At 47.2% G+C, this 69,324-nt stretch overlaps 4 protein-coding genes and 1 pseudogene across 6 annotated transcripts; 3 read left to right on the top strand and 2 right to left on the bottom strand.

Annotated features, from left to right (window-relative positions):
- Positions 1 to 10,907: 10,907 nt before the first annotated feature.
- Positions 10,908 to 15,406, bottom strand: CLDN19 (claudin 19). 2 transcript variants are annotated; one of them, XM_008573153.1, is made up of 5 exons: positions 15,113 to 15,335; positions 13,847 to 14,011; positions 13,652 to 13,736; positions 11,701 to 11,853; positions 10,908 to 10,956 (listed from the first exon to the last, which is right to left on the bottom strand). In XM_008573153.1, the coding sequence occupies exons 1-5, from the start codon at positions 15,333 to 15,335 to the stop codon at positions 10,908 to 10,910; spliced, it is 675 nt and encodes a 224-aa protein (XP_008571375.1). The 2 variants fall into 2 exon arrangements, with proteins under 2 accessions (XP_008571375.1, XP_008571376.1); XM_008573154.1 differs by lacking the exon at positions 10,908 to 10,956 and having other exon boundaries at positions 11,677 to 11,853; positions 15,113 to 15,406.
- A 2,867-nt stretch (positions 15,407 to 18,273) lies between these two features.
- Positions 18,274 to 18,587, top strand: LOC103590827 (annotated as a pseudogene).
- Positions 18,588 to 21,722: 3,135 nt separating this feature from the next.
- Positions 21,723 to 37,433, bottom strand: LEPRE1 (leucine proline-enriched proteoglycan (leprecan) 1). The gene is made up of 15 exons (XM_008573151.1): positions 36,862 to 37,433; positions 33,763 to 33,915; positions 32,647 to 32,836; positions 32,308 to 32,439; positions 31,261 to 31,400; positions 28,788 to 28,877; positions 28,452 to 28,504; positions 28,156 to 28,277; positions 26,366 to 26,493; positions 26,131 to 26,226; positions 25,495 to 25,645; positions 23,829 to 23,946; positions 23,333 to 23,408; positions 22,885 to 23,025; positions 21,723 to 22,203 (listed from the first exon to the last, which is right to left on the bottom strand). Exons 1-15 carry the CDS (start codon positions 37,321 to 37,323, stop codon positions 22,048 to 22,050), a joined length of 2,208 nt encoding a protein of 735 aa, XP_008571373.1. The 5' UTR covers positions 37,324 to 37,433; the 3' UTR covers positions 21,723 to 22,047.
- A 186-nt stretch (positions 37,434 to 37,619) lies between these two features.
- Positions 37,620 to 43,853, top strand: LOC103590825 (chromosome unknown open reading frame, human C1orf50). Its single transcript, XM_008573150.1, has 5 exons — positions 37,620 to 37,733; positions 37,852 to 37,967; positions 42,088 to 42,174; positions 42,689 to 42,820; positions 43,155 to 43,853. The coding sequence occupies exons 1-5, from the start codon at positions 37,655 to 37,657 to the stop codon at positions 43,338 to 43,340; spliced, it is 600 nt and encodes a 199-aa protein (XP_008571372.1). The 5' UTR covers positions 37,620 to 37,654; the 3' UTR covers positions 43,341 to 43,853.
- Positions 43,854 to 54,633: 10,780 nt separating this feature from the next.
- LOC103590823 lies at positions 54,634 to 67,248 on the top strand. 2 transcript variants are annotated; one of them, XM_008573149.1, is made up of 5 exons: positions 54,634 to 55,276; positions 60,165 to 60,262; positions 60,952 to 61,095; positions 61,758 to 61,958; positions 65,231 to 67,248. In XM_008573149.1, exons 1-5 carry the CDS (start codon positions 55,236 to 55,238, stop codon positions 65,356 to 65,358), a joined length of 612 nt encoding a protein of 203 aa, XP_008571371.1. In that variant the 5' UTR covers positions 54,634 to 55,235; the 3' UTR covers positions 65,359 to 67,248. The 2 variants fall into 2 exon arrangements, with proteins under 2 accessions (XP_008571371.1, XP_008571370.1); XM_008573148.1 differs by lacking the exon at positions 54,634 to 55,276 and having other exon boundaries at positions 60,061 to 60,262.
- Positions 67,249 to 69,324: the final 2,076 nt, after the last annotated feature.

The following is a 69,324-nucleotide window of genomic DNA, read 5'->3' as shown; positions in this document are numbered from 1 at the left end:
TTGTCTCATACTGGATAATCCACAAAATCAAAATGTTTTAGAATCTCATCAGAGAGTCAAGATTGCACAGCAACCAGGTGAACTATATTCCAAAGGGTGACCAGCTCCTCTAGGAAAAGATGAGGCCCACGAAATGTTTCAGTTTTATCAGAGCACACGAGGAAATGGCAGCAGCTATGATGTGTGTAAGAAGAAAACAATTTAAATTTTAGTTAATACTTATACTATTAATTAATTCTGTGGGACAGCATGACAGTTTAGAATCCTTGGGGGGGGGGCTCAGTTACAAGGGAGTCTGTATGCACTTGTTCAGCTCTTTTCTGCGGGTTCCCACTGGACCCTCATAAGAAGAATTGGGAACAGGGCAGGAAAATTGAGGGAGCCCGTATTAGTGGGGCACAGATAGAAAATCCTGCCTACTCACTGAATATTTTTTTTAATACAAAGCAAAAGCTATCTACTACTAGGGGAGAGGAAGGAAACTTGCTTCTCCCCTCAATCCCAAACAAATGTTACCTACCAAGGGGGTAGTGTAGAAGAGAAAGCTGCCTCCTGTTAAAGGGAAAGGTAGGAAACCCATTCACACCAAGGATCCTACACTGGTACAAAACAGAAGTCCGTTGCCTGGTAGAGGGACAGGAAACTTGTTCCCACCCAAGACTCAACACAACTACAATGCAGAGTTGAGATGTGATGCAGGGAAGAGAGCCCCGAGAAAGCCCTACTTCTGCAGCTTGGGTGCACAGGATCTGTCTAAGACTAATGCTGGAGCAGAAGAACTGAAAAAACTCCCCTGCCACCAACATGAGCCTTGCATCATAAAAAACAACAGAAAACTACTGCAGTGGAAGGAGCAAGACATGGAGAGAGGCCCCCTCTGTGGGACAGGCATGTTGAATGCTGAGGCTCAGGAACACTCAGTAAAACTCTCTGGATTCCAGCTCTTGAACTAAACACAAGGTATCAGCGACCCACCACTGAGAACGTTCAAGTCTGTGGTGCAATGAAGGTAATTATAGCAACAACAAAATTCAAACCTATCTCCACTACTGACTAGATTGACTTAGCCCCCAACTAATGGCCTAACAAAAGAAGACAGAACAGAATACCATTTCCAGGTATAAATAGTATTCACCAGTCGCTGCTGTTCTTTTTACACACAATGCCCAATGTGCCATCAAAAATTACAAAATTCACAAAAACGTAAGAAAAAGGTGACTCATTGTCAAGAGATTAGGCAGTTAACAGACCTACACCTGGAGATGACCTACGTGTGAGAGCTACCAAACTAAATTTTTCGATATTCTGTGAAATATGTTAAAGAATCAAGCACAAAAGGTGAACATCATTTAGAAACAGGTGGAGAATTTCAGCAACAAGATGGAAACTGTAAAAAAGAGTCAAATGGAAATGCTAGAAATAGAAAACATAATATCAGAAATGAAGAATTGCCTTGTTATGCTTATTTAATGATGACACATCAGAGGAGAGAATTTATGAACTTGTAGAAATTATCTAAACTGTAACACAGAGAAAAACATAGAAAAAAATAAAACAGAATATTTGAGAGTTGTGAAACAATATCGAGCATGTAATTGTAGTAGCAGAAGAAAACAGGGAAAACGTGGGCCGGCCCGTGGCTCACTCGGGAGAGTGCGGTGCTGATAACACCAAGGCCACGGGTTCGGATCCCATGTAGGGATGGCCGGTTCGCTCACTGGCTGAGCGTGGTGCTGACAACACCAAGTCAAGGGTTAAGATCCCCTTACCGGTCATCTTTTTTTTTAAAAAAAAAAAAAAGAAAAGAAAACAGGGAAAACGTGATAGAAGAAATATTTGAAAAAATAATGGCTGAAAATATCCCCAAATCAATGAAAGATAACAAACAACAGATCTAGGAAGCTTAGAAAATCCCAAGCAGAATGAACACAAAGAAAAACATACTCAGGCACTTCATAGTCAAATGTCTGAAAACCAAATATTGAGAAAATTTTGAAAGCAGCCAGAGAGAAAAGAAACAAATGAACGAAATAAGCTAAAAGATGTTAGAATGACACCTACAAAGTACTGAAAGGAGAGGGGGAGTCAACTCAGAATTTTATACCAGTGAAAGTATCTTTCAAAAATGAAGGTAAAATTAAAATTTTTTGTTTTCAGAAAAAAAAGAGAGAATTCATTGCCAGCATACCTGCACTGCAAGAAATGTCAAAAGAGGGCCGAGCCCGTGGCGCACTCGGGAGAGTGTAGAGAATTCATTGCCAGCATACCTGCACTGCAAGAAATGTCAAAAGAGGGCCGAGCCCGTGGTGCACTCGGGAGAGTGCGGTGCTGGGAGCGCAGCAGCACTCCCACTGCGGGTTCGGATCCTATATAGGGATGACCAGTGCGCTCACTGGCTGAGCGCGGTACGGCCAGTCTCAAAAAGGAAAAAAAAAAAAAAAAAAAAAAAAAAGAAATTCTTCAGGCAGAAGGAAAATTTGGATCTACACAAAAATATGAAGAGCATCTGCATTTTGATTAAATGTATTAGAACTTCTGAATTTCTCAACTTCTCTTGCATATGTTTTTATACTCAGGATTCTGCAATGAGGTCTTAATTTCTTCTGACCTTTCTCCTAGCCCAGCAATTTTCCTTGTAGGTGAATGTAATCTGCTGTTCAATATACCTGTTGGAGGTCCTCTCCACCCCACCACCACCTCCATTTTTAATTCTGAAAAATTATAAGCCTACAGAAAAGTTAAGAGAATGGTATAATACACACACATATATTCTTCACCTGGATTCATCAACTGTTAGTGTTTGTAACATCCACTTTCTCCCATCTGTCTACGTCATCTGCCTGTCCCTGCATACACACACTTACCCACACACACTGTGACTTTTATTTTTCCCGAACTGCTTAAATGGAAGTTGCAAACATAGTAACACTTCACCCCTAATGCATTGATGTATTTTGTTTTTGTCACAATTATCTTTTATTGTATAACTTAGTTTCTCTCTTGCCAGTTTAAAATGCCACCTTAATGACATATTGATTCTTGCATATATATAGGTCTGTTTTTCTTTCCTGTTCCACCATTATGCCAATCTACTAAAATTATTTTTTTTTCATTTTATAACATCTTTGTTGAGATATAATGCACATACCAGAAAATTCACCCATTAAATGGTATAGGTATACAATTCAGTGCTTTTTAGCCTATTTTCAGGGTTGTGAAACCATTGCCACAATCTAAGTTTAGAACATTTTCATCCCCCCACAAAGGAACTCCACACTTACCAGCAGTCACTCCCTGCCCTCAGTCCCCTCTCCCTCATTCTGCCAGACTTGAGCAACTGATAATCTACTTTTTGTCTCTGTAGATTTGTCTCTTCTGGATAGTTCATGTCATTGTATTCCATACAATGCAATATATGGTCTTCTGTAACTAGATTTTTTCACTTAGTAAAACATTTCCAAGGCCTATCCATGTACATGTGCTCGCATCAGTACTTCGTTCCTTTTCATTTCTGATTAATATTCCATTGTATGGATAAACTGTGTTTTGTTGTCCCTTCATCAGGTGATGTATGTTTGCGCTGTTTCCACCTTTTGGCTCTTATGAATAATGCTGCTATAAATATTCATGTACAAATTTTTGTCTAGACATAAGTTTTCACTTCTCTTGGGTATATATCTAACAGTGGAATAGGTGGATCATATGGTAACTCTATGTTTAACCCTTTGAGGAACTGCCAAACTGTTTTCCAAAGAGGCTGCACCATTTTACACTCCCACTGGCAGTGCATGAGGGTTCTAATTTTTCCACATCCTTGCCAACACTTGTTATTGTCTGTCTGTTTGAGTATAGCCATTCTAGTGGGTGTGGAGTGGTATCTCACTGTGGTTTTGATTTTCATTTCCCTAATGACATGATATTGGGCATTTTTTAAAATATGGTTATTAGCCATTTGTATATTTCCTTTAGAAAAATGTCTATTCAAATCCTTTGCCCATTTTTTAATTGGGTTGTCTTTTAATTTTTGAGTTGTAGGAGTTTCTTATATATTCTGGGTTCAAGTCCCTTTTCAGATATATGATTTACCAAAATTCTCTCCCGGTCTGTGGGTTGTTTTTATGCTTTTGTGTTTGTTTATTAGCACTTATGTTATTAGCACTTACGTTATTGGCACTTATGTTAATAACGTAACACCTTAGTGTTATTAGCAGTATGTTCTAAACAACTGAGCTGACTGGCAGCCCCTGTTTTTTTGCTTTCTTGATAGTATCACTTGCAATACAAAAATTTTAAATTTTTTTTTTTTTTGATATTTCCCTTTGAAAAAAAAAATTTTTTATTTTTTTTTTTTTTGATATTTCCCTTTGAAAAAAAAAATTTTTTATTTTTTTTTTTTTTGATATTTCCCTTTGAAAAAAAAAATTTTTTATTTTTTTTTTTTTTGATATTTCCCTTTGAAAAAAAAAATTTTTTATTTTTTTTTTTTTTGATATTTCCCTTTGAAAAAAAAAATTTTTTATTTTTTTTTTTTTTGATATTTCCCTTTGAAAAAAAAAATTTTTTATTTTTTTTTTTTTTGATATTTCCCTTTGAAAAAAAAAATTTTTTATTTTTTTTTTTTTTGTCTTTTTCCGTGTCCGGCAACGGATCGCAACCCTCAGTGTCGCCCCCGTACCGGACCGGGACCAGCAATGGGATCGTAACCCTTGGTGTTGCTCCCGCGCCTCGCTCAGCCAGTGAGCTCCCGCCTGTATGTGGGATCTGTATGTGGGATCCGAACCCTCGGGCGGGAGCGCCGCCGCGCTTCCCAAACGGCGCACTATCCAGTGCGCCACCGGGCTGGCCCAAAAATTTTAAATTTTGATGTAGAGCAATTTATCTATTTTTTTCCTTTGGCATTATATCTGAGAAACCATTGCCAAACCCAAGATCAAAAAGATTTACTCCAGGCTCACCAGTTAGCTCACTCTGAGTGTTGATAACACCAAGATCAAGAGTTCAGATCCCCTTACCAGCCAGCCAGCCACCAAAACAAAACAAAAGATTTATTCCTGTTTTCTTCTAATAGTTTTATAGTTTTAGATCTTCAGTTTGGGTCTATGACCCATTTCGAGTTAATTTTTATATATGGTTTGAGGTAGGGGTTCCACATTATTCTTTTGCAGGTGGATATCCAGTTGTCCTAGCACCATTTGTTGAAAAGACTGTTCATTCCCCCTTTGAATTGTTTCACATCCCACTGAGTTTTTAAATTTTATGTTTTTATTTCCATTTGATCAGTTTACAAATATGTTAGATCTGTTTTAATAATTTCCCATTCCCTGCAGATATTTTCAAACATATCTTTCCTTTATTTAAACTAGTAAGAATATTATTTTATAATTTGTATCTGGTAATTCTAATATCTAAGTCTTTGTGGGTCTGTTTCTTTTGTTTCCTTTTGTACCTTGTTTCCCTTGGGGCTTGGTTGTTTTTTAACGATTACTGTACATTGTGCTTCAAAAATTACTTGTAGGGATTCTTTGAGACCTAGGATGAAGGTCTCTTCTGGAGAGGATTTGTATTTGCTGCTGCTGAGCACCTAGGAACATCACCAGCCCACAAACAATTTCTCAAAACGTTTTATAGCTTAGCTTTTTTTTGAGATAACTCAGGCAATGTGAATTTAGGCTTCAAATCCACAGCTTATGGCTGCAGCTCCTCAGCGACTTTCCCTACTTCTGCCCCAGGGTGGGAATGAGGTGAGTGTAATTCTGATTTATCCTTACTCTAAAGATGTCACATTTGGGATCTCAACTAAATGTATGGAGGACCTAACAGACCCCACACTGGAGATGATCCTAGAGCTTTCCCTTCCATCCCCATCTTGGGACACATCTAAATTTGCTTGGATTTTCAAATGCCCTCTGAGAAGAGCAGCTTCTTGGTATTTGGTTCTCCTAAGACTTATTTTTTAAAAATTTTTTTATCTTGAAATAATTTCAAACTTGGAGAAAAGTTGCAAGAATAGTTCCTGTATGCCCTTCACTTCAATTGCCCAGTTCATATTATACCGCAAATATTTCTAACTCTTTCTTCATGTGTACATGTGCATATTTTTTTCCTGGTAGCTCATTATCCTCTCAGTACTTCTGTGTGTATTTCCTAAAACACAAGGATATTATCTTACAAAACCACAATAAAACTATCAAGCTCGGGAAATTAGCTTTGATGTAATACTACCATCTAAACTACAGATGCCATTCAAATTTCAGGGGTTGTCCCAAGAATGTCCTTTATAAGTCCAGAATCCAATAAAGAATCACTCATTGCACCTAGCTGTAATATCTCTTCAGTCTCCTCAGTCTGGAACAGCTCCTCAGCCTTTCTTTGTCTTTTATTTCGACAGTTTTGAGGAGTAGGGACAGTTACTTTATAGAATAGTACTCAATTTGCGTCTTTCTGTCTTGTCACATTTCCATTCAGGATATGCATCATGTAAATGATACTGTATTCTTCTCAGGGCATTATTATCAAGGGGCACACACTTTAATATGTCCCATCACTGGCAGTGTTAACTCCTGTCACTCAATTAAGATATGTTCCACCACCGTAGCATTATTTTGTACTTATTAGTTAAAAAGTTATTCGTATTAGTTGGCATTTTATTGTAAGGAGAGCTTTTCCTCCTCCCAGCTTTATTTAATTATTCATATCAGTATAAATTGATACATTTTTATTTTTATTCAGTGAGTTAAAGTCCATTATTCATTATTATTTATTTTGCTACTCGATTGTCCCAGGTAAGCCAGTGGGAGCACCTTTGTCCTGGCTTCCGTATCCTTTAGACACATCTCCACCATTCCTTGAGCAGTTTCTTACTTTCTGAAACATTAAGATGCTACAAGGTTATTTCATATTTTCTCTACCAGGCATTTCTCCATGGAGCTCTGGTACCTTATAGTGGAGAATGGTGGTCAGAAATCAAGACATGGGCTTTATTTTAGGTGCGCCCACTGCTCCTGGGATACCAGTCTTACTAGGAGGTAGAGCTCATAGATATATGCATGTGTATACATCACACATGTGCGCACACACACACACACACACACATACCTATATCTATTTTGCTATCTACATGTATTAAAAATCACATGTTCATCCGGATGCCTCCAGTTCCTCAGGATCCGAGTCTTCCCCTTTTCCATCTTTGTGAACCTATTCTCTGACAGTGAGAAGCCCTGCTCCCATTACCTTCAGTATATTTGCTTATTTGTTCAATCCTCAGCCATGGCCCCCTCAGCTTTGTGGTAACATCATGGGCCACCACGTGGCTGCAGGGGAGGGGGTGTGTCTCAGGCTTTGACTTCGTGATTCCACATTATCATGTCAGCCTTTGATGTTTTGAAGAATTTTTTATACTTTACCCAACCATTTTTACTTGTTTTCAACAGAAGGGTTGGCCAGAATAAAATTGCTTGCAATATTCTCATAAGTTAAACCAAATATTATTTTTATGTGTTTGATGAGAAGAAAAAAAAGTTGGAAAGCACTACTTTGGGTGTTGTCTGTTCTTCATTTCCAGTTTTGCCTGGATCAGGTTTAGTTGTCGCTGCTCACAAATTGCCAACTCTAGACAAGATCATAAAGTGAATCACTTTCAATATGCCTTATGTACTAGGGATGGAGGAAAACCAGATAAGCTCAATTGAAATTCTCATTTAAAAAAGGAAAAGCACCACACAGCTCTCACTAGCTTATATCAGTGTTTCTCAGACTTCAGTGTGCCCACAAATCACCTAGAGATCATGTTAAGATGCTGAGTCTGATTTACTAGGTCTGGGGTGGGGCCTGGGATTCTGAATTTCTGCCAAGTTTCCATGTGATGCACTGCTGTCTCGGGACTGTGCTTTGAATAGCAAGAGTCTCTAGAGAATCCATATCCTATTCCCCTGGTCAGGAAGAGTATATTAAATGATACGACCAGCAAACCTTAGAGGTATTTTTAAGCCTTTTAGTTTTTTTTCATTTGCAAACATACACACAAACAGAGAGAAGACTAGACCGAACCCCTAAGTACCACTGGCATTTACAAATCCTATTTTGTAACTTTCCCTGCCCCTGAACTTTTTCTTCCTAGGGTATTTTAAAGCAAATCTAATCATTACATCATTTCAGTGTGCACTGCTGCCAGGTCAAGATCCAAACAACAAAAAAAAAACCCCAGTGTTATTATCACACAAAATTAACAATAATTCCTTGAAATCATCTAATACTCAGTCCACATGCCATGTTCTCAGACGCACGTTTTCAAGCCTCTTCACAGGCAATGGATGAGTTTCCTGGTCAGCTCCTCCCGTGGCCTGGGTTCACTCCTCTTAGCTGAACACCTTCACCTTGGGTCTGGGTCTTTCCTTAGGAGGTGAGCACATAGACATATTCCTCCCCAAATCATATTTTATGGTCTGCCAATTTCATTCTCAGGGACTCTGTTTACTAATAAGCAATGGCAAAAGCTTTAAGATCACACTTTTGAGTCTAAGCTCCACCTTCCTGTGTCTCTGCCCCATCCTTTAGCCTTGAGGCTAGGACAGTAAACAACAGCCTGGCCACAAGGCCTGGAAAATTGGCCTTGCCTCTGGTTGGCAGCCCGGGTGACCTTGATGTGGGCATTTGAATGGGCTTGCTTCGGAGAGACTTATGGGATCAGGCTTCCCAAACCCCTTTAGCTTCACACTCCTCTTTAGTTTCTCCCAGACATCTCCTTCCCACCGCCAGGATCCCACTACATTTTTTAGTCAGTGTAGTAACTGGTTGTGCAATTCAGTGAGGTGTGTGGTTCTCTGACCCTCCGCGTCTCCAATCCCTGGCTACAGGCAGAAAGGGCTTCCCTTAATGAAGGGACAGACTGAAGCTCGTCCCCACTCTGCTGTCAGGTCTCCAGCTTGCCTAGAGCATGTCTCTCTCGCAGCCTGTCCCTGAAACCCAAAAAAGGAGCCAGAACATTCTGCTCTGATATTCTCCTACCAAGTCCCAAGCCTCTGGTGGACCCTGAACCACAAAAGATGACAGATGGTTTCCTGGCCAGCTGCTTCGTGACCAAATGGCAAGGATGGCCAGAAACCCAGCCTGAAGCGTGAGGACGACTCCATCCCTGCCCAGCCATGCCACCTACCAGGAGCCTTCAAGGCAATGCTTAGCTTCCAGGTTCCAAATTCTGTGTTAGTTAGGGCTCTGCGGGCTCTGTTTAACAGGATTCAGACTCACAACCATTTCAGCAAGCAGGCACGTTGATGGAAGAGTGGGCACCCACAGAGCAGCCTGGTCTCAGGAAAGGCAGGACTGAGATGGGGCTTCCTCGCCAGTCTTTCCTCGCCTCTCTGCTCAATGGCTCCCTTCGCCCTCTGTGGACCCCTGTGAGCTTTGGGCCTCACAGAGGTGTCCTCAGTGCTGACCACATGCTGCAGTCCCCTGGGGAGCTATGTAAACTCTGATGCCCAGGCCCACCTAGATCTATTAAGGTGGGATGTCTGGGGGATGGAGCTTAGGCATCAGCCCCCCATGGTCAAGAACAACTGCATTATAGCTTCAGGACCCAGAGAGACTCTTCTGTAGTTCTCATTCCTAATTTGAGGGGCAGCACTCTGGTAAACCTATTCAGGGTTGGGTGGCCACCCATCGGGCCAGAGGCTGGACAGGCAGCTGCCAGGCCGGGGTGTGGAACAGGCAATGCCACAGCAGTTCCCTGCCATTTGCTTGTCCCCTCCCATCCTTACCCTTGGCTGCAGTGTGCTTGACGGTCATCTTGTCTGACTTGATTTCCATCACCGCACCTCTCAGAGTCAAGCTCAAGGGAGAAGCTGAGCTGTGTCCTTGGGATTTGGTGACTTGGTGGGAAATGGAAGCCAGAAGGGAGCAGGCCAAGGACAGCTGAGGAAGGTGCATGGAAGGCAAGGGAACAGGGACAGTCATGAACACCTCTTTCCAGAAGGTGCTGTGCAGATGGGCAAGAGAGGGCAGTGGCCAGAGGGAGGCTCAGAGTCCAAGAAGAATGTTTGGAGTGAGAGAGGCCTGAGCATGAGGGGAGGGAGGGGCCAGCACACTGGCTAGGGGAGACTGAGGGTGAAGGACCTTGACCTTGGGGCTGCTCTGGGCTGGTTTTCTTACATTCTTCTGAGGCCTTTCCTCCTTCTACACTAAGGGTATACCTGGACTTCAAGGCCAAAAGCCCTCCCAATTCTGAGTGTACCTCTGCCTACTCTGGTTCCAGGGCAGGCTCAGCAGAGCTGGAGGGAAGGAGTCGTGGGGCTGGGAACCAGGGCAGCCCTGGGGTTGGGAGCAGAGCTGGGGGCTCTGACCTTGCTCAGGACAGTCTTAACACCTGAAAGGTCCCCACATCCTTCCCCCACCCCCTTCTTTGCTTAGCAGTGAGTTCCATGCAATGTGCCCCTCACTGGGCTCTGATCCCCAGCTCCTGGCTGGAGGGCCTACCAGGGACTGTCCCTTCCCTTAGGAGGGCTCCCAGGGGCAGACCAGAGTCACAGGGGCCTCTCTCCACACCAGGGGCTCCCAGCACTGGGCCAGGCCTCAGGGGCAGGCAGGGGTGTGGGTGGGATTGCCCATCAGGGAGGTCCTGGTGCCAAGCCCAGGCCAGACTAAGGAGGTTACTAGGCTGGGGGCAGGAGCACCGGGTTCTTCCTTGCCCAGCCTAGGATGTGCTGTGTAATCCACCCTGGAACTCTGTCTCCCGTCTTTATGCCCAAGAGCCCATGGGTCCAGCTCTGACCTCCCTGAGCCAGGCTGCACCCTATCCATGCTGGGGACAAATGACACCATGCTTGAGGCTGGATGTTCACTTCTCTTTCCAAAAAATACCAAACACACAGCCTAGGTGTAGAGGGGACAGAGCCTGGCTGGGGAACCGGACATCACACACCCAGGGGGCCCTTGACGGAGGCGGGCAATTTAACAACTGGTCTGAAAGTCAAAAGAGAGAGAGCTGGTTAGTGGGGTGAGTGGCAGTGGAGGAAGCAGAGGCTGTGGAGGTCAGGCCCAGAGAGGGGACTGGCCAGCGTGGTCAGACCTCTGCCCTCACAGCAGCCCCACATGGGCCCATTCCCAGGGGCAGGGGTGGCGAGGTCCGACCTAGCCATCTGTGTGGGTGTCCGAGCAGCGCTGGGCATGCTGCAAAAGCCTGAGACCTGCACTCAAACAAAGTGGCTGAGCCTCATGGTATCCCTGAATCTCGGCTTCCTCCTGTGTAATGGGGGGACATTTGTCATCCTGGCACTGCCTTCTTCATGGGGTTGCTGTGAGGAAGCCGTGGGTCTGGGGAGGGTGAAGGTTTAGTGCCCAAGGCACTGGGCACTAGGGTCCATCTTGGTCACTGCTGTATCCCCAGGGCCCAGCTCAGAGTAGATGCCATGTGGCCTTCAGTGAGTAAATACACAGGCAGGTACAAGGCCGGCCGCTGGGCTGCTGCCCACGAGGCTGTGCGGGCAGGACAGTGCTGGACCTGGGCCTGCGTGTGCATGTGTGGGTGGGGTCCTGCCTCTGGACTCTTTCTGAGGGTGCGGGTCCAGGTCCCAGATGGCAGGCTGGGTGCCTGTGTTGAGGACAAGCTGCTCAGAGCCCCAGATGAGCTCAGGGGACTCTTGTGCCCCTCTGGTCCTGCCCAGGGAGCTGCAGGGCCTGGCTGGGGTGGGCGGGGCTCAGACGTACTCTCGGGCAGCAGAGGAGGGGCCGGGCCGATAGGGCTGCGGGCTGCTGTTGAGTCTCTCCGGCTCCGGGCACGTGCAGCAGAGGAAGGAGCCCCCCAGAATGGCCAGGCCAGCAGAGGCCCAGCCCACGAACAGGGCCGGGCCAAATTCATACCTGCGAGGGGTAGGGAGAAGGGCTCAGGTGTGGCTGCCACTCTGGGCCCTGACTCAGCAGGCCCTCTCAGGGGGTCCTGCTCCTCAGCCAGGGGCCTCCCAGCCTCTGCCCTGGCAGAGGGAGGGCAGGGCAGGGGGAGCTGCAGGCTGGGGCCTCACGAGCCTCCTGTCTCTCCAGATAAATTGGGGTGAATACTCACCCTTCCTCCCTCCCTCCCCCCAGCATATCAACCCCACACAGGGTGACCCCGCCCCAGGGTGGGCCTGTCTCATGCCTCCAGTAACCTGGGGTTCATTTCCTCACCCAGCCAGTGGAGGGGGCATGGGAGGGCCCAGAGGCCTGGACGAGGAGCAGGGCTGTCTCCACCTCCTTCTCTCTGTCAGTCACGGTCTGGCCCTCAGCACTCCCAGCCAGGGCTGCCCCCGCTGGCACTCTGGGCTCTCCACATGGCTCTGCTGGCTAGTCGGCTCCCACCGGGCTCTCCCGGCTTTGGCGCATTTGCACGAGGCACCCCTCCTGGAGCACCCTGCACCCCCTCCCAGCTCCCAGCTCCTTCTCTGCCGCCCAGTTCAAATGCCACCTCCTTTTTGAGATTTTCTTTGACACCTGCTCTGTGCTCAGCCGACTTGCATTGACCCAACTGCTGTGCACTCACCCAGAGGACCTTCAGTCCCTGCTTGTCCAGCTCCCTGGGGAGCACCTTGAGGGCAAACAGAGCTTGGGAGTCATCTGTATCCCTGGGCCCAGAAAAGGCCCGGCAACTCCCATGGCCTCAGGACCATTGAGGGATGGAGGGTCGAGTCCCAGCCTGGCATCCACGAGCTGGACCTTGCTTGGCAGGTCTTTGAGGCTGTAGCTGCCCACACCTGAGAAAAAGCCTCTTTCCTCCCCTTGCCCACCTCTGCCTCCTCCAGGAAGCCTTCCCAGGAAGCCTTCCCAGCTTTGACAGCCCAGGCATCTTTTCTCATCCTCCCTCTCCCCAGGGCCTGAAGCCCATTGGAATGTCTGGGGATAAGACGGTCCCACTTTCTGCTCCGGGCTGGGCTGAGAGGTGAGGGAGGACCAGAATGGGCCCAGACCCTCCTGACAGCCCCCTACTCTGCCCCCATGCCCTTGGCCTTACAAGTTCTGACCATTCTAGCTCCTAAATATCTCTGAACCACTGCTACCTCCCTGGCCCCCAAATGGCCTTGCTGGTCGTGCATGCTCCCGCCACTCTGTACATCACAGCCAGAGGGATTGCCAGCTGCCTCCTGCCCCAGGATGAGGAACAAAATCTTCCTGTGGCTGCAAGTCCCCATACGGTCTGCCCTTATTCTTCAGTCTCATCTCCCTGGCCCCAAATTACTGCTGCCTCCCACAGGAAGCCCCTTCAGCCCTGCTGCCACCAGCAGAAACAGAAACAGCTCAGGTTTACTGAGCACTCTCTAGTGCCTGGTCCCGTGCTAAATCTGTCACCTGCACCATCCTGCTGAACACTCACAACCATGCATGAGCTGGTCCTCAGGTTCTAGCTCCATTTTACAGGGGAAGCCACCAGGCACGGAGAGTGAGTACTTGCCCAGGGCACGCAGTCAGCACCTGCAAAGCTGGGATTTAAACCCAGAGCCAGGCACTTAGATCTTCAGGGAGTCCTCATTGCACCTGGTGCCCTCCACAGGCCTCCTGCCCCTACTTAGGGCCTGGCCACACCCCACTTCTCAGACAGCAGCTGAGTCTCTTCTTCCATTTCCTCATTCAAGTGACCCACTGTACAAGCCAAAGGAGGTGAAGCATGAGTCTAAGCCTTGGCACTCACCTGGCATTGACAGGTGTGCTCGGGTTGAAAAACTCCTGGGTCACCAGGGTGGCATACCATGAGACGGCAGTCAATGTGCAGAGGCCTAAGGACAAAGTGGGAGCATGCTCAGCTCTGCTCTGGCCTCCACCGGCTACCAGGGCTGGGGCTGGCTGCCAAGGCCAAGATGGTAGAGGAGGAGTCAGGGGCACTCACCTGCCAGGAGGAAGAGGGCACCCCCTGAGATGGCGATGCGGCCTTTGGCAATGGGGTTGCTGTCTCCAACCCGAGTGCACTTCATGCCGATGACGCTGAGGACCATGGCCACGAAGCCCAGGAGCACAGCTACCACCATCAGGGCTCTAGCAGACTGAATATGACCTGGGGCAGGGTGGGGTGGCATCGAGAGGGCTGGGGGTAGGAGGAGCCCAGCATGGGAGGCCGGGGGTGGGGGTGTTGAACAGGAGCCAGACTAGAGGCCAGACCATCTGCTGGCAGGTGAGGGGATAGGGAGCGGGGACAACGGGGTGAGAGTCCCCCTTGCAGGCTCTAACATGGTAGTTTGAATTCACTCTTCTGTTGCTTTCTGGCTCCCGAGCAGCTGGGGGCCGCTCCTCCTGGGGCCCTTAGGTTGGGCAGAAGGAAGAACTGGGGGTGTCTGAGATCCAGCTCACCGCAGAATGGCCCCTGACAGCAACACTGTCCCCATCGGTCATTCCGTCTCTAGTCACCTGCCCTCTGCCTTAGGAGTCACCATAGCAGCCATGTGCCTGCCTCTCCATGGTGCTTGGGTCAGTCCTGGGTCCCGGGGCTGACCCAGAAGACCCGGATCTGCGCAGTGGCTACTTACTGGCAGCTCTGCTCTGGCTGCCTGGGGGGCACCAGGCAGCGCACGGGTAGGGTCAGCTCCTGTGCCAGAGTTGAAACTGTGGTGGCACCTGCTTCTGAGCCAACTTGTCAGTCTCAACTCCACACCCCGGGAGGAGAGGGAGTGTGTGCCAAAGCACCTGTTGTGCGTGCACGTGTGTGTGTTCACGTGTGTGTGCCTGCACCTGTGTGCGGGCGTTCTTGCCTGGGTGGCAGGACTGGTGCTCAGTGTGTGCAAGTGTGTGTCTGTATCTAGAGTATGGGGACAACTGGAGTGAAGGGTCTCACCTGAGCCTCTCAGGTGTCAGGCCCTCCTCTCATTCAGCCCTTCCTTTCCTCTCACAGGTGTTAGCATTCATTCCCCTTTACAAGGAGGACATCAGAACTCAGAGGTTTGGTGACTTGTTCAAGGTTATGGTGGCAGAGCTGGGATCTGGACCCATGGCTGCCGGCCCCTCGAGCCCCTGCCTCCCGAGGAGCAGCAGGCTGGCCCCGATTCTCAGAAGTCACCGGGTGGTGGTGGGGGATGGTGGAGGGGCTGGAGTGTGGGGCCCAGCGTGCTCAAGGCAGACCTCCCCACCCCCGCCCTGTCCCGCCCTGTGGCCCGAGGCCTACCGTCCAGGGCGAGCAGCGAGTCGTAGAGCTTGCACTGCACCTGGCCAGTGCTCTGGGAGGCGCAGGACATCCAGAGCCCTTCGTAGAGGCCCACAGCAGTGATGATGGCATCGCCTGCGTAGGAGGACTGCTTCCACTGTGGCAGGGCCGTGCTGGCGATGATGCCCACCCAGCCGCCTAGGGCCAAGAAGTAGCCCAGGAGCTGGAGGCCTGAGTTGGCCATGGCCCCGGGGAGGGGACCAAGGGTGCCAGAGCTCAGAGCTGGGCCAGGGTCCTGGGGGGTGTTGTGCTCATGGCCAGGTGAGAGGAGCAGCTGGGAAGGGGGGGCAGTGAGGGTCGCAGGCAGAGAAGGAGACGTGGTGGCAGCTGCGGCGGCAGCTACAGCAGCAGCAAAGGCAGTGGCTCTGGGCTCCAGAATGCAGGGGGAGGCCAGGGGCTGGAAAAGGCCAGAGGCCCGCCCACAGCAGCCGCCTGAGCCAGGGCTGGGTCCCCAGCAAAGCCAGGCCCAGCCCCCTGGGGGTGGGAGGCGGACCCATGGCTCAGGTGGGTTCCCCCCCACCCCACCCCCTCCTGAGACATAGAAAAGGGAGGGGCTGGAGGAGTGACCCTGCTGCCCTCAGGGCCTTTCCACCCAGGGAAACTCCCTTAGGAACCTGATTCAAGTGCCCTGAAATCCTTGTAATCCCTACCCCAAGCACCAACCCAGCGATGAATGGACTTCGCTCTCGCAAGGCTGATCTAACCCATGGGGTTTTCTGTCCTCCGACTTTAAGACAGAAAGGAAAAGGAATTTGAGTTTGCAGCAGGTAAAACTAGAGTTAGACATCAGGAACAACTGTTTGGATAGGGCTCTGAGGCCAGATGTGGACAGACTGGGCCAGGGATGTGGCACTGGGGAAAGTGTCCTGGGTACCCGGGAGCCATGTGTATCAAAAATAGGGGAGACAGACCAGAGAATATCTACAGTAGGATCTGTTTGTTTGAGATCTGAGGGGGGCAGAAGAGGGGCCCCAATGAGGCTGGGCCAGAGTTGGCTGCTGGCCAGCATGGGGCCTGGCGGGGATCTGGGGAGACAGCTCCAACCTCCTGGCATCAGCCTGAAGGAAGGCGGATTGCTTGGCTGTTAATCCCCTTGCTGGCTGGTTTAGCAGCTCCTGCTGTGACCTGGGACACCGGGCCCTGGCCCCCAGCTCCAGAACAACCTGGAAGGGAGCAGTGGCCTCTGCACATTCCTGGGGTTCAGGCTGACGCTCATAGCACCCCCACCTCCCCATTCTTTCCCCCATCCCAGCTCAGCCCTCAGGAGCAGGGAATGTTTAACTCTCCTCCACCTCATTAGCAATCCCCTCACGTTCAGCTTGGCCCCACGGGCTCTCGGTGGTGTGGGTTCAGAAGGAATGTCACAACCCTGCTCCCACTCCCCCGGCCCCCCAGCCACCTCCACCATCCGCAGCAGCCCACAGCCTTTCCTGGACCGCACTGGGGGAAGGCAGGGTCCTGCTGCCGACTGCCTCCCCCATAGCCCGGGCCCCTGGCATTCTTCACATGGCTATGCAAACGAGGGTGCCAGGCACTGCAGACAATGGCAGCCCTGTGTGCTTGCCCAGGCGTGGGCCCCTGGTATGACCTGCAGCTCCAGCGCAGAGCTGGGGGAGCAGTCTGCCTGAGAGGGGTCAGGGTGGGTGCTGTTTGGCCTGTGGTGCTGCACAGTGGGTCCCTCTGAGGCCCTTGGTACTGGGAAGGTCAGAGCCACGTGGATCCATGTACACACAGACCTGCTTCCTGGGATGGCCTGTAGGTCCCAAGAAGCAAATGAGTCTAGAACAGTGGCGGAGAAATCAGTCCTGAATTCAAATTCTTCTTCTGCCGCAGACAATGACAAGATAGTAGGATCAAGGGGGGCAGAGGACATTGCCAGAGCCCAGCGCAGGGAGAGGAGACAAAAACACGAGGCTTGGGGTTGCAGTGGGCAGCCTGCGATGGTGCTTCTTGTACATGAACTCACCTGATCCTCAGAGCCCCTTCAGGTGGCGGGCCTCCTGACAGCCACCTGACAGAGGGAGGTGACTTACTCCCCACAGGAAGCAGCAGCAGGGCCAGCTCCCGGGGTCTCTCCCCATACCCCGCCTTTCTGAGTGAGGCACCGAGAATCCAGACTGGGGGAGCAGGCAGTCATGAGATGCTCCCTGGAGCTGACTGGGGAGCCTCAGCATCCTCACCTCTAAATGGACACCTACTCTGTGGAGTCGGGATGGTCCATCAAGGTAAGCCCGTCTGTAAGAGGAAGGGGCCTGCCCTTGGCCACTGCTCAGCACAGGCTGTTCCCCATGGCGAGGCCCTCTCTCCCTCCAAGCTGGGCCTGGCCACTTGTCCCCTCCTTCTGCAGGGGCTCTCTCTGTAAGGAAGATCCAGGGATCCTTCTGATCTCAGGAGCACCTGATCAGGTCTCTGAGCTCTGGAGCTTCAGGAGCCTTGAGACCACACAGGCCCTCAGAGACCCCCACCCCACTGACAAGTGAGGGAGCTGAGAGCCAAAGTGGGGAAATGAGCCTCTGTCCCCAGGTTAAGGTCGTGACTCTGAGGCCCCCTGAGGCATCAGAATGCCTGCGTGCTCCTCCACCCTGGGCATCCCAGAGCACCCCCCCATACTGGGCACCCAGAGCCTCTTCGTGGTCCAGAAGGATGCTCACACCTTCCTCTGAAGATCTTCTATCTTTCTCTTTGTTATTTGAGGTTTTGAGTCTGTTCTACCAAAATATTCTCTTCTACCCTGATGGCCTTCTCTCTCCGATGTCCCAAAGCCTTTTGGAATTCAGATCCTGTGTCCTGTGGCACTTTCTTACCTGGCGTAGTTTCCCCACCCAGGGCACTTACCACTCCTGGTGGCCGCCTGCAGTCCAGTGACTCCCAGGCATGTGGGGAGAGGAAGAAGGCTCAGGGTCCTACCCCAGCCTCCATTAAGAGGCACATTTCACTGTTTAAAAAAGTGTTTTCACTTATCTTACTTACCGCTGCCATTGAAAAGCTGCATGAGGCTGGTGGTTGCTGCACCACTTTCTGGTAAAGGCAGGTAGTTGGTGGCTGCGGCCTCCTGGTGGGGATGGGTTGAGCCCCCCAGGGAGACACAGACGCTGAGCCAGAGCCATGGTCAGCCACTGACCATTGTGGCTGCAGGATCTGCAGGCTCTTATGTTTTGCAAGCCATGAAGCATATGGAGCCTGAAGTAAAACAAGTTTTACAAAGTCTGCCAAAATCTGCCTTCAGTGGTGGCTGTTAAAGAGATGGGTTTAAACCCAAAATGACAAAATGAGAAGCAGCATTAATACTAGATGTAAGCCCTACCACAAATAAAGACAAAATAAGAGATGTTTATCAATGGATTATGCTCTTAAATCACCCAAAGGAGGATCTCCTTATATAGCAGCCAAAATCAATGAAGCTACAGATCTGCTAGAAGGTCAAGCTAAAAAATGAAGTAAATATATGGTGAATTTTAAGTTCATAATAGTTTATGTATATGAGTACCAACTTTTTATAATAAAATGCCTCAGAGCCACAAACCAAAAAAAAAAAAAAAAAAAAAAAAAAAAAAGAAAGAAAAGAAAAGCTGTGTGACACTAGGTGAGTTCCTCAGCTTCTCTGGGCCTGGTTCCTCAACCGAAAAATAGGGATAATACAACTTGCCCCGAAGGACTTTACACGGAACATGTAACAGGTGAGAAATGCTGCTGGAAAGTGTGACATGCCTGGAAAACTGCGGCTGACAAAAGCTCTGTTCCAAAGACTAGCCCTGGATAGGTCTGCCCCTTGTGCCTTCTCATCCTGGGTGCAAGCGGACTGGCTGTGGCTGAAGACCTACTGTCACCAGCCCTGCAGCAGTGCCTGGCTGACAGCCTGCCTTGGTGGGTATGTGTTGATCATCGACTGACTGGTATGAGGATGAAATGTTTTTGCCTCCCTACCAGTGAAAAACTGGAAACCTTTCCAGTGCCCTTTCCCACTGCCACGAGGAGGGTCTGACTCAGTGGTTGGCAGTCAGCACATTCTCTGAAGTCACCAGCTGAGACCTTGGAGGCTCAGGGGTGGTGCTGGTCTTCCTACCCCCCAACTCAAAGTCTCAGCTTCCTGCAGAACCACCGGCTCAGAACAGAGACGACGAGCCACACAGCTAGAAAGCAATGCAGCCAGCAGCGTGGCCACCCCAACTATTCTGCCTGCGGGCGGGGTTAAGCTCAGTCTGGAATCCCGCAGTACTCTTTGCATATTTCCATTCACTGCACTTGGCACACGTTTGACTTCTTCCTGGGGACGGTAAGCACCTTGAAGCTGTACTTGCAGCCTCACTTTTGTGTGCCACAGTCTAACCCAGGACTGGGACACTGCTGCGGCACATGGGCAGTTCGCATGGTGCCCTCTCTCCTCCGCAAACAACGCTGAGCACAGGTCTCTTGGCACCTCTGTTGAGAGCTGGTACCAGAGAACAATGTCTCCCACCTCCAAATCCTCCCCATGTTTGCAGAGTTGCTGCTCATCCCTTCTACTGCTCCCGGGTGCTCTGTCCTTTCATCTAGAGCAAATTTCCTCCTATCCCAGCTGGGGCCCTGTCACCAACTCCTGCTTCCGGGCCAGCTCACTCCACCCTCATTATATACACTTACCTTAGTCCTGTTGCTGTTGAAAACATTTGGCTTCTTGTGACCTCAACTGAGACAGACTGCTGTCTCTCTGTGGTTAGCATATGTTGAAATTGTAAAGATCACCTGCCTAGAGGTGGAAACTTCTGGAAAACCAAAATCAGGCTGACATGGTTTTCTGTACTGCTGAGTATCGACCATGTGCTAACATCGTGCCAGGCGCTTTGGGAGCATTCCCTGGTTAACACTCAGCCATCCTGCGAGGTAAGGGCTGTAATCCCATTTTACTGGTGAGGAAACAGGCTCAGAGCTTACGTAACTTGCAGAAGGTCACACCACTCCAAGTGGTGGAAGTGAGTCTCACCCAGCTCAGCGCACGGGTAAAGGTCACACTCTTCCCCCGTATGCGGTCCTCTCTGTGTGACCAGTGAGTCACCCAGACAGGACAGGCGGTCAACAGTGATAACAGAGGAGAGCATTTCAAGTAGGGAAGCAGCGGCTGTGTCAGATGCTGCGGACAGTGCAGCAGGACGAGAACTGGGACCGAGAGCGGCAGGAACTTGGGCAAGAGCTGCTTCGGTGCGGCATGGAGGAAAGACGGATGAAGTGAGTTCAAGGGAGAACGGGAGGAGAGTAAGTGGTGATGGCGGGTGTAAACAGCTCTTTTCAGGAGTTCGGCTCTGAGTGGGGGCAGAAGGATGAGCTGGAGGGAGACGTGGAGTTGAGAAATGATCGTTTTTCCAGCTGGGAGACAGTTCCTCATGTCTGTATGCTGATGGGAGCGATCTAGCGGATGGGAAAGGTGGCTGGTTTCCAGTGCTCTGGCTTCTCGCTGCTGCTTCTCACACCTCGCGGCCAGCCCTCGGCCACTCCCACTGGCTCTACTTTTCACACAGACCCAGAGCCTGCCCTTCCCACCACCTTCCTGCACACAGCCTGCCCCAAGCCATCTGCATTTCACTCCTGGGTCCCTGCCATGGCCCTCTCTCCTTGTCTCTATTCTTGTCCCCATGGCTTGTTGTCCACATAATTGTTCACGGAGACTTTTAAAGTGTAGGTCAGAGGGCATTATTCCTCTGCTCAGAACCCTCCCAGGGTGCCTGTCTCGCTGAGTATAACCCCAGTCCTCATGATGGCCGACAAGGGTCCGAGATCTTCGCTGCTCTCCTTCCGCCTGCTCTGCCACATTGGCCTCCTCGCTTCTCCTCTCACCCCAGGACCCTGACATGCTACCTCGAGGGATTACACACACAAACACACACATACATATCTACTTATGTTTTTATTATCTGTCTCCCTACAGAGCATAAGCCCTATGAAGGTAGGAACTTGTTTTGTCCACTGTCACATTCCCAGCACCAGGCACCTGGCTGGTGCTCAATGAGTAAATACTGGTTGATTGAACAGATGAAAGCTCAGAGTGCAGATCCCTACACGCCCTGCCCTACAGAATCTCCAGCATAGCAAGGGCACTGGGCTTGGTACCAGGGGTGTGGCCAGAGGGGCTGGATGCCCCGTTCCACTCTCTATGCCTCCTGGAGGTGTGTCGTCCTGCACACGCAGACCCTGAGGTTCAGGCGGCAGAGCAGGAAGCATGTGGCTGACATGGGGCGATGTGCCAGAGCACTGCTGACCACTGCTGCCTGCCAGAAAAGGATTAATGATAATCCTGACCATTCACCCACAGCTTTACAGTTTACAAAGTGCTGTCACATCCAATATTGCATCTGGGCCACACAACTGCCCTAGAAGGGGGGCAGAGTGAGGACTATGACCCCCATTATACAGATGAAAACCCTGAGGTCCCTGAGGCTTAGTGTCTGGCCTGAGGCCACACAGGAAGTGGTGGAGCTGGGTTCTGAGCCAGGCCTTCTCCCGCTGCACCTTCCACCGCATACTGCCTGGAGTAATTTTTATCAGGTGAGACCTCTCGGGCAGAAAGGGCATATTTCCACTTTCTGAACAAACCACCAAGTAAAAAAACACAAATCATTTATTCTTTGGTCTACACAGACACTTAAATACTGTATTGCTGTCATGTGGCTACCTGTGCAGGCCCCCGGGACGACTCTGGGCCTGTGTCCTGAGCCTCAGCCGGCCTCAGGGGAGCGAGCCATCCTGCCATGTTCACTCCAAGAGCAGCAGCACCATGCAGGAGGCTGTGAGCAGGGTCCCCTCACTGGGTAGTGGATGTAAGTTCCCCACTGCTCGATGGCCCTGAGAGGCTGGCCAGTCCAGGGTGCAGGACAGAGTTCCTCCCCGTGGGTCTAATCACCCATCCATGTGCGACCTGGATGCTGTCATAGCTCGTCCTTGTGCCTTGACTCACTGCCCAAGAGAGACTCTTCTGCAGGTTGTGGGGGACCCTGCTGGGAGTCCAGGGGCTGCTCCTGGAGGAGATCCACCTCTTCTGGGCTGAAGAGCATCTTCACCAGGTCATCTGCCTGCACCCTGTCCTGCAAGAACAAACCCCTGCCTATTAAGAGGCCTCTGGACCAGGTACTCAGCATCTCTCAGCTACTGCTTCCTGGAGAACAAAGAAGTGCTTCTCTAATGGCCTCCGAGCTCATCTCCTTTCCAGTAGGTCCTGCTCTCTGGACTGAGACAGCTGAAGTGAGGCCCAAGGAAGGAATCAAGAATCCAGCATTGCGGGGCCAGCCCGGTGGCACACTGGATAGTGTGCCGCTTGGGAAGCGCGGCGGCGCTCCCGCCCGAGGGTTCGGATCCCACATACAGACCGGTCCCCGCTCACTGGCTGAGCGAGGCGCGGGAGCAACGCCGAGGGTTGCAGTCCCGTTGCCGGTCCCCGGTCCGGTACGGGGGCAACACTGAGGGTTGCGATCCGTTGCCGGACACGGAAAAAGACAAAAAGACAAAAAAAAAAAAAAAAAAAAAAAAAAAAAAAAAAAAAAGAATCCAGCATTGCTCCCCATCTCGGTCCTCCACCCTACCCGGAGCCCCATTTACAAGAAGAAGGCCCAGGAAGGCAGAGGCAACATGACCACTGTGACAGTGCTGGAGCTAGGAGTCTCAAGCCCAGAGCTCCCATCGTGTCTAAGCCACTGGCATCGGGATCTGGGGGGGGAGGAAACAGAGCGAGGGCCCTCCCAGGAACAGAGCAGGGCAGCAGCTCTCACCCGCTCACTGTGCCGAGGGTCCAGGGTGAACCACAGGGCGATGGCACAGCGCTGCCCCCTGGTGACGGCCTTCACTCCATGCGGGTTCTCAGTGCCTGAAGAGAATCCCACGGCCCGTCCGCACTGGGGCTGCACCTCTGCCTAAAGGGGGCAGAGAAGGGGGGATACACAGGACAAAGACCATAACCCACCCTCCAAAGAGGCATGGCTCATTAGGGTCCAAGGTTGAGGGCGGCTCTTCAGGTTGGCTTCACAAAGTCCAGTGCTAAAGAGAAAGGGTGACCAGGTAGAGTGACTGATGCTTGTATCTCAAAGTCCCTGAAGTGGAGAAGAGGCCACTGGCCACCAGGAAGCCCAGTTGGGCCATTCTGTCCACTGCACTTTGGGGACATTAGCTCCAGAAAACAGGGTTTTTGTATCCCAGGGATGTGGACAAGGGAGGACTCACCGTCACGGTCTTGGCGTCTAGTTCAGTGAAATAAAAGTTTCCTCCATCGAAGTCCCCATTTAGGTAAAGGATGGCACTGGGAAAGGCAGAGACATCTCGATGCAGCCCTTCTCCTCCACTCCCCAGAGCCTTCACCTCCATGTGCTCTCTACCAGCAGCTGGAGGGTGGCCTTTCTTTGTAGGAAGAAATCCTTCAGGAACCTTCTCTGAAACTAAACACAGCCCCCAATCTTCCCACACTCCACGCTCACCCCAGAGAATCCATTGTGCACTTCTCTGGGTGCTTGTGTACCAAGTCCACTTACACTTGTGGACTTGTGCTTGTCATACTATACCATAATGATTCCCTCTTTGTCTTTCTATCCTGAGGGTCTGAGGATAAAAGATTGGATTCTGGGAACAGCTGGCCCCAACCTGTCCTCTGTGTGTGTGTGTGTGTTGGGGGAGTGCAGGCAGAGTAGAGGGCACTGGGGGGCCTCAGAGGGAGAGCTGGCACCTGTAGTCCCGGAAGGTGTAGGCAGGAGGCTCCTTGATGCACACGAGGGTCTCGGCGTTCAGGATGCAGTTGTCCACATGGACTGGATGGCTACTGTCCTTCCTCTCAGCCTGTGCCTCTGGGGCCAAGGTAATGCATGTTAGTGCTGGGGCACCTCGGGAGCTGTTGCAGCTCTCTTCTTGGTGGTGGTGGTGGGCGATGCTTCCTAACATGAGTTTGGGTCTATGGAAATGGCCAATGAACTGGCGGAGGGGCTGTCTCTGGCTAAGCCATAAGCCTAGGGGCCAGGACAAGCCTGGAGGGAACCAGCCAAGATCCTGGGTGGAAAGGCACAATCCCGGTTTGTGGCTACACTACAATACAGGGAGGCCCAGGGAAGTGAAAACAAGGAGTTGGGAGGTGGGCAGGACGCAGGGTAGAGGATCGCAGGAGGTAAGGGAGGGATGGCATGAAGAGGAGCACAGAAGAGCTGGCCAGGAAGGTAAGGAGTGAGGCTTCCTAAGAGGCCCTGGGAGTGGGGGTGGTGGAGAAACCACACAGGGAGAGGGCGGTGAAAGAGGACAGGCATACTGTGCAGTGCCAGGCAGACCACGTCCAGGACACGGAACACACCTGCCCCCAGCACAAACCTTGGACATGCCCTGTATAGGCTGGAGGCACTACTGAGTCACGGCAGATGCCTCCTTCTCCATCCCCACATGTCCAGCCAGTCACCAGGGCCTGTCCCTCCACCTCCCACACCTACCCCGTGGCTTCCCTTCTCTCCTCCCATGGCCACTCCTGAGTTCAGGCCTCATCCACTCAGGTCACTTCTGACCAGCCTCCCTGCCTCTGGTCTGAAATCTCTAGGCACACAGCAGCAAACACTAATCTTTTAAAAACAAAGGCCTCACCAAGTCCTCCCGGCTCCCTCCGCCTATGCCCACACTCTTCCACCATGAGGCTCCGTGGCACATACAGTCACGTGTCTGACAGATTCCTCTGGCTGTGCCCAGATTTTGACAGAACTCTAAACATCCAGAGGGAGCACGAGGCCCTCTAATCCCCACCCCCATCAAAAGCACATTAGGGCTGGGGCCCTCTGAAGGCTGCAGTGACAGCAGCTGTGGACCCCCTGTGACCCCTGCAGCACTGGCCGTGCCTCATCCTCCTCAGGAAAGCAAAAGGCGGAATGTGGGAGAGGGAGCGGGAGGAATAACCCCAAATCTGCTCTAACTTGCAAATTACGTAGCTCTCTCACAAGTTTGGTATTTAACAATTAGTAACAGAGAGCGTGCAACATAGCTCATGATTGATCTAAAGGATAAAAAATAAACTCTTGAATGTAGTTCTCCATGATGTGGCAACTTTCTTAGTTTCCCCAACTACCAGGCTGCTCCATGCCCCCATTCCTTTGCACACATGGTTCTTTCTGGCTTGAATGTCTTCCTGCCACCCGTGTACTCCATAAACATATTCATCCTGCAAAACTGCTGTCACCTCCTCTGGGAAGCCTTCCTGACCCCTAGATAGGTGGCCCGTAACTTCCTCCTGCTACTGCTGTGGGTCGGGCTCGGCTGCCATATGCTGGTCCACGCTGGCTCCCCAGCTAGGATGCAAGGGCCCACGTGTGTCCTTCTCCACATCCTCAGCGCACTCGGGGAGGCTGCAGGGCCACGAGGCCTACCTTCAATTGCCGTGCGGCACACCAGGTGGGAGTAGGAGAAGTAGAGGGGGGTGTCCAGGCGGAAGTAGGACTCCATGACGCGCCGCACCTTCTCGGTCACATTGTAGTACAGGTGGGCGCTCTGCAGAGGGACCTTCCCTTCCTGCCCCAGCTGCCAAGGAGACTGGGGTCAGCTGCCCTCAGTGCCCCTCTGAGGGCTGCCAGAGACACTGAGGTGCAGACCCCACACCGTGTCCCCCCAACGAAGGCACAGCTTCTGCCTCCCACACTGACACCCCCGCCGAATGCTCTTTCCCTCTCCTTCCCACTTCTCTTCATGAACAACCTGCACGTCCTGCTGAGGGTTGCACCCCTCTGGGGTCAGCCATTCTTCAGAAAGCATTCTCATAGCTTTTGACATGAGTCTTGTCTTGCTCACCTCATTTTTATTACCCTTGGTCTAACAGCCAGGACTCAAGTTAACCACATTCACCATAACTCCCCTCGCTCCATGACAACTGGAACGTCGGCAGGCAGACGCTTTTTACCTCTCCCACCACCATCCTCAGATCCAATTTGAGCTTCCCCTTCTCCGCCCCCTCGGGCAGGCAGATTCCCTCCTTGTCCACATGCTAGAACGCTCACTATAGAGTTTACCTTAAGGGCTTTGAAGACAGTGACTCCGTAGAACTTTTCATTGGGGGTATGTGGGGAGGTTTGACCCCGGTAGCCATCTCCTGAAACTGCTGCCACCTGCATGGCCCAAAAAACAAGGTGAAGTTAGCCAGGGCTGCGGAGGGCTTGATAAGTCAGTGCGAGCAGCAAGGGACAGGCAAATGCTCAGCACCTATGGACCCTTAGGGAGAAGGCGCAGGCCCTGGGCTTCCCTTACGTTGGTCAGTCTCTGCAGCTCCCGACACTCATCGTTAGAGATTACGCCATCCATCACCACCCGCTGGGAACCATTCAAGTGTCTGGAGTTCATGGTGATGCTGATGCCTTCATACAGCAAGGGGCCACCTGCAAAGCAATGACAAGACTCCAGCAAAAGCTCTGTGACTCTCCATCGGATATTGCTTCCATGTAAGGAACAGAAATTCCAGTTGTTTCCTGTTCACTGGAGAAATCTCCCACTCAGTCATGTCCACAGGTAGGTGGTCCAGAGGACAGAACTTAGAGTTGAAACGTGAGATCCAAGTCCTCGTCCTAGCTCCATTACCAGACAGATGCTGGCTCCTGGGCCTTCACAAATTGTTGAGGAAACATCATAAACACATTCTTAAAACATGACCTCCAGAATCAGAAAGAACTGGATGTGACTCCTAGATCCTCCACTTATTGGCTGTGTAACGTCTGCAAGTTACTTAACCTCCCCGAGGTTAATTTTAATTAATTAAACTGTTCTCATCTATCAAACAGCACCTTCCTCATATGTTTGATGTTAAGAACAAATAAGGCAAGTTAAAAGCTTAGCATAATATCTGGCACACAGTAAATGCTCAAAAATGTTGGCTACCATTAAATTATCGTCGTCATCATCATCATTTATTTAAAACAAGAGTCTTACAATCTGCCCAATGCACCTCCTGGGTAGTTATGAGAATCAAGAGAAATAACAGTAAAAGCTCTCTAAAAACAAAGGAATGCTGGACAAATTCTTTTCACATGCTAATCTTGTTAAATTAGCCCCTGTTAATTTAAGCAACTACAGGGCAAAGGCCAACATTTCTCTTACCATTCTCATGGAGTCTCTCTGAGCTGGGGACACTCTAGAGACTCGATTTGACTCCATCTGTTTACTGAGGCCTGAGTGTGTGCAAGTGTGCTAGACAACGGCAGGGGTAACACCCGAAGACAGTATCTGTTCTTCAACCATTACACAAATAACCAGCACATGGCAGACCAGACATGCCCTAAGAATTGCAGCAAAAAGGAGGAGGGGATTCCAACAGGCTGAGAGATGAAGAAGGGCTTTGCATGGCATATCTGAGATGCCTTCATGGGCAGAGACGGTAGGAGGTGTGTCAGGAGGAGGGACAAGCATGAACAAAGACTTGTGGGCAGAGGGCGGGCTCAAGGAATAAAGAGCAGCCCCGCAGATGAAGAGAAGGTGTGAGCAGGAAGAGAGAATGGCAGTTAAAGGGGTAGGCAGGGAGGGTCAGCGTCCCAGTATTTGGAAGACTGGGCTAGCATCCGAGTGTGCAAAGGGGCAAGGACAGACTGGACGAGGAGAGGTGGATGCAGACAGGAGGCGAAGGGGCCAGAATCAGGCCTGAGGCAACGGAAAAAGGAGGCAGTTGGGGAGAGACCAGGAACAAAGCGCAGCCACAACTGGTAGGGCCTTCCAGGCGGACGGCAGGGCACAGGCAAGGGCGGAAGAGGAGCCAAAAGAGACCTGAAGGTCTGGAGTCTTGGTAACAAGTTGAATGGTGGAAGTTAAGAGGAAAGTTTAGGAGCAGGAAGACAAGGTGAGTGCTGTCCTATAAATACTTACTCAAGTGAACTAAATTAGTGTTACTGTGACACAGGAGTCATATTTCTTAGCCAAAGGCCAACTCTCAGTGCTCTTTCCAGGTGAAAGTCCTGTTGGTGAGCCAGGGACGCCGAGGCGAGGTTAGGCCCTCACACCCGCTGACTCAGATCACAACAGCTGCAGATGTACCCTGAGCTCCATCCTCTCACCTTCCCGGGTCAGCCTGCTCACATCCAGCGACTCCTTGGTCTTCTCTTCCACAAGGGTCTCAATCTCTTTCATGAGGTTTCCGATCTCCTGGGAGATGCGTACAGCTGTTTCCCGTTCTGACCTGTGAGCACAGCTGCTCTGAGGACTGCATTCTGAGGCCAGCCTGGACTCCCTCCCCACCTTCCCAGCCTGGACCTGCCCACCCCTTGCCAGGAGTTCACATCTGCCTGGGCTCAGGAAGCCTCAAGTGCTTCATCAGACTGATCCAATCATGCAGTTTCTTCAAGGTCCTCACTTCTGTTTCTCTTGCAATCTCTTGGGAATCACCTCTTCTGGAGTCCATGAATCCTAAAAGCAGGTCAGATAAAATTAAGAAGGTGGGGTGGCCTACTTTAATCTTCTGGGTCTCAATGTATAAAATAGAGCCTACAGGAGAGATCACTTTCTCACCTGCCTCCTTTCAGGAGACGGAATCTCTGAACCTAAGTCACTTCCAGCTGCAGAGTTCCCCTTTCCCCTTCCTCGCTGTCTCTGGTACCATGCTGGGCTCAGGCTGCACAGTGTACCCCTTACCCCCCTCTCAGTCCTGTCACTATCCCCCCTCCCCACTGGCTCCTGCACCCTGGCTCACCGGATCCACAAAGGGAATTCCAAAAACATCATAAGCGAAGAAAAGCAGTTCTTTCTCCAGCAGGCTTCGCTGGCGGTACTCCTCGGCACTCTGAGAAAACAAGGGGGAGCCATCCTCTAATTCTTGTGCTGCCCACCCCCGGCATGCCACACTGTGGATCCCTGTGCAACTGGAGCCACCTCTCCCCACCATCACTGTACACCTGTTCCCCAGTTCGGGACACAAGTCTCACTCTGTGCTCAAGGGTTCCTCTTGCTTGGCATAAGCAGTACCTCTGAGGGTGGTATAATCAGGCTTCCCCTGAGGGAAAAAGCCCCCTTCCTACACTACCCCAACCCCCACTAACCTCTGGGACAGAAAATCTGATGATTCTCGGGAGATGTGGAAATATTCTTCAAAAATGGAGAATCCCTTCCTGACTTCTGTAAGAGTCCGGTACTCTTGTGTTATTCATGTCATCTTTACAACTACCTCTGACGTTGATACTACTATCTTCATTTTACAGATGAGGAAACTGAGGTACAGCAAGGATGTGCAACTTGTTTAAGGCAACACTAGAGGAAACAGCAGAGCAGGGACCTACATCCAAGCCCAGGTCTTTCCCATCCTAAACCCATGTACTTTCTACTCTCCATCTGCCTCCCATCAGACCCTGGCCAGTGTCTCCCTCCCTGAAGATGGGCAGCGGCAGTGAGAGCAGCTGGGCTTGGCACTTGGGCCTTCCCACGTGTGCCTGCAGGCAAGGCTTACCCAGGACAGGGAAACTGAGTACCCTCCAGGGTCACATCTTTCCCTAAGCGCCCTTCTAGTCTCCAAGCAGCAGAAGGAATGAAGAGAAGAGGAAGACATTGTCAGTTGAAACAAAAATGGGGCAGTTCAAAGAGAAAAATGTTACAGGAGTCAATGAGTCCTGTGTCATCTACTATATTTACGCAAGAGGAAGATGGAAATGTTCTCTTAAGGAGTTTAAATTACTGGCTTCCTTCACCAAGTACTATTATCTCATCCAACTCTCTCCAACAACTCTACGAGGCTGCCAGGAAGCAATTCCCACTCCTGTCATTCATTCAACACTGATTTACTGAGGATCAGCTCTGAGGCAGGAACTGTCCAGCACTGGGACAGAGCAGAGAACAGACCCGGTCCCCACTGACCAACCACAGGCCATGAGCAAGTTACTTCATCTCTCAGAACCTAAACCTCCTCATCTATGAAGTGGGAAGAGTGCCCGCCTCACAGGGCGGTTGGAATGATTCAATGAGGTGATGACACAGACTACCCAGCACAGTGCTTGGTCTGGGCAGGGGCTCGACAGACGTTAGTTACCTTCTTTCCACAAGGAGAGTTCTACTTAAAAAGGCTAGATTGACCACACGGGTTTATTTCTCCTCTCCTCCCCTGAACTCACTAATATGAAAAAAGGAAAAAAAGGTATTAACCAAGCAAGACAGAGGCTGGAAGAGGCATCTTAAAGCCCGGTCACCATCTAGTGGCCAAAGAAGACAATTACAAGGTGACCAGTCTCCACGTGGGAGGGGATGGCAAGAGGATTTATTCTTTTCTCTTTATTTCTTTCACTTTTTATTTTAGAAAAGACTTATTTCTGTCTTTCTTTTTTTTAAAAAAAAGATGACCGGTAAGGGGATCTCAACCCTTGACTTGGTGTTGTCAGCACCACATTCTCCCAAGTGAGCCACGGGCTGGCCCTACAAGAGAATTAGTTCTACTGGAGACTCTGAGGATTCCACAGCTTGGCAGGAAGAATCTTGCTTTTTTTTCTTCAGAGTAATAGTCTTTGTGTTATATAGATTTTTCTCCTTGTTTTGGAGTGAGCTGGCAATAATGCTGAAGGATGGATGGTAGAGGACAGATGACGGCAGGAGGAAGGGATGGGGAGGAAAAAGGAGAGAGAAAACCGGTGAGAGGAGGGCTGGCCGGTTAGCTCAGTTGGTTAGAGCAGGGTCAAGGGTCGACACCAAAGTCAAGGGTTCCGATCCCCATTCTGGCCAGCTGCCAAACAAAAAAAGAAAATTCCTCCTCTGTTCTAGAACTGATTCTTTCCAAGGTTAAGGGTTTGGATGCCTCTACTGGCCAGCCAACAAAAAAAAGACAGAAAGAAAATTGGGTGTGAGAAAAAGAAAACATAGCATAAACTAAAAAATGATAGATCTCAGCTAAATGGTTTCAAGTGGGGGGTGCCAAAGACAGGAAGGAAAATGCCTGCTGTGTGGTTCTGCTTTTCTGTGCCAACTCAGACGTCTGGGCCCAGATAATGCTGATAAGGCTCCCTGTATTCCCCACGCACCCCGTGCCCCATGCTCTCTTCTCCAAGTGACAAGCAGAGTCAGCGCACGCACACCCGGCACAGGCATCCGGCCCACACCCCGACTCCTTTCCTTCTCCCTGCTCTCTTGCTCTCCTACTCTCTGGTCTGAGTTCAGGGCAGCTGCAGTAAGTGAGACAAGACTCTTACCTCGCGGGGGCCAATGGATCTGGCCTGTTCTTCTCCAAGCATAGCTGCGTAGTAGGCCAGATTCTGGCTCATCACCTCATCGTTGGGGAAGAAGAGGAGATAGGTCTTGGCACATTCAATAGCCTGTGTATAGTTTCCAACTGAGAAGCAGAAAAAAAGATAGCTGAGAGGAAAGGGTTTAATCCTGGGAACAAGGAACCATTTAGCACCCAGTCTCAGCAAAGCCTGAGGCAATGGTGACAGGGCAAGGTGGCACCCGCTACATAACATGATGGGCTGATTTTGGGGGAGGTTGGGAGTTATGGAATACACATACAATATGTAATTGATTTTAAGGTGTTCAATGTCCTCAAGGTTGCCTAACATTGAAACAAAAAAGCATTAGAACCCTCTGCATTCCCTTATCCTTAAAAAATCACAAATAATTCAAATACTCCCAATATCCTGCCTCAATACACCCAATCATTAAATCAATCTCAGAAATATTCCTCTGTCTTCTTTTTCCTATGAGTTTTCAGAACAGGGGGAATGATTACAACATCAGACGTCCTCTTTAGCAGAACAGTCCCTGTTCACATGTGTTCGTCTCCTCAACTCAACTATGAACGTTGCATGCTCTTGAATACGCTGCAATGCTTAGCGCACAGCAGGAGCTCAGTAAAGGCCTGCGGACTCATTGGTTGTGGATACAGATCGCCCTCCCAAGAGCATCGGTGCTATGCCAGGGAGAAGGACTGGAAAACATGCTGTGAGCTGGTTTAAACAGTAGCACACCCTTACTTTTGCTATTACTTTTAATTTTTATTCAAAATTAGATTACACATGTTATAGAAGGGACAAGAAAGAGAGGCCCTAGAGTCTCCCTCTCCCAGCTTTTTGGGCCAGTGGTTTCTGACGAACTACCGAGGGACCGCCTGGGATGGTGCCTCCCACTGCCACAGAGAAGCCAAACGTGTAGAAGAGGTATGGTGGCTGCAATCCCTGCTCACCTTGCTTTTAGTGTCTCAGTTAAGGCAGCAGAGAAAGAGGAAAGAAAGTAGGTCTTACTGTTATAGTAGGCAAACTGCAGATAATTATAATGTGACGGGAGGAAGTCTTCAAAGGGCTTTTCTCGACTTGGGTGGGAAGCGAGTTCGGTGACACAGCTCTGCTTACAGCTGAGGACCTGGATGTAATGATCTGAAAGGAATCAAAGCAGGGATGTAATTATGAGGCCAATCTTCTTTCTGGTTAATATGAACAAATCCAAATGGAAGCAATTTTCAGTCAGATTCCCAGATTTAAGAAGTTTGGGAATGAGGCAGGAGACGCTGTGTCTGATTTATCAGCACATGGACCTCCCAGCCCCGGGAGGCCCGGCCCAGGGCTAGGCTCCGCACTGCGCACCTGTGATGGCCTGGAAGAGGTCAGCCTTGTACTCGAGGTAGTTGTAGCCATCGTAGTCATAGGGCCCTTCGCAGAGGGCACGGCACTCCTCATTGGCCACATAGTACTCTTGCAGCGCCGCCTCTAGGTGGGGCACGGCTTCCTGCGGCTGTTCCTCTGAGTAGAGTCGCACTCCCAGCCGAAATTCCTGCTACTGGGAGGAAGGGGTACTCAAAGGCAGGCCACAAAGGAACCCTCTCCTTGCCCTCGGCCACCTTCTCATGGATGGAAAGGGGTGACCTGAGTGGCTGCTACTGAATGAAGGCCTTTTGTAAATGGTCTATACCTGTTCCTTTAGAAGTTTACAAACATTTAACACTTAATCTGGATAAAAGATATGTGGGAGTTCATTGTAATTTCCTTGTGCTTTTCTGGAGGGCTAAAAGTTTTCAGATAAATACAATTTGCTTTTAAAAGTCATACTGAAATTGTTTCTAATATTTCTTTTTCTAAACTATTAAAATGTAAGAGAACATAAGCTCCTTATAGAGATGCTATATCATCACAGTCAATATCTCTTATGGAACAGACTTTTCCTGCTAGACAAGCAGTATAAGAACATTGAGGAATACTGCACCACTTATTGTAGTGGTGACAGTAAGTGAAAACCTTATTGTAGTGAAAAGAAATATAAGTAGTAAATTAATATAAGATGGGTTATCATGCAGCCATTAAATATTGTGTTTTCAGGGCTGACCGGTTGGCTCAGTTGGTTAGAAAATGGTGCTGATAACACCAAGGTCAGGGGCTCAATCCCTGTACATGCAAGCTGCCACAAAAAAAAAAAAAAAATTGTTCCTTTTCAAAGAAAATTTGAAGAATGATGAAAAACACATACACAATGTGACAGACACTGAATTAGGTTAAAAATTTAGATATGGAAGACTTAAAAAATATGGCAAAATAACTACTGGTTTTCTTAAGATGGCAGTATTACAAATTATTAGTTACTGTTTTATACTTATCTACGTTTTTCTAATGTTGTACAATTAACATTTATTACTTCTGTAGTCTGAAAACAATCCTAGTAAATGATACTTTTGAGGGAAAGAGAGAAAGGGATTCAGTTTTCTTCACCATATGGGGTTTGGCCTCAAGATCCTTGAAGTCGGCCTCCTTCACTCCAGACATGGTTTGGTAGTAGTCTAGGTTCTGCCGCATCTCCATGTGCTCAGGATTGCCCACGAAGAAGGTGTGTGCTGCTGCTACGGCTTTCTCCAACTTGTTTATCTAAGGATGAAGCACAGGAATGTAATTCTCACATTCAGACTCTGAAAGTTTGTGTCCAGATGTGCAGTCCATGGGAAACAGGAAATCCCGGCCTCCCTGAACCTTTCAGAGCCTTTCATTGAGTGTGTCCAGTGTTGGCCACCCCCGTTGGCCACCCCCAGAAAACAAGCCTATTGCAGGAACTACATACCCGAGGTTAGGAGCGCAGTGCCTCGGGCAGATTCGTAGCTATCCTAAATCAGGCGTAGGGGTTCCCCTTAAAACAAAGGTCATATTGTAGGGGGAGTGTTATGGAAGACTACCTGCCTAAGTACTACATTCTCAAGATTCAGACATAGTGATTGAGCTGAAGAAAGTCTAACGCTTCAAGGATTTAGGGTAGGGAAGAAAAAGCAGTTAATAATTAGACTGTGCCTAAGAATTTCCCTAGAAAATACTTTTCTGGGGGGCATGAAATAAAATCAAGTGTTTCCAATACATTCAGGGAAAAGGTGGATGACTGAAAAATCCTAAGCTCCTTTACAAAATACAGACGTGGTATCTTCATGCCCAGGGCTCATGAGTTTCAAACAAATAGTTATAAAGAAATCTGAGTGGAAACAATGTGCTACACTATTTTACAATAATGCCCATAGCAATGGACTACAGCATATTAGAGTAACACAGGTTCACATATAAAACCCAAAATAAATCACTGATGATCTAGTGATTAACTACGTGGGCTTTGGTGTCACACAGACTGGTGACAAATCTAGGTTTAATTATTCACTGGCTAATTATTCACTTGCTGGGCTTTAGACAAGTTACTTAAAAGGTTACTCTTTAAACTCAGTTCCCTAATCTGTCATCTGGAGATAGCACTCACTACCTACCTCAAGGGATTGTTGGGAGGGTTAAATGAGATGATACACATGCAGTTTCTAACACATGGTGCTGGGCACATTTAGGTGCTGAATAAATGCTAGCTGGTATTAATGCACTAAGAAAAAAATTTTCTTTTTTTGTCTTTTTCGTGACCGGTAAGGGGATCGCAACCCTTGGTGTGGTGTTGCCCACACCACGCTCAGCCAGTGAGCACACCGGCCATTCCCACATAGGATCCGAACCCGCGGCAGGAGCGTCGCTGCGCCCCCAGTGCCGCACTCTCCCGAGCGCGCCAGGGGCTCGGCCCAGAAAAAATTTTTTTATTAGCATTATTACTAGTAAATGCACACAAAGGAGTCAGTTAGGGGACCCAAGGTAAATAATTCCCCATCTCTGTACCTCAGTTTGTTTAACTGTAATATTAGAAATTCTCTCAGGTCTGCCCCTTTTATGGCTGTCTTTCTCTCCCACGTCTTTCAGTACTGCTCCTGCCTTTCTTTCTTCTTCCATCTCCTCACTCCCCTCCCCACCCCCAGCCTTCTTTATTCTCTAAGCACTGAGGCACCTGACGTCCTTCTCGCCTGTGGATAAATGCACATGGCTCCGAAGCCTCATAATTGTTTGCCCTGCCACCATGTTCTCCTTCTTCTAAGGCTTATTCTGCATGGTTTCCAGAATCACCATTCTAAAACCCATTTCTGGTGATGGTTCCTTGAAGCCTGCAGATTTCTCTTTTGAATCTGGCCTCACTTACCTTTCCAGTCTCCTTTCCTGCTGCTCCCCAGGCACATCCGGACACCCCAAGCACAACAATTGACTTTTTCCTGAATACATCATGCTTTGGTTCTACTTTTCCTTCTCTCTGGAATGGCCATCCTTCCTCTATCCCTAGCAATATTTAGAACAGGCTTCAATGCCACCTCTTCTTTCAAGATTCTCTAATTTCTCTGAGACAAAGCTAGACTCTCCCTCCTTTGTGCTCCCACCCCCCTATGTACATACCCTTTAAGTAGTCCTTTCTACAGTGATTCTTAACAGCAAAGAAAGACAAGACAAAGAAACAGTCAAGCATTTTCATTACCTGTACAACAACTGGGATGTAGTAAGTATTCAATAAATGTATGTCAAAGAATTTTAGAAAGTGCTGTTAAGCGAAATGCCAAAGACACAGCCCAGTTATCTTGGTTTCAAGTCCAGTACTTCCGAGTAACTAGGAAGAATGGAGGGGAACTGTGTAAGCAGAATGCATGTGGAGAGGTGGAAATCTGAGGTCCCCAAGAGTTTCTAAGTCTCTCTTTAGGTTGAAATTGTAGGTTTGTTAAACTATAGATAAAGTTGATATGCAGCACAGCTCCCCTCTCTGCCCCAATAAAATGGGACTAAGAGTAGCATCTACCTCACAGGATATTGTTAGGATCAGGGCAAATGAGTTAACAAATGCAAAGTGTTTAAAACAGTGTGCCTGGAAGTCCCTGCTGGCTATCATCATCATCTCACAAGCTCGGAGAGTTACAAGCCCATCTGTACACTTGGGCTTAGGGCACTCTGGCATTCTTACAACTACTCATTTTCTTTGGAAATGTAACAGACTAGCCAGAGGGTCCTCTACAGGGAGGGACCAGGCAGCCCCTGCTGGCGACGTGGCAATCCTACGTCCTGAAAGAGAGCTGCTGGACTCGGCAGCAGGAAAAGCATCACTGGAAAGCGAACCGGAAGGAAGATAATGTAGAAAGCTCCCAGCTTCTCACTCAGACACTTACAATGAAATCGGTTTGGGAGACCCAACCTGCTGCTTTAATTCCCTCTAGGAGGCCTCCAGGGGAACAAAAGGCCAAGTTTTGCTTGGCCTGTGCCCTAACACCAACTTGGACCTTTGGGGTTAGCATCTGCCCACGCGAGGCGGGCGAGGCAGGTCCCCTGGCAGGGCCCCTGCTCTTCCTGGGTCCGAGGAGAGCTCTCCAGCCAGGAGGGCACCTTCTCCCTCTGTAGACACTTCCCTGGACCCCGAAGTTCCCCAGGTCTCCTGGATCCACTCCTCTCCCCAGAAGAACCCCGGTCACCCGGCTCCGGGCAGGTCTGCACCTTGAAGTAGGCGACCTGCAGATAGTTGTAGGGGCTCCGCTTGCGGAACTCCAGCTCCAGCTCCTCGCTGAGCGAGTGGGCGGCTGGCGGCCCGAGGCAGCGGCGCAGGCAGGCGGCGCGGCGCAACAGGCCCCCGAAGAAGTGCAGGTCGTGCAGGGCGGCGGCGCCCGAGGCCTGGGCCAGGCTCGCGGGCGAGTCCAGGTCCAGGTCCCACGGGAAGTCGGCGGCACAGCGGGTCCGGCAGCGCAGGCGGAGGGCGCGCAGGGCGGCCCGCGAGCGCAGCGCCCGCTCCATGTTCAGGACCACCCCGGCCCAGTCCCCGCGCGCGTAGGCCGCGGTCCCCTCGGCGAAGAGCAGATCAGGCGCCAAGTCCCGTCCCGCCTCTGACTCGACCTCGGCCCGGGAGGCGGCGGCGGCGACAGCCAGCAGTGTGGTTAGCAGCCTCATCGCGCACGCCGCCATCGCCTCCTCCTCGCACCTAACGGGACCGCCGGCCACTAGCCACGGAGAGCAGAGTCCCACCCCCAGATAATCCCCGCCCCCGAGCGAGGCCCCGCCTCCCAAGCCGGATGGCGCATGCCCAGAAGGCTTGCACCGCCTCTTTTGCTGTCAACCAACCCGGACCCCGCCCTTTAGCGGAACCCTGTGCGTCAGCCGGAGCCCCGCCTTCGAGCTCAGGCCGAGCTCTGTCGCTCTGACGCCCAATGGCCAAAGAATACGGAAGCTCCGCCCACGAGCCATTACGCGCATGCTCTGATTCGCACAGCGCAGGTAGAGGGAGTGAGGTGCTGTCATGGAGGGCGCTGCAGCACCGGGGCAGACGGAGGGAGTCACTGAAAGTCAAGGAGTGCAGTTGGCGGCTGGTCAGGGAGGTACGCGGGGCGGGAGTCATCGGGGGAAAGAAGCCCCCGCGGGGCAGGTGGTTTCCGGGGCTTCGCGGGAGGCCGAGGGCGGGAGCTCACGGCCTGTGTTCCCGGGTATGTGTCGCAGGAGGCCTGGTGGAGCTCACCCCGACCCCCGGCGGCCTGGCCTTGGTGAGCCCTTACCACACCCACCGGGCTGGGGACCCCTTAGACCTCGTGGCGCTCGCAGAGCAGGTGCAGAAGGTGAGGAGGTGCGGCTGGGGAAGTGCAGAACCAAGTTTGTTTACGTTTTGCCCTGCGTCTTTTGGCTCAGGGCCTCACAGCCACTTAATGTGGGGTAGCGTTTGTTCTTGTCTCCATTATACAGTCGAAGATAACTGATTGTCATTGCGAGTCGGTGGCCTGACTCGAACTCTGATCTTCTGAGACCAAAGTCTTCCTCAGGTGCAACTTGAGTTTGCATAATCTTCCTTCGTGGGAAAGTTTGAACAGCACTTTCAGTAGTCATTTCATTTGCATCTTAGGACAGTCCTGTGAGGTAGGCAGTACAGAAGTTATTCTTCCCATTTGACACATGAAGAAAGGTGTCCAGGGATGTTTCAAAATCACTCTAACCCAAATTCTTCAGGAATGCATAGTTCACTTATTTTAAGCTGCTTTCCAGAACATCTTTATCTGTTACCTGAGAGCATTTAACTAAACATCGTCTAGGAGGGCAAGGACTCCTCATTCACTGGACACAGTATTCCTAAGCCCAGGGCTTAGATATTGATGTCAAAATAAGTAAAATAAGGGGGAAATGCAAAACAACAGAAAAAGCACTGGAAGTTTGGATATATTAGTCTTAATCCCATTTTTCATTTTAACTTGCATTGAGACTTCAGTCAGATTTTCTCTAGACCTCAGCTTCTTTATCTGTAAAATGAAGGGTTTGAAGTAGGAGAGGTCCAAGATCCAATGCTCTGACATTATTCCGTGAAATACCAAGTTCCTTCTCATCTCTTACCAAGACTTCCAGTTGTAGAACCCTCTTCAGTATGCACAGATATAGGGTCCTGCCGCTTTCAAGCTTATGATATCCTCTTATCCTTGTATACACTATCAGATTTGGCCTTGATTGTGTTCAAAAGACTTTGTCTTGCTCAAAAGTGTTTAATAATTAATGTGCTGGAATTCCCTCACATAAACATCTTTTAAATTTTTTTTAAATTTTATTTTTGGCAGCTGGGCAGAACACCTCTATTTTACTGTGTGTGTGTGTTTGTGTTTTTTTTTTTTTTTTTTTTTTTTTTTAAATTAAGAAAAATTCAGATACCCAGGAGAGCTCCTTTAATTCAAACTTTGTGCCTTCTCTTTTTTGGAAAGGTAGGGAGCAAAGTACAACTTCTGTGGATTAGGGGAATATCATGTTTCTGTTTAATCAGATAACTCTTATTGGAGAGAGGCTGCCAGGGACAAAATCTTGGGCAAACAACATTTTCATGTGTTACTGAGTGACATGTTTATTACAATGGCCTGAACCAAAGGAAGAAGGAACACAGTTTTTGTCTTTCATCCTGTAATTTAGTGAAATATAAAGGATGCATTATTGTGCTGCCTCCAATATAGTCAGTCTTTGAGAAGCTGAAGAAAAAAACACTAGAGGCAAACAAATCAATTCAAGCATATTTACTGTCTGTACTGAAAGGTACTTTCTAGCAGGACTGACTTCTGACACCCCACTTAGGTATTCGTGTGTGTTCAGAAAGCTTGGGAGGCCTGCTATTAAGGCGTAGATTTTGGAATCAGATTGATCTGTGTTCACATCCTTCAACTGCCATGTATTAACTGTGAGACCTTGGATGGATTGCCTCACCTCTCTGAGTCTTAATTCCTGAAAGGAGAAAGTGATGTTATCTCCAGTTTCATAAAGGTGTTGTGAGAATTAAATGCAGTAATAAATGTAAAGGACCTTAGAGTGGTTGGGGCCTTAGTAATTGTCGGTATCCTTCCCTTTGTTTCTGTTTTAATTAGGCTCTTTTGTTTACAAGGAGCAGATTTGACTGCTACCACCTTCAGAAAAAGGAGATTAATTGTAAGGCCACTCTTAACCTGGAACTGCCTTCTCTCTAGATGACCACCTACTCTCTCAGCCATATGGCTCCTCTGCCCTTGGAACAAAATGCAAATTCTTTTACCATGGGCTACAACAACCTGCATGATCTAGTTCCTGCCCTGATTTTTTTAACATTGCGTACATTTCCCCTCACTAACTACTCTTCAGCTGCACTGCCCCAGAAATGCTGGGGAGCTTTTTCCTCGAGCTTTTTGCATGGCTGCCCCTTTTCTTTTATTTAGAATCCAGTCAAATGTCACATCCTCAGTGAGGCCTTCTTGTCAGAAGAAGGTCGTACCTTATCCCATCCAAATGTTAGTATTAGTAGTCGAATTTGAATACCTCTAGTCTACACATACATTCCAATTCCTGCATTCCTCATCATCCCTTGTTATTAAACCAGTTACTTCATGTGTGTGTTATCTTTGATCTACTTCCACCACTTCATTGTGGTTATTTCTTTCATTACAGTGCACCATTATTCCAAGTATATATAATATTAGCTTTAATTATCTTTGTGTTTTGGTGTCTGTATTACTTGCCAGAGTTGTGTTGTAAAATATGGTAGCCACTAGCCACATATGGCTGTTGAACTCTTGGATAGTGTGGTCAGTGTGACTGAGAAACTGAATTTTAAATTTAATTTAATTTTAATTAATCTTAATTTAAAAACTTGATAATTGCATACAGACCGGTTCCCGCTCACTGGCTGAGCGAGGCGCGGGAGCAACACCGAGGGTTGCAATCCCATTGCCGGTCCCCGGTCCGGTACGGGGGCAACACTGAGGGTTGGGATCCATTGCCGGACACGGAAAAAAAACAAAAAAAAAAAAAAAAAAAACAACTTGATAATTGATTCAGTTATTGGAACTTAAGTATATTTGGAACAATTTGAGTATGGAATCAACTTTTTTAACTATAAATTTTATGAAGTCTAAATAGAGATCAAATATTTCCGATGAAAATTTAGCATCCAAATTGAAATGTGCTGTGAGTATAAAATATACACTGCATTTTGAATATTTAATATGAAATGTAAAATATCTCACTAATTTTTTAAAAAATACTGATTACATGTTGAAATGAAAATGTTTTTGATATACTGGGTTAAATAAAATATATTATTAGAATTAATTTTACCTATTTGTTTTTACATGTTTGCCAGTGCATCTAGTGCCTAGCATGGTGTCTGATATAGAGTAGTTACTTAATATATATTCGTGGAACAGATAAATGATTGACTCAGTTTACTTTCCTCATTTTTGTTCACTCATAACACTGACTTACACCTGACTTTTACATTAAGATTTCCTCAACTAACCAGCAAATTGTCTTAATATTTTTTAGTTCAAGTTTAATCTCCTAATTTCTTTTCCTTAATTGTGTACTACTGGAAGTTAATCAGCTTTTCTTGAAAGTAAGCTGGAAATTTTTGAAAGATTTCTGATGCCTGAGTGATAATCCTTCTCAGTACATGAATTGATCACAGTAGTCTTTCCTAGCTTTGAGAATTATTTGATCTATTTAAGCAATTTCCATTGCCTTCAGTTGTATTTCCTGGCACATGATAGGAAATATGTATATCATCACTTTGTTTCAGGTCTACATTTAAATGCAATCTTTTAAAATACATTTTTAAAGTAATCATTAGATGTGCAAATATAAGTTAAAATTTAAGTAGGTGTGATGTAAATAGTCCAACTGAGCTAATAGTCAGATTAACAGATACTTTCTTTACAATATATAGCTAGATTCCTACATTAGCAGGTGATAAGAGCCACATCACAAGTGTCTTGATTTTCATTGTAAGACTCATCCCTGATTTCAGAAATGTTAGAACATGAGAAAATAAATGGGAGACCTGAGAAAAGCATGGACTTAGTCAGGTAAAGGGCAAGGAGGAAAATGTACTAGTTGAAATAGAGGACATGTTTGGTAGCAAGAAAGAGCAGGGCATGTTGGACGACCAAAGAAGTTCAGCGTGACTAGAGTTCAGAGTGGAAAGGGTGGAAAGGCATGGGAAACAGAAAAGAAGGAGCACTTAATTGTGTGGTGTGGGGTCTTGTCAGGGTGGGCTTCTCCTAAGCAGTGTTATTTAAGCCGGACCTTGAGATGAGTGGGAGTTCATGGGGCGATAGTGAGAATGGGAAGAATATTTTAGGCATAAACAAAGATGTTGACATAACTCTTCACATTGGAATCTAAATAAAAACACCAAAGAAGTCTTATCCTTTTTCTACACATGGTTTGGTTTTCTCTCACCTGTAGGCTGATGAATTCATCCGAGCAAATGCCATCAACAAGCTGACGGTCGTAGCTGAACAAATCCAACATTTGCAAGAACAAGCCAGGAAGGTAAGGAGTGACTTTTAGACAGAATTTTATTTTCTTCATTTAGTTCACAGGATTGGCTGAACTTACTTATAATCATTGTAACTTATTTGTCTTCATTATCTCCTAAAACGTAGAGGTGTTGAGTAAAATAGAAGGAATAAGCCTAAGAAATTAAGTATAAGTTTTTTTACTGGGAGCAAGTTCAGTGAGGTAAAGCATGAAGGGGAAAAAAATGTTTTTGTTTATAAAAGAAATACACTTACCAACAAAAAATAGGAAAGAAAGTTAAAAAGCACCCAAAGCCAGTAATGCTCAACATTTTGAAGTATAATTCTTCTAAAGGCATTTTTCCAGTATAGCAACACTGTCTAATTTTTGTTTCTTCAGAATCATCTGGATCACAGTAGTGATTGATTACTATGGGGGAGTGAGATCCTAAGCATAGAGAAGTTTCCAAATTTTAATTGGGATGATCACCAAATATGAGTGCTTGTTACTCCTGATACCTAGTTTGTTACATCTCTGTGGTTCATAGGTACTGGAAGATGCTCGCAGAGATGCTGACTTGCACCATGTAGCTTGTAATATGGTGAAAAAACCTGGTAACATTTACTACCTTTATAAACGGGAGAATGGTCAGCAATATTTTTCCATTATTTCTCCAAAGGTAAGAATATTTATTCTTTGCCCAAAAATCTACTCTAGACTTTGAGAAACTTGGCATGTGTGTGAAAATGTAGGCATGTGGATTGGTAAATGGTTTTCTATATGATTAGGGGTGGTGTGAGCACAGACCTGACTAAAGAATATATTTGTGCTTAAATTATTTTACTCATTATTTCTGTTATGGGAGGGATCTGAAGTGTAATGTAACTGCTTTCCAAGGATGGTTCTGACTAGTGTGAAGTGAAAAGCCAAAAAAATTTGTGGCATAAGGAGGAAATGAGCTTAGTTTGTTTATATTGTACAGTGATCAGAACTGACTCCTTTGCCTTCTCTAGGAATGGGGGGCAAGTTGTCCACATGACTTCCTTGGTGCCTACAAGCTACAGCATGACTTGTCTTGGACTCCATATGAGGACATTGAGAAGCAAGATGCTAAAATCAGCATAATGGACAAGTTACTAAGCCAGCCAATGGCCCTGCCTTCATGCACTGAACCCAACTTCCAGGGACTGAGTCACTGAGAGTGGACCCTGACAAAGAGCTCTCATGACAAGGACCTGACTGCCACCTCCTTGTTGCCCCCATTCTTTGCCTTGATGGGAGGTATCATGAGAATTGAAGGCATGTAGGTGAATCGTGAACTTTTTGGAAGGAGACTCTGTGTGAACATAAATGCTTTTGTTGTTATTACTTTTAGTTGGGATGGGGATGGATAATGACACTCTTTTGGGATCCTCTCTGGGCCACAGATACCCAACCAGTCAATTTCAGAGTATTGACCATTGTACTTCCCTCCTTCATCTCCATCTATTCTTCCCTTAAGTCAAAGCATTAGAGAAAGAAGAGTTTCTTCTTCCCACAAAAATGCTGGTAGGTCATTTTTCAGAGAGAACTGTTTTCAGTCTTTTTGTAGCTGGAAGATTTTAAGATTGGGATTGAGGCTGATTCACAGTTGGTGCAACTTCAGCTTCCAACTCATCTGGGAATAAGAATGTTGGGTGAGGGAGGATGATAAACTTGGTTTGGCTAGACTAGAAAGTGTATGATTCTCGAGTTTCTGTACTGTTGATGAGGTTTGGCATGCCCTTTCTGCTCTTTCTGCCTAGCTAGAGCAACTAGAGAATCTGAGGCAGCAGCACAGGCCAGGTTTGGGGAGGATCAACCTCTAAACTCACAGAATTTTAGACTTGGAAGAGATGTTGGAGGCTCCCACTAACCATCACATGAATCCACTCCATAGCTTCCCCAAGGAGATCCCAAACTTAGCCACCTGCAGCAGAAGAAACCCATTTAAGTGGCAAATTAAAAATATTGTGGAAGAGAGAATAGGGCAGTAAAAGTGAGAAACAAGAAAAACAGCCAACTTACGAGTTAACTGAGATTGAAATTCATTTTGACCAGAATTATTCAAGATTTTAACAGGAACTTATTGGCTAAATTGCTCTAGTTCTGATTCTGACTGGGATTTTGTAGGACTCTACCTTATTTCCTGTTTGTTTAGCACAGTTAACTAAATTTATAGCTGTATTGTTAGGGCTAGGGCTCACAGACCCCTCAAGCCCATTGTACAAACTGGGTCCCAAACCCTTCACATGCAGGTCCGTGAGCTAGGTAATAGGAAAAGATCCTGCGAGCTGTGGGTAAAAAATTAATAGTCTTTATTCAGAGCTAGGAGAAGCCGCCCTAAGTGACCTCCCAGAGCATCCCGAGAAGCGCCGTGTATCAGAGCTGTTAGTCCTTTACACTTAGGTCCATAACCCAGGACACCTGGGTGCCCACACTCAATTACATTAGATAGTAACCAAGGAACACCTGGGTGCATGTGGATTTTTACAGCAAATGCTTGGCAAGATTCTGAACATTTGAGGGGCCCTGACCATTTTCCTGTATTTTCCCAAGAATGGCATATCCAACATGACTGTACTTCCTTCAGTGTCATATTATCTATCACAATATGCTGTAAAAGGAATCAGAGGTGTGTCCTTGAACCCACAATTGCCCAAGTTCCTCTTCAGGAATGCGTGTTCCTAATGCTGATCTGCTGGTAGTACCCTAACCCCGTCTTGGTGTTCATGGCCTTTCCTTGTAAGTAGTGCTCCTTGTGAGCTGTAAATGGTCCATCTAAGGCTTAGCACAGGATGGAGCTAGAACATAACAAGGTCACACAGGTGATACTTGGTCACTCAGTTCACATGAGGATGTTTTGTGGAATCAGCTGCAAAAGTCTCTTGCTGGGATGCTACAGAGCTGGAGGGAATAGACATTAGTGTGGTACAGTAGCTGATTCTGACTACAGAAAGTTTCCCAGGTTTTCAGAAGTTTCTCACCTGCATGGTAATGACACATTTTGAGTAGGTGCTTATTAGTTATCAGATAAACAAATTACCACAAACTTAGTGGGTTAAAACAATGCACATTTATTATTTGATAGTTTCTGTAGATCAGGAGTTTAGGCACAATTTCACTGGGTCCTCTGCTTCAGGTTTTCTCTGAAACCCTGCAAGGCTGCAATCAAGTTATTATTGGCTAGGGCTGGGTTCTCACCTGAAGGCCCAACTAAGGAAGGATCTACTTCCAAGCTCACTTATATTGTTGGCAGAATTTTGGTTTCTCAAGGGTTGTTGGACTGAGGGGCTCCATTTACTAGGTGACTGTTAGCTGGAGGTTACCCTCAGTTCTTTGCCACATGAGCCTCTGCAACATGGCGGCTTTCTGCATCAAAGTGAACAAGGATGAGAGTCTGTTAGGAGGATGGAAGTTATAGTCTTATGCAGTCTAATCACAGAAGTGACATCTCATCACCTTTACCATATTCTATTGCTTAAAAGCAAACCACAGGGCCAGCTCACACTCAAGAGAGGGAGTTACACAGGGGCATGAATACCAGAAGGCAGGGGTCATGGAATCATTGAACAGATCTTAGAATCTGTCTGCCACAGTGCCCAGTTGAGAGGGAGGATGGGAAATCCTGGGTGTAAAAGAGGCTTTATTACAAAGTGGTTATGTGTGATGGGAGAATGGGAAATCCTGGGTGTAAAAGAGGCTTTATTACAAAGTGGTTATGTGTGATGGTGTTGAAGTCACAGATCTGGACTCCACTCTCAGCTCTGACAAAATAACCTCCCAGCTGGTATCCCTGTTTCTCCTTCTGTTCCCTCTCCAATCCATTCTACATACAGTCATCAGTTTGATGGATTGAAAATGCAAATTCTCACTCTTGACATTTCCTAACGAGTGGAGCTGGAGATCAGTGATTCAAAATAAACTTCCTTCTGTTCAATAAGGTGTGCTCCCTGCACTGACCACCAGGTAGTGCCGTTGCTCTTTCCTGGTTAACCAATTCCATACTTGGGGAGGGCTAGTGGCAATGTGAGGTGATTTTGGGTGTAGTACCTCAGAATAGGGAACTAGCACCTAGTGATTATATACAGTGATCACTTTTCATTCACCCATCCATCTATCCACGCACTAATTTCATAAGTATTAAGTGCTTTCTAGGTTGTGGAGAATAACACAGCTGAATAAGACAGACTCTTATTTCCAAGGAGCTCACAGTCTAGTAGGGGAAGAAGCAAGTCACCAATTACAATATGATATGAGAAGGACTGTGGTAGGGGTAAGCATGAAATAGCATGGAGCACTGGGGAGGGGTCCCTTACTCAGTTCAGAGAATTAGGGAAGACTTCTTGGAGGAGCTGACACCTGCTTGGGTGTTGAAAAACAAACAAGAGTTAGAACTTTTTGGAGGCTTCAACTGTGCGATCTATAGGATGGTTGTCTTCTTTTGGAGGTTAGGGTAGAGTTCATTTTTGGATGGAGTTTATTTGTGAATGAGTAAAGGGACATCCACTTAACAAGCCATATGAACCAAAGTAATCCTGGCCATCAGGAAGGGTGTAGTGAGGTATGTCCTGGCTAGAAAATTCTTATTTCTAACAGCTAGCAAATAGATGAAGAAGGAGAAAAGGCAATTCCAGATGAAAAATAACACATGAGGGACATTCACAAGAAGCAATATGACATTTGGGGAATTATAGCCAGTTTAAAGTGAAGAATATGGGCAGAAAGTTCTTTCGTATTTAGTGACAGGCATGCAGAAGATGAGGCTCACAGAAATTAAGTAACTTACCTAAGGTCACACAACTCATAAGCAATTGAGCCCATGGCATTAAAGCCTGTGTGCAAAATCCCAGCATAGAAGATAGGGTTCGTTTCTTCCCTTAAAGAGCTGGAGCTTGGGAGGATAGAGCTACTAAGGGCCTGGAGAAATTAGACTGCTATAGTCTCAAGCAGCATTTGACTCAGTGGACCACTCCCTACCTGAAAGCTTTTTTCTTCATTTTGATTTGGAGTGTTATCATCTCCTGCTTTTCTCCTGCTTTGCTTACTGCATGTTTTCTGCCTCCTGACCCTTCTCTTCCTGACACCTACACTCTGAGCCAAGGCCTTGGCCTTCTCTGCTTTCTCTCTACTAGGTGATCTAATCCAGTGCCAGGGCTTGCTTTATTTATTTATTTATTTTTAAAAAATTATTTACTATTATTATTTTTTACATTCTAAAATGTTGTGGAGCAGTTGGGATGGAGGAGTAGAGAGGAAGGGGTAGGGTGTAGGGTGGGAGGACAAGGAAGGGGGGAGGGGGCCGTGTTTGAGGCCCATGGCACCCCCCTCATTCTGGCAGAGGAGCCCAGGGGACTTTCCGTGGCAGCTTGATGGTTGTTGCTGGGCTGGATGCAGATGTTGGGGGGACATGGCTGAGGCCCTCGGCGCCCCCAGCCCAGTCCCAGGGCTCTGAATGCTGTCCATGTGCTGCTGACTCACACGCCCTGATCTGTCCCCGAGTTTCATGCACACTTGTTTGCCCAACAGCCTTACTTGACTCACAATCATTACAAGTTTAATGTATGTTGGGTTCACCCCAAAACCCTGTTTCACCCCCAGACTTCTCTATTTCCATCAGCACCTGTCTCATACTGTCATTGAGCTCCAAAACCTAAGTCATCCTTGATTCCATTTGTTCTCCCAACACCAATCAGCAAGTCTTCTCAGCTCTGCCTTCAAAATGCATCCCATATCTGACTGCTTTTCACCACCTCCACCCCTTCCTCCTTAGTCCAAGCCACACACATCTCTAGCTGGACTAATGCAGTAGCCTTCTAACTTGCCTCCCTGCTTCCATGCCTACCCTCCTTCAGTCTGTCTCCACAGAGACTATCAGCAGCATCTTTTAAAACTACATCAGATCACAACACCTCTATTTAAAAACCTCCCAGGAATTTCTCATTGCTCTTAAAATCCAGACTTCTTTCCCAGGTTCCATGTGAGCTGCCACTGTCAGTACTCACCATGCTACACTGACCTTGCTGTTTTTCCCATACACCACGCTCATTCCTGCTTCAGGGCCTTGACATTTGCTGTCCTATCTGCTTGGAACTTTGCATGGTTTGTGTCTTCTCATCATATAGGTCCCTGCTCAAATATTACTTCTCTGATTGCCCTATCAGAAATACCAACTACTCACATCAAAATAACTTCTGATCCTGCTTTGTTTTCCATAGCACTTACCAGGACCAGAAATGATTTATTTCTTGCCTCTCTTACTTGAGTGTAAGTTCTGTGAGGACAGAAACTGTGTCTGTCTTGTTTACTGCTGCATCTCTAGCACCTAAAAGAGTGCCTGGTACATAATAAATACTTTAATAATGAACAGACGAAGGGATGGACGTCTGTAGCTCTGCCCTTATATCCTGCAAAAGGTCTAAGTCCGTGCAGCTAATAGAAATATAATGTGAGCCACGTGTGTGATTTAAAATTTTATAGTAGCTACATTAAAAAACTAAAAAGAAACAGGTGAAATTAACTTTAATAATACATTTTATCTAACCCACTATATCCAAAAGTTAGCATTTCAACAAATAATACAAAAAAGTGATTATTTTACATTCATTTTTTAAAACTAATAATTCAAACTCTGGTATGTATTTTACACTTACAACACATCTTAATTCAGACTAGCCACATTTCAAGTGCTCAATAGCCATATGTGGTTAGAGGCTACTATGTTAGCCCAAGTGTGGGTAGCCTAACGTACTGTTCTTGTTCTCCACTTCCCACGAGTTCCAGAATGGGGGTGTGTGTGAAATTTATGGCAGGGTGAAGGTCTTTCTAGGCTTCCTTTTCCTGCTTCCTTTCCCTCTCCTGAAGGAAGCCTTGGGGATGTCCAGGCTAACAGATGTATGATCATGTCTTTAGAATAATAATAATACTTAAGTTTCTACTCTGTGCTAAGCACTTCATATAATCTCATTTAATTCTCACAACAAATCCCTTTACAGATTAGGAAACGGGTTGAGGAAAGCAAAGTCACTTGTTCAAATATACATATGTAGTAAGTGTTAGAGCTGGAATGTAAACCTGGTGTAAAGTTAAAACTGGTTTTATAACCATTATGCTACAGTTTTTAACTTGCCACTTTAATGGGGCACATGGCAGGAAGAAATTAAGAGAAACACGTAAATGATAGAAGCTGGCCTGACTCTTGGGCTTGGACTCATAGACACCTTAGTTGCCTCCATCTTGGTTTTCCTTTTCAATTTCTCAGTCACTCTAGGTCTGACTTTAGTGTCAGACTGTTTTCAGGTCTCAGCTCCACTAATTATTAATGGTGTAATCTCCAGTGAAATCAACTATCTGATCCCCATTTCCTCTTCTGTAGAAAGGGAATGCTGACACTAACCTCTGGAGCAGGTGAGAAGATCCAGTAAGATGATGATGTCTGTACAGCATCTGGCACAGTGCCTGCTGCCTGGTAGCCACTCTGGACTCGCTAGGTCCTATACCTCTCTTTCCTCTGCTGGTTGCGAGGACAGACAGAGTGTCATTTTGACCTCCAAGCTCCACCCCTTCCCTTTCGCACATTCTCCTGTGGGGTCCTCCAAGCTACTGCTACTGCAGTTTAGCATTGCGGTAGGTAGGAGCATGTGGGCAGGTGAGGGGGGCCCTGCCTTAGAACTGGTGCCTGAAATGCTGCCCAATACTAAAAAGTTTCTGTAGCACATTATCCATCCAACTGCTGGATATGAATACCTCTGAGATGCTTACCTCTTCCTCACTCCCCTCCCACATCCTGGGGATTCCATCTCACACCCGCTCCTTCCGGATCCCTCTTGTTCTGGCCTGCCTCGGCCTCACGCAGTGTTGCAGAGCCTTCCTCCACCATGGCTGCCAGGATCGTCTTTCTGAAACAACCTGACAGGCCACTTTCCTACTTAAAAACGTACTATCTTCAGGATTGAGTCCAAATTCCTTACCTTGTCATTCATCCAACAGAGATTACTGTATACCTAAGCCATTCTTACAGGCACCAAGAACAGCAGTGACGCAAACACACAAAACGCCCTCCCTGCATGGAGCTTACATTCTAGGGGCCTTCCACAGGCTGGACCCCAGCGTCCCTCCACAGCCTTAGCTCCCCGGACTCACTTCCAGTCCCCTCCGACACCAGGCTCTCTGACGCCAGGGACTGCTCCGGGCAGACGCCCACCGCAAGTCTGGTCTCCTCATCTGCCTAGCCTTCCTAGACTCGCCAAGGTGACAGACTAGTCCCCTCCTCGCAGACCCCTCCATTCCTCCCCGCTGTCTCCACTACAAGACCTAAGGCACCCCTGGAAATTAAGCCCCCCCCCACCCCACCCGAAGGCCGCGAGCCCCTCCCCTGCGCTCGGGGATTGTGAGCTAAGAGCCAGGGTGAGAGGCTGGGGATGCGAGCGGCGCCCCGCGCCTGGGCTGGCCCCTCTCCACCACGCAGGGAAAGGGGAAGGAGTGCGGGCCCTCCACCCCCACATAGGAATGTGTTGTCCCCAGGTGAGCCTCCGCGGGTGCTGAAGGGGCAAGAAATGCCCGTCCCCAGGGTGCTGCCAGCAAGCAGGCCCGGGCTGGGGAACACAGGACGCCCGCCCCGTCCAGTCCCGGCTGAGCTCTTCCGCTGGCCGGTCCCTCGGCCTCGGGGTCTCTGCCTGGGGACGGGTAGTGGCCTGCAGGGAGGAGCAGGGTGGGGCTGGCAGGTGGGGCGGGGGACGGTGGGCTTCTCTAAGTGGACAGGGCGCGACGGCTCCAGTTTCTGTGCCGTGTGTCTCCCAGTCTTGTGGAAGGCTCCACCCAGATCATTCTCCCTCCGGGATGCGTCCCTGCTTCCTGGGGGGACCCGGCACCTCCACTTTCCTCTTCAGAAACCTTAGCCCTCCCCTCCTTCCGCAGCCGTCTCTCCTGGCTCACATCTCTCTCCCCCACTCGCCAGTCTCATCGCTGGCGGCCCTTTCTCCAGTTTGTCCCCTTCCAAGCCACCCTCCACTCCCAACCCATCCCCGTTTGGGACCTAGTCTACCCACAGGTCGCATTTGCACGTCCGCCAGCTGCTGCCTCTCTGCTCGCTTCACCTCCGGCCACCCCTCTCTGCTGCTGGGATCCAGCCTCCTCATCGTGCTCTCGCAGCTGCAATTCCCTTTGCAAAGAATGCTACTCCCCGCCCCCGCCGCCCGCCCCACTTGTTGGTAAAACCTTCCCCTGCCCCCACCCTAGGCTTAGTCTCTCCTGCTTCTGTGCACCTGGGAGCTGGGTCATTCCCTTGTCCAACATAACACTTGTCCCTACACACACTTGCCGCCTCCACCAGACTCAGAGCTTCTTGAGGGTGCAGCCTGGGTCGGTCTTGTTCTGTCCCCAGAACAGACAAGGCCTGGCACAGAGCAGCCATCAGCCAAAATAATAATAATAATAATAATAATAATAATAATAATAATAATAATAATAATAATAATAATAATAATAATAATAATAATAATAATAATAATAATAATAATAATAATAATAATAATAATAATAATAATAATAATAATAATAATAATAATAATAATAATAATAATAATAATAATAATAATAATAATAATAATAATAATAATAATAATAATAATAATAATAATAATAATAATAATAATAATAATAATAATAATAATAATAATAATAATAATAATAATAATAATAATAATAATAATAATAATAATAATAATAATAATAATAATAATAATAATAATAATAATAATAATAATAATAATAATAATAATAATAATAATAATAATAATAATAATAATAATAATAATAATAATAATAATAATAATAATAATAATAATAATAATAATAATTAAATGAGTAAATGGAAGATCACAAGAATTGGGTGGTTGCTGGGTGTGTTGAAAGGGCTGCATTGTTGAGTGTTGGTCTGAGAAGGCTTCTTGGTGGCCGTGTTGAGCAGTGTTAGATGTGGGGTAGGTAGGATTTGGTGCAGTGAAAGGACCTTGGGGAAGCACCAGAGTGATGTATTAAGTTAACAAACATTTAACAACTTGTATTGTCAGGCCTCATCCTGGGCACAGGGGACCTCAGTCTGCCCTCAAGTTGCATCCCCTGTGTTAAAGGAGGAAGACAAGGTAGGCGATGCCAATACAGAGTGCCAAGTGTCACATGGTGAGCACAAGGGGATGCGACCATTCAGAGGAGGAGCACCTAACAAGCTCTGGGGGTGGGGTGGGGGGTGTCAGAGGCTCCCCAAAGAGGAACACCACCCAACTCAAGACCAAAGGGAGGTCCCAAGTTTGGGTCAAGGGGGATGGGAGAGATGAAGCTGGATGAGCAGGGCCAGTATAACAAATGAAGGAGTTGGACTCCTTCCTGAGTGCATTCAAGAAGCTGCAGAGTGATAAGATCTACTCTGGGAGGCCAGTGCTGCGGGAAGCCTCAGCTTTGACCCTCTCCTCAGAGAAGGCTTCTCTCAGCCCCCTGGCAGGCTGAACCCCTCTTCTGTGCTGCCTTAGAAGTCTGGTTACTTCTTCTCTGTACATGGCTGGATACCCTTGCTAGACTGTGCTTGAGAGATGAAACCAGGTCTTAATCCCCCAAGCACCAGGTACCAAATCTTGCTCATGACCAAATGTTTGCTGAATTAATGGATTGTTCCTTATCTCTGAGGGTTTCTACAGCCCTTACTCTCAAGTTTACACCCTTTAGCACCTGGGACCTGCATTCAGCTGCAAATTGCATTTAATTGGAAAGGAGACACAGTTCAAATCTGGGCTCCACCAATTACTGGGACAAGTCACCTAACTATTCTGAAACCTCAGTTTCCCCATGTATAAGATAGGTGCCACCATAACTAGAGTCTCCATGTGTGTGCTGGAGTCTCGTTTCCCTGGATAGGCTGTAAGTTCCATGAAGGCAGGGACCAAGGTTCTCCCAGCACCTGGCCAGGCTGAGCATGTAACCAGTATAATGTTCAGTCCTGTTGGCTGTACAAAGGAAAAGGACACATAGGGCGAAGTTGTAGGTCTCGTTCTGCCACTTCCAGTGTGATCTTGAGCTAGGTTCTTCCCCTCTCTGAGTCTTCTTTGCCTTACCTGGAAAGGAGGGATCATAACCCTTGCTTGGCAGAGTTCACGGGGCCAATGGAAATCCTAGATGTGGAAGTGCTTCATGAATGGAGGAAATAATGAGAGATAATATAGCTGACAAGTGATCATTCATTAAAAATAAAACAGCTGTGAAGTAATGCAGGTATGGCAGTGCCTGGTAATTGGAAGACAGACTCTGGGCATCTGCTTCCTAGCTCTGAGAGGCAGAGATGCTGGGATGCTGTGCTGCCAGGTGACAGTGGGCTGGGGTGGCAGGTGATGAGGTGCCTGGCTCAGGAACAGCGGTGTTTGGTCCTGCTGGGGTCAGCCCTGAGACCCAGAAGAGACCACTCCAGTGGACCCATGGGGAGGGAGTATGCAGCAGTCCTTTGCCCCCTTCCCCTCCCTGATTTCCCTTGCTCGCATTACTTCCTGTCTTAGGTTTTTTGGGGCCCTGGCATAAGAAGGTCTTGGGAGTCCCAGTGGCTTTGGTCATGATACCCTTTGGCGAATGATGCTGGCCTATGGGAGCAGCAAGCTCTGCAGTGCTACCCTGATAAACTCCAAGTTCAGCCCCTCCCAGCCTCAGATGTCTTGGTGGCAATATTTACAGGAAAGGAACATGATTTATCTCAACTCTTGCCTGGACCAGAAGGGCCTGTGGCCGTACAGATGGGGGCAGAGCCTGAGCTTCCTCACCTTGAAAATGGGTGAGGATGAAGTGAGAAAACAGACATAGAACACCTTGGAACCTGTATGTTTTACTCAAGTATGTGATTACTATTTGTGACTGGTGTGTTTACCCCAATCGTGGGGTTTCTCTGTTTCAGAGAGGAATGGGGCCAGGCTCTTTCTCCAACAGAGACTCAGTTTCACAAGCAGTTTATGTGTGAGGAGTACACATGTTGGGTCTTGGAGTAGAAACAGAGACACCTCAGGCTGTGAAGAAGGGTGGGGCAAGCTGATTCCCTGCTGTAGTGAGCTGGAGAGGACTGAGGAGACCTGGGCCTGGCCTGCCCCAAATGGGGACACTGTTGCTGCCCAGCAGGCCTGGCCTAGCTCCCTCACTGCACTGTCCTACAAGCCTCCTCCTGAGATCTATGTGCCCAGAAGAAATAGTACCAGGTTTAGAATCAAGCAGGCAGAATTTGGTCTACTCACTAAGTATGTAACTTTGAGCAAATATCTCTATTTTTCTGAGCCTCAGTTTCTTCATTCATAAAATGGGGGAGAATTACAGCACCATCCCCGGAGGTCATCAGGATCAGAAGTGACAGCATAGTGAAAAGGGCTTTGTGAGCTATTTAGTGTTGTACATATTCATGTCTTCCCCTGTTGGAGGTAGGCCTGCTGTTCTGGTTGGGCCTATCAGAACCAGGACCATGGGGCACCTTAGCTGCAGCCCTATGTTTCTGAGGGAGAGAGCTTGGACTGGGGGGCAAGGGGCTTCCTGACTGCTTCTCTCTCGAGCCAACACTTAGTCTGTGACAAGGGCTCATCTCTCAGATGAGGGGAAGGTCCTATACCCCTGCACCCTGGACCATGGGTGTGCCAGGAGGGTCAAAATATGGATGGAAGGGATATCTCTGCTATAGGGCAAGGAATGCAGTCAGAGAGGGAGTGGAAGCTGTGGCTATGTCAGTTCACCCACTTTGCTATTGAGCTCTCCCAATATACTCTATCTCCAGCACCTTTGTCTTTACCTCCTGTGTCTCTTCCTTCTACCTCCTGTCTCCCTTAGTCCAGCCAGTGAAGCAGAGTTGAGGGAGGGTGCAGTTCTGGGATGAGGTCGAGGGTAACAGAAGCTGTAAGGTCCCAGGAGCCTCTTTTGGGACTCCTTGACCTTGGGAACCCCTTGCCCCTTTCTCCTGGGCCCCAGGTAAGTGCACCAGTTTCTTCCTGGACCACGACCAGAGCCACACACAGATAAATGAGTTTTCCTGGAAGGATGTTACCAATGCCTTGTCCTTTGTCAACATGGTCCTGGGGCTCTTCTCCATCTTCTGCAGTTTCAGCAGGTAGGCCTGGGGCCCAGCAAACTCTTAGCCAGGAGCTGGAGCCAGTGCCATGAGGGAAGGGGAGGAGGAGTCTAGAGAGTCAAGCACTGAGGCATAGGGGGTCAGCTGGAGGGCAGGGCAAAGCGCAGTGGCTTAGGAGTCAAGGGTCCAAGATCTTAGCCTCAGTTGTATCACCAACTTGATATGTGACCTTGGCTAGGTCACATCCCTGAGCCTCAGTTTCTCCTTCTGTAAAATGAGGAGCTTGCATTATTATTCTATAGTTCCTTCCAGCTACAGCAGTCTAGAATAGTTTTTATGAGAAAACCAAGAAATTCTGTTCTAGTGGCCTTTATACAATCTGTGGGTAGGCTACTGTTCATATTTTCAGATTCTTAAATTAGAACATATGACCTGGCAGAATATTAGCACTATTCTGAAAAGTCTGAGACACGTATATGTGCCTGAAAAAAGTTGTAAACAAATTATATTTCTATAAATTGAATCATATTTCAATGCCTTTGGGAAATCAGCTCTTTAAAATCCTTTATTGTGCAAGTAACATCCTCCTAATCTATTTAATTCTCTATAACCATCAGCAAGTGACTTCTTTCTTTTTTTCTTTTTTTTTTTTTTTGTCTTTTGTCTTTTTCCGTGTCCGGCAACGGATCGCAACCCTCAGTGTTGCCCCCGTACCGGACCGGGGACCGGCAACGGGATTGCAACCCTCGGTGTTGCTCCCGCGCCTCGCTCAGCCAGTGAGCGGGAACCGGTCTGCATGTGGGATCCGAACCCTCGGGCGGGAGCGCCGCCGCGCTTCCCAAGCGGCGCACTTATCCAGTGCGCCACCGGGCCGGCCCAGTTCTTTCTGTTCTATGTTTCTCATGCATAAAATAAAATGACTTTACCTGATGATGAGTAAGCTCCCTTCCAGCTTGAAATGTTTATGATTCTCTAAGTCTGGGTTTTTGGAGCCTAATAAAGTGGGGCACACCTGCAGCGGAAAATATCTATCTTCTTAGTTCAGCCTAGTCCTCTGGGAGTGTAGTTTTTATGCCATGATGGTGGGACCAGTATTTTTATTTAGCCTCAGTCACCTTTAGATACATGGGTCTGGGTCTAAAAAAAGGAAATGCTGTAGTTGTTTGGGGACAGTTGAGGTCTCGGGTCAGGCTCTCTTTTTGCTCCTGCTAAGCCACCTAAGCTTTGCAATCAGGGTGCAGACTTGGGAATGGGCTTCCTAAGACACGTTTGCTTGGGACTGTAGTGGCTGCTTTCAGAGTGACATGGGAGCATGTGCTAGACAGAGGCACAGAATCTGAGAATGTGAGGTCTGAAAGAGCTCTTGGAAATCATTTAGAGTTTCAAAATACATGAGACAAAAATTGACAGAACTGCAAGGAGAAATTGATGACTCTACTATCATAGTTGGAGATTTCAACATCCCTCTATCAGTAATTGACAGATCCAGCAGGCAGAAAATCAGTGAGAACATAGTTGACCTCAACAGCACCATCAGTCAGCTGGGTAGAATTGCATCTATAGACCATTTCATCAAACACCAGCATAATACACATTCTTCTCAAGCTCACTTGGAACATTCACTAAGACACACCACATTCTGGGCCATAAAATACACCTTAACAAAGTTTTTAAAAATGGAAATCATATAAAATATGCTCCTAAGGGCTGGCCCGGTGGCGCACTCAGTAGAGTGCGGCGTTTGGGAGCGCGGCGGCGCTCCCGCCGAGGGTTCGAATCCTATAAAGAGACCGGTCCGCTCACTGGTTGAGTGCGGTGCAGGCGTGACACCGAGGGTTGCGATCCCGTTACCGGTCATGAAAAAAAGACAAAAAGGAAAAAAAAAATGCTCCTAAACCACATGGAATTAAACTAAAAATCAGTAACAGAAAGATAGCTGAAAAATACTGAAAATTTAGAGATTAAACACACACTTTTAAATGATACATGGATAAAAGAGTCTCAGACAATATTTTGAACTAAAATAAAATGAAAATACAATTTATCAAAATTTGTGGGATGCCCAGATAGAATGGCTATTATCAAAAAGAGAAAATAAAAAAATGCTTGTGAGGATGTGGAGGAAGGGGACCCCTCCTACATTGTTGGTGGGACCATAAATTAGTACAGCAATCATGGAAAACAGTATGGAGGTTTCTCAAACAACTACAGATAGAACTACCATGTGATCCAGCCATCCCACTTCTGGGTGTATACCCAAAGGAATGGAAATCACGTTGATGGGATACCTGCACTCCCATGTTTATCACAGCTCTATTCACAATAGCCAAGATTTGGAACCAACTTAAACATCTGTCAGCGGATGATTGGATAAAGAAAATGTGGTACATATATACAATGGAACACTGCTCAGCCATAAAAAGAGTGAAACGGTGGTACCTACCACTATTCACAGTGACAAGGATGAGCTTTGAGAAAATCATGCTAAGTGAAACAAGCCAGGCACAGAAAGAGAAACACTGCATGTTCTTGCTCATAAATAAGAGCTAAAAAGAGAGAGAGAAGAGAGAGGGGTGGGGGGGAGAGAGAGAGAGAAATTGAACTTTCAAGAGGGAGCAGAACTGATGACTAGTGGTGGGAAAGGGGGAGGGGGAGAGGGGATAGTGAGAGGTTGGTTAATGGACACATAACTGCCAGGTAGGAAAAATAAGTTCTATGCATGTATAGTCGAGTTAAGCCTCTATAATTAACAATAACTTATTGCATGTTATCAAATGGCTAGAATAGAGATCAAATGACCTTATATCAAAAAAATTAAGTTTTGTAATCATGAATATGCTAATTACCCTGATTTGCTCATCACACATTGTATATATGTGTTGATATTCAACTCTGTGCCCTACAAATATGTACAATCAATATGTTTTAATAAAAAACTGTAAAAAAAAATTTTTAAATAACATAAAATTAAAAAGCAATATAAGAGGTGACTCATGCCCTTAAATAACTAAAAACAAAAAATGTGTGGGATGTGGGGAAAGAAGTGCAGAGGGAAATTTATAGCATTGAATGCATGTATTAGAAAAGAAAGTCTAAAATCAATAAGTTTCATCTTAGGAAACTAGAAAAAGAAGAGCAAACTAAATTCAAAGTAAGCAGAAGAAAAGAAATAATAAAAACTAGAGCAGCAATCGAAGAATTGAAAACAGGAAATTAATAGAGAAAATTAATGAAACCAAAAGCTGGTTCTTTGAAAAGATCAGTAAGATTGATACCTATACTTCTAGCCAGGCTATCCAAGAAAAAAAGAGAGATGACACAAATACTAATTTCGGAAATGAAAGAGAGGCCATTACTACTGATCCCATGAACATTAAAAGGATAATAAAGGAATACTATGAGCAACTCCACAGATTTGACAGCCTAGATGAAATGGATCTATTCCTTTTTTTTTTTTCCTTTTTGTCTTTTTTACTGACCGGTACGGGATTGCAACCCTCGGTGTCGTGCCCGTACTGGGGACCGGCAACGGGATCGCAACCCTCGGTGTTGTGCCCGTGCCACGCTCAGCCAGTGAGCGGGAACCGGTCACCACATGGGATCCGAACCCTCGGCGGGAGCGCCGCTGCGCTCCCAAGCGGCGCACCCTCCAGTGCGCCACCGGGCCGGCCCAATGGATCTATTCCTTAAAAGACATATGCTACCAAGACTTGCCCAAGGAGAAATAGATCCTCTGAATAGGTTTACATATTAGTCCATTTCTGTTGCTTTTAAATAAATAAATAAATAAATAAACATCGTATAACTTCGTATAATGTATGCTATACGAAGTTATTACGTTGTGCCCGTGCCACGCTCAGCCAGTGAGCGGGAACCGGTCACCACATGGGATCCGAACCCTCGGCGGGAGCGCCGCTGCGCTCCCAAGCGGCGCACCCTCCAGTGCGCCACCGGGCCGGCCCAATGGATCTATTCCTTAAAAGACATATGCTACCAAGACTTGCCCAAGGAGAAATAGATCCTCTGAATAGGTTTACATATTAGTCCATTTCTGTTGCTTATAACACAATGCCTGAAACTGTGTAATTTATAAAGAAACAAAATCTATTTCTTAGTTTCAAATACTTGGAAGTCCATGGTCCAGGGGGTGCATCTGGCTTGGGACTTCTTCTGGGTGGGAACTCTCCACAGGGTCCAGTGGCAACCAGGGTATCACATGGCGAGAATGGCCTGAGCAAGAGTGAGTTGACCTTCTCACTTGCTCTCCTTATAAAGCCATCAAAAACATGCCCATTAGTCCATGAATGGATCAATCCACTCAGGAGGGCACAGTCCTCACAACCTAATCACCTCTTAAAGGCCACACCTTTCCAGTACCATAACTGGATTTCCCACCCTCTTAACATTGTTACAATGGTGGTCAAATTTCTGATTATGAACTTTCGGGGACACACTTGACCCATAGCAGTTTATATCTATTAAAGAAATCACTTAGCACAAACTGCTCATTTTACAGATGGAGGAACAGGGTAGTGATTTATCTGAGAATTCACAGTGAGATGGTGGCAGAGGCTGGGCTAGAACCTTAGCACCCCCAAGCCATCAAAAATGCCTGGAATTTAGAGTTGGAAGGAACTTTAGTGACTACCTAGGGGATTCAGGACACCCCTTTAAGACTGTGGGTTAAGAGTATGGGAGGGATGAGAAGGATGTAGACACCTGTGAAGGGGTGAGTGTGTTTATGGGAGGTGTGTAAAGCAGTATATATCAGGATGTGAGTGTGGGGAGCATGCAGGAGTGTGTGTATGTGTGCAAATGTAGGAAGTGTGTAGGAAGTTTGTTCGCATATTGAGATGGGGGAGGAGTGGTTGTCCACTGCAGACTGTGAAAGAGCTGTGCTGTCTGGGCCTGCCGGCCTGCACTTTAGGAAATCCCACTGTGCCTCCTGGATGCTTCTGGTCAGCTTCCTATTAGATACTGCAGTCCAGACAATGACCAAGCACCTCAACATCTGCCCCAAATCAGGTGAGTCCAGGCCTCAGGACCCTAATCTCTGGCCCCAGGAGCATCCATCTCAGGTCCCTGCCTCCATCCCCTAACATCCAGCAGGCCTTTACCAGACACCCACTCCTGTTCACATCCCTCTGAGAGTACCAGAAGGAGACCTGGAGCAGGAGTTAGGGAGCCCCACAGTCTAGATTCAGCTCCTCTGCTGTCTCACTTATTGATCTTTGGCTAGTTCTTTTCCTGGCTTTCGATTTCCTTATCTTCCCTCCCTCCCTCCCCATTCTGGGCTGATCTAGGTATTGGAGTAGGCATGGTGGAGGGAAAATGGGTGGGGGCAATGGGGAGATGAAAAATTACCCCAGGCAGAACAGCTGGTTTAAAATACAGTTTCCATGTAAGATTTTGCTTGAACAAAGGGTCCCACAACTTATCAATTTGTACCCAATTGTAGTCCAACACTTGCATGTTGAGGGTGGGAAAACTAAGACCTGGAGAGGAAAAGGCTTGCCTAAGGCTGCGTGGTCAGTCCCAGGCAGAGCCAGGAGAAAACCCCAGTCTTTGATCTACATATCACACCAGGGAGCTGCTGCTGCTGCTCTTTGGGACCTCAGGACCTTGCTTGTCACCACTTCAGCTCCCCACCAGAGGGGGCTAAGGCGCAAGACATACAAGTGCAGATTCCTCTAACCTTGGGCCTTCTGGAGCAGGAACTGAGCTGAACGACTTTGCTGTCTTCACCACCTTTGGCCTGGCTTCAGCCCTGCTCCTGGGTGTGGATGGGCCTTTGAATGGCTTCCTGGCCATCATCTATGTGGCAGCTGCATCTTTCCGCCTCTGTTTTTATTCAACTGGTAAGCTGAACGCAGGTGGCCTTAGGACTGAGGGCAGGAGACCACGGAAGGGAGATGTTGGATGCCACAAGCCTGGGGTGTAGTAACTGACTCCTGCTTTGCAGTCCCTCTTCCTTCTTTCTCCCATGCCCCATGTCCACTGGAGGCTGCAGACTGCAATGGCCTGCAGAGCCCTGGTCTGGGAGGTCCGCATTTCCTAGAGTAGATGTCCCTCTTTCTTACTTGTGACCTTTGGATGGAGTACATCGATTCATGGACTTTAGAACTGAGGTTGTACTCCAGTTCCCCCAAACAGATGGAGAAACTGTGCCCTGTTGAGGGCAATTGCTTTGCCTAAGGTCACAGAGTGAGGGAGTATAGATACAGCATGGGGCTTTGGCTAGGAGATCTCAAAGGATCCTTTCAGCAGAGAACTCCTGGGGGCCAGGGCACACCCGTAGTCCTAGCTGGCCATCTGCTTTCCCTTGGAAACCCAGTGCAAAACTCATGCATCATCTGTGTTTGTGAATAGCAGGATGATTTACAGCCTGCCAATGCCCCTGGATTTCAGGGCATTTTGTAGCCTGGGTAGGGGAAGACCCAAAGAGAGAGGGGCCTGTTTCATCTAGATGCCTTTAGAGCAGGGGGAAGCGGCTGATCCCTGTGTGTTCTTTCCTTGGCAGGAGTCCCCTTCACATACAAGGGCCTGCCTTGCTCCTATGCTTCCTGCGTGTTGGCTTCCACTTCCCTCCTGACCAAAGGCAACACGTTCATTCTCTGTTGTATGGCCTCGCTCATGATTTTATTCATGATGGACCAGAGTTACTACCCACACGACGAGATCCTTGAGTCTGAGAACTGGAAAAAAGTCATTTATATGGGCGGTAAGTGAAAACTGCTCTCAAATATCCCTAGTGGCTGGTTTATCGCTGCTGCTCATTGCCACCCATAGCTCACTCCAGCATTCCGTCTCCCTTCCTCAGCGTTATTTTTCCCTGTAGAATTGGCCATCTGACATAATACGTATTTATTAGTCTTTTATTATTCAAACACTAAGCCTACCCCCAATAGACGAATCTCTTTTATTCATGCTGTAATCCCAGTCCTAAAATTGTGCCAATGACGTAATAGATGCTCAGTAAATATTTGCTGAATGTTAATGAGTTCAATAGAAATTTAGGTAGAACCTACCATGTGCCAGGTACTGGGAATCAAACTGGTAAATTGGACAGTCCCTGCCTCCAAATTTACAGTCTCATAGGGGAGACAGACACCAAAAAACTAATGGCGGAAATAACTAGAAACATAGTTTTGATGTATCGTGAAAGTACTGGCTGCTCTCAGAGGGTGTCAAAGGGTGACCTAATTTAGATTGGGATGGTCTGAAGGGAGGGAAAGGGTCCTTGAGGAGGCGATGTTTAAGTGAGACCTGCAAGGTGAGTGGCCAGGTGAGTAGGAGGAGTAGTTCAAGCAGAGGAAAGTAGTGACAGTTCTGAGGCCAGAGGTGCTGGGTGCATTAGTGGAGCAGAGTGGCTGGAACTTGCTGAGAGAGAGCTCGTGACACAAACTGAGGCGAGCAAAGTCGGCAGACTGGACAGGATTTGGGCTATGATCCTAAAGGCAAATGAGAAGCCTCTGAAAGGATTTATGCAGGGAAGTGAGGTGATCAGGGTGGCAGTTTTCAGCAGTCACTTTGACTGCAATATGGAGAATAGATTGTAGGAGACTGAGAATGGAAGTGGGAAACCAACTTTTTGTTCAGACAAGAGGTGACAGTGGCAGTGGACATAAGGAGAAGTGATTGAATTTGAGATACATGTTGGAAATAGAACTGGTATCAAGCAGGGAGGAGGAGCATGGATGACTCCCAGGTTTTGGCCTTAAGCAACTGAGCGTTGGGTTCCAGGCCCTGAGGTCCCAGTCACACTGGGGCCCTGGCAGATGTCTCCCTAGAGTTTTCCATGATTTGGGTTTTTTTTCAAGGAATATCAATATTTTTCTTTTAAAATGTGCTCATATAAACAAGACATCTCCAGGGATACTCCTTGTTGTGAGTCCACTCTAGTTTGCAGGTCCTTGGTTCCATCCTGACCTTCCCCTTAAAGTTCATGCCTTTTGAAGCATTAGCACCAACAACCCATCCAGGTTCTAGGTGCTGGTTCCTCCAGTGCCCCGGATGGCAGAGGCAGCATTGCTGTGAGAAGAGTCTGGGTTTGGAGCCAAACACACCTGAGTTCAAATTCCAACTCCAGCACATATTAGCTGTATGAACTTGGGCTAATACCTCACTGTTTTGAGCTCAATTTTCTTCATCTATAAAATGAAGCCAATAATCCCTACTTGCGGGATTACTGAGATTAAATGAGATAATGAATATAAATCCTCTGGCACAGATGTGTACGGTAAAGGGTCATTCTAGTCCCGCTCTTCTCCTCCACGTCCCCTTCTCCTATCTCATAGCAGCAGCATTTCCCACGGTGTTCTCTGTTCCCATAGGTACTACTGATCCCCTCTTCTCAAAATAAAGCATACACTTGTCATTACCCTTCCTTGGATTATTTTTGCTGTGTGAGTCAAGGAGGAAACTGCACCTCACAGATTTTGACTCCAGATAATACCAGAGCCCTGCTGCATAGTTTTCAAAACAGCTGCTGCTGATACTCCTCTTACCTGGCATGCAGCCAAGTCACCTTTTTAGACAGAGGTCCCTTCCCCCTGACAGAGCTCCATACATTCATAGGCCAGCTTCTGAGACCTTATGTCATGTATTTTCCAGGACAGCTCTGGTTTTAAATATTTGTCTCCTTGCCTCAACAGATCAATGACTATTCTGAAATGCAGTATTCCAGAATTTTAATACATATCCTTAACTGCTTCTTACAGAAGCACCTAGAGGTGGTCTTCTGTTAAATCATATGTTCTGATTTCTCTTACTGAATACATGGTGGTTATTCCCATGGAAATGCTGTTGGCCCATCCTCTCCCACCCTCTTTTTGAGTTTTCTGAGGCCATGTAAGTGTCTAGTTTTTAAGAGTCAGGCAGACATAGGTTTGAATCAAGATCTTGTGCAGGTTACTTCTCTTTCCTCATCTGAAAAACAGACTTAATTCTAAATCACAGGATTATTGTGAAGTGTAAATGAAATAGTTTATGTAACATACCTAGCAGAATGTCCAGTGCAAAGTACATATTCCACTAATGTGGGTGCCCTTTTGCTTTTTGGAGGTGAATCTGAGATTCAAATTGTGTTGGAAGTCCCCAAGACCACCTCCAGGTTCAGTGATTTGCCAGGAGGACTCACAGGACTCAGCATATTGCTGTACTCATGGCTAAGATTGATTACAGCAAAAGGATACAAAATAAAATCAACAAAGGGAAAGAGGTACATGGTACGAAGTTCAGAGGAAACCAGGTGCAAGCTTCCAGGGGTCCTCTCCCCATGTGGTCACACAGGACACACTTAATTTCTCCACCACTGAATTGTGATGATACATGTAGAGTGTCGTGTAGGAGAGAGGCTAATCAGAGACTCAGTGTCCAAGGTTTTGCTTGGGGGCTGGCCATGTAGGCACCCTCTGCCGAGCACATACCAAAATTCCAGACTCCCAGAAGGAAACAAGTGTTACCACCATGCTTGAAGAACAGTCTAGGTGTAGTGAGCCACTCAGTTAGGGAAAGTTTTATAATGGGGTGGGAAACTATTTACTATTCAAGTTTCCAGATGTCACCCAAGGGCCAACCTTGCAATCAAGACTTTCTAAGGATGGCAGTCTCAGGCCTGCTATGTTAACTCTTTTCTGTATATGTTTAATATTGTATTGGCCAGTATCTCATGTTAAACTTGAAATAATTGGGAAGATTTTTCTTTTTCCTAACAAGGAATCTGGGCAACTCAAATTTATTGCTGGCTAGGACTGATTTCTGATGTAAATTTGACAAAATGGAACCTGAGATTTCATTAGGTTATAATTGTCTAGTTACTTACATTTGTCTGTTAAACTGAACTTAAAGACAGGGCTCCTGTCTCTTTGTTTGTTTGTTTCTTGGGCACTGTGAGAATAAAATGAAGGATGGGAGGGTGGGGATGGGAGAGCAGAGGGCGGGAAACGTGTAAGACAGCTCACAAAAATTGAGTGTCTGCATTTCTTCTTCCAGGTGTCGTCATGCTGTTTTTCTCCCCCTTCTCTCTAATTGCTTTTTACTGCCTGATGTGGTCGCTGTCCTACATCTTCTTTCCAGATGCTCTGTGGGGCAAAGCGGCCTGTCTTAGGCTACAGCACTGAGGAAACTAAACAGCTCTACCAACTCCCACTGCCTCTGTGGGGTTTGCGCCAGCATGTTGGGCCAAGCCTTGCCTTATCCTCACTAAAGCTTCCCTTGTATGTGTGTTGTCATGTGCTAGATACATTGTATCTCTGTTGCCTTGAACCAGAACAACCCACAGTAGGGCCAGCGGCTTTTGCTTCTTTTCTTAATTCAGGGTTCTGACTCCCTTGGTGACAATACTTGTTTATGTCATGTAGAACAGAATCCCCCCACCACCACCAAATTTGGGCTGGGCTTGAGTTCCAGCTCTGTTACTAGCTGGATGACCTTGTGCACTAAGGTTCTTCCCTTGGAAAGGAGTGAAATCCTTCAGAGCTGGTACAGACTCTGCCTCAGCCCTGCCTGATCATAATTGCCCCAGTGTGGCAGGGAGTGGGGGTGGGGGCTTACTGAGGCATTTCTTACACCTGCAGAGTCTTGTCTCAGAGCAGAGCTAATCACAGGACAGTCACGTTGCCCACTCTTGAAAGTGTATAGGGCTGTAACTTAAACATTCTGTAAAGGTGTACCTCAAAGAGAACTTGGGTCCACTGAAAGCAACGAGCGCCCGGCATGACCTCTGGACTTTCCACCTCCGGAGGGCAGACCGAAAGGATTGTTAGCTAATTCTGCCCCTTACTCAAAGATGGCACCAGAGCACCTTTTACCACAGGTCTAACTTTTTGAAGTTTTCCCAACAATGTATATGGTAAATATGCATCATATCTAAATTAGATTTTTAAAAATAAAAGTCCAGAGCAGCCCACATTGCTATGATTGGCTCTAAAGGAACAGGTAGTACCCTCCTCCCATGCTCTCTGTTGTGTCATTTCTATGTTGTCATGGTTGGATGAATGTGTCTTTGTCTCATTAAGTTTGGGCTTTTTTCTTTTTTTTTTTGTCCCATTAAGTTTTAATCTCCTTCAGTTTACGTTTTTATATTTCTGCTACCTGCCACAGTGCCTGGCACTCAAAATGTTTACTTTGTAGATGAATTGATTTAGATGTGGATTTTAGTAAGTTATATACAAGGTTACTATAATGTAGTAAGAATTTTACAAATATACATGGGCTCAGACATTTCAATGTGTTGTCCTTCAGTGCCTACATTCATTTTAGTGTGATGCTGTCCTTAATCAAAATATTTTAAGAACTCCAATTTGAGAACTGTCTTTATGTTGCCTCTTAGGGACCAGCTACACAGTGCCTACATATAGTTGGTGCTCAAAAAAACAACAAAAAACCCTAAAACAACAAAGAACCCCCAAAAGACTTGTTTTACTCTGAACCCACCAAATTTATTCCAAAAACCTAATATTTGAGATTAGCTAATGATGTTCTATACTTAAATCACATTAGTTATCCTATTTGGCCTCAAATGACTTCTTGCTGTTTCTAAAATTTGAAACTATGTTCAAAGGAAAAAGATACAGTTCTGAAAGAGGATTTCCATGTCTATTTTAAGTGACGGCAGCAGAGTTAAAATAAATATATAGACCCCCAAAAGCACTGCTTTAAAGAGTAAAATACCTATTTGGATGTATAAATTGTGGTTTGGTTATAACAATAATTGATACTTCATTGCCTCATATTTTGTGGGTTAGTGACACTAGAATAGTTATAGATCAGCTGAAAGCCTCTTGATGTAACAGAGGGCTATGTGCTTTCTTGCAGCTCTGTGAGAGGGCAGCTCCACTTCTGCACTGGCTCAGGGTCTCAGATGTTAATGCTAATGCTAACCATCCAATGTGAGAAGCCCAAGACTTTAAATAAATAAATAAATAAATAAACACTACTCAGATGAGTATATGAATATGGATCCTGAGATTGCATTAGGTTATAATTGTCTAGTTACTTACATATATCTATCAAACCGACCCTAAAAGACAAGAGAGCTCCTGTCTCTTTGTTTCTTAGGCACTATTGGCATTAGCATCTGAGATCCTGAGCTGGTGTAGAGGTGGAGCCATACTCTCATAGAATTCCTGCTAGTCCTAAACTTGGGATTGAGGGTGATTTCCTTCCAGGTCAGTGTCTAGTCCCCTCTTCCTAACCTTGTGTCTGGTGAGCAGTCAAGTGACTGTGAATTCTGCTACTTTTTTAGCTCTGTGATCTCAAGTAAAATGTTTAATCTCTCCAAGCACATTTTTTTTATCTACAAAATGAAAGATTTATTTCCTCTCAGGGTTGTTTTGTGGATTAAATACAATGATGCATGAAACACTAGAATAGTGAATGGCATGTAAAAGGTGTTAAATGTTAGACTGTTCTTTCTCTCCCCTCTAGCCATCCTTCCTTCCCATATATATTTTTGAATTTAAAGTAATAATTAACATTTTCTATGTGTAGTAAATATAAACATTTGCTTTATACTATATAACTTACTATGTGCCAGCAACCGTTCCTTGCATTTTACTGTTTCACTTAATCCCCTAAACAATCCAATGAGGTCGGTGACCATAGGCTTCATTAAGGTCAGCAATTCTCAAAGTGTGATTCTGTGGATCCCTGGGGTTCCTGAGACCCTTTCAGGGTCAAAGCTATTTTCTTAATAATCCTAAAACACAGACTCAAATGTCACTATGTTAACATTTTTGCTAATGGAGCAAAGTAATGGTAAAGTGCTGGCATCTTAATCAAGGCAATGGCTCTAAATGGTACTGATAGTCATTGTACTTTTCACTGCCACGTGCTCACAGTAAAAAAAAAAAAAATAGAAAGTGTTACTAAGGAATGGCCCTGATGAAGCAGTAAAAAATATTAATTTTATTAAATGTTGACCCTGAGTATACAACTTTTTAATATTCTGTGCAGTGAAATGGAAAGCATGCATAAAGTGCTTCTGCTGCATACTGAGGTTATGATGGTATCTCGAGGACAAGCACTGGTTTGAGTTTGTGCTGAGCTAGCTGTGGTGTTATGAAACACCAAAGGACAATTGACAGACAAACTAGCTGTTCAGACTTGGTTTTCTTGAAATATGCATTGAGTGAGCCTGTCACTTTAAGAAAATGTTTTTGTTGCTAAGGATAAAATTTGAGCTTCCAAGTGAAAATTAAAATGTTGGTAAACTTATTTCTACCACTGTGAGCTTGACACCTTTCCAATACTCAAAGACTTTTCTGATGAAATCAGTGAGGACATTAATGAATAATATTTTTGATGTTGTATAATGCAGTGTGTCAACATTCGGAAGATCTGCATAACTCAGTGAACCAATATTTTCTAAATGACCAATGCATGATGTTACAAAATCATGCATGGATGAAAGATCCATTCAAAGCGTAATATTCAAAGACCCAAGGATTTTAATGTAGCAGAGTACAAAAAGTTCATTGATGTAGTATCAGATTCCGTGTTACAATAGACCTTTAAGAAACAACCACTTGTTGAGTTTGGGTATAGTATCAAAGAATATCTACAATCATCTAAAATGGCTATTAAAACACCCCTCTCTTTTTTAACTACATCTCAATATGAGGCTAGATTTTCTTTATATACTTCAACCAATACAATGTGAGAATCCAGAACACAAAGTCAGACATGAGAATCTAGCTGTTTTCTGTTAAGCTGGATATTAAAGAGATTTGAGAAAATGTAAAACAATGCCACTCTTCTCACTAAATGATTGTTTTAGAAATATTTTTTCTACAAAAATGTAATTTATGTTAACCTATAATGGTTTTTATTATTTTTAAATGAATTAATAAAAATTGTAAAACTTTTTTTTTTTTTTTTCCTTTTTGTCTTTTTTCGTGACCGGCAACGGATCACAACCCTCAGTGTCACGCCCGTACCAGACCGGGACCGGCAACACGATCGCAACCCTCGGTGTTGCGCCCGCACCTCGCTCAGCCAGTGAGCGGCCTGTCTGTATGTGGGATCCGAACCCTCGGCGGGAGCGCTGCCGCGCTCCCAAGAGGCGCACTGTAGCAGTGCACCAC

The sequence above is a fragment of the Galeopterus variegatus genome, unplaced genomic scaffold (assembly GCF_000696425.1).
Source record: "Galeopterus variegatus unplaced genomic scaffold, G_variegatus-3.0.2 Scaffold882, whole genome shotgun sequence".
NCBI lineage: Eukaryota > Metazoa > Chordata > Mammalia > Dermoptera > Cynocephalidae > Galeopterus > Galeopterus variegatus.
Note: the sequence above shows the minus strand (reverse complement) of the source record. Positions and strands in the feature narration are given on the sequence as shown.

Excerpts from the sequence above, each read along its gene's own strand:
- LOC103590823 (XM_008573148.1), top strand. The coding sequence starts at position 60,091 with ATGGGGGAGGAGTGGTTGTCCACTGCAGACTGTGAAAGAGCTGTGCTG. Across the intron at positions 61,096-61,757 it reads CCTCTGTTTTTATTCAACTG|GAGTCCCCTTCACATACAAG; the intron begins GTAAGCTGAACG and ends TTTCCTTGGCAG. Across the intron at positions 61,959-65,230 it reads AAAAGTCATTTATATGGGCG|GTGTCGTCATGCTGTTTTTC; the intron begins GTAAGTGAAAAC and ends TTCTTCTTCCAG.
- LEPRE1 (XM_008573151.1), bottom strand. The coding sequence starts at position 37,323 with ATGGCGGCGTGCGCGATGAGGCTGCTAACCACACTGCTGGCTGTCGCC. Across the intron at positions 26,494-28,155 it reads GAGCAGGCTGACCCGGGAAG|GTGGCCCCTTGCTGTATGAA; the intron begins GTGAGAGGATGG and ends ATTGCTTTGCAG. Across the intron at positions 22,204-22,884 it reads ACCCTCGGCACAGTGAGCGG|GACAGGGTGCAGGCAGATGA; the intron begins GTGAGAGCTGCT and ends TTGTTCTTGCAG.
- CLDN19 (XM_008573153.1), bottom strand. The coding sequence starts at position 15,335 with ATGGCCAACTCAGGCCTCCAGCTCCTGGGCTACTTCTTGGCCCTAGGC. Across the intron at positions 13,737-13,846 it reads TGCCCTCTTCCTCCTGGCAG|GCCTCTGCACATTGACTGCC; the intron begins GTGAGTGCCCCT and ends CTTTGTCCTTAG. Across the intron at positions 11,854-13,651 it reads AGCACACCTGTCAATGCCAG|GTATGAATTTGGCCCGGCCC; the intron begins GTGAGTGCCAAG and ends TACCCCTCGCAG.
- LOC103590825 (XM_008573150.1), top strand. The coding sequence starts at position 37,655 with ATGGAGGGCGCTGCAGCACCGGGGCAGACGGAGGGAGTCACTGAAAGT. Across the intron at positions 37,734-37,851 it reads GTTGGCGGCTGGTCAGGGAG|GAGGCCTGGTGGAGCTCACC; the intron begins GTACGCGGGGCG and ends TATGTGTCGCAG. Across the intron at positions 37,968-42,087 it reads TCGCAGAGCAGGTGCAGAAG|GCTGATGAATTCATCCGAGC; the intron begins GTGAGGAGGTGC and ends TCTCACCTGTAG.